This window comes from Akebia trifoliata, chromosome 16 (genome assembly GCF_017979445.1).
Source record: "Akebia trifoliata isolate Shusen 1 chromosome 16, ASM1797944v1, whole genome shotgun sequence".
Lineage (NCBI taxonomy): Eukaryota > Viridiplantae > Streptophyta > Magnoliopsida > Ranunculales > Lardizabalaceae > Akebia > Akebia trifoliata.
The window spans coordinates 22,113,073-22,163,982 of NC_141390.1; the positions used below are offsets into that span (position 1 = coordinate 22,113,073).

The window sequence follows — 50,910 nt, forward strand, 5'->3', positions numbered from 1 at the left end:
TTTCACTCTCCAATTAAATATTACAAAATATTGTCTCAAATTATAATCTCAACATCCTAACACTTAGGAGCTATTTGTTTGCTCTTATTTTCAGCACTTAATGCTGGGAAAAAAAAATAGCATTTTTTTGTTAAATCAGCATATTTGTTTACTTCATATTTTTAGCACTTATGACTGAAAAATGAAGTTAAATAATTTTTTTCATTGAAACGGTAAATATCGATCTTTTTCGATACGGACAAGTATGTCCTTATACTTAAAAAGAATATTACTTCTTATGTTCGATGGATAATTATATAAGCACCCCCACAAATTAATAAGGCAACCCACACCATAGTCGAATTGTTTTATCTTATATGAGTTACAAGTTTCGGAATGATCTGATTTTTTGTGAGGATGATCTCTTCCCAAATTCAAGAGTCATAAATTATCCTTTTTTTTTTTTCTAACTAGTTTTGATGTGGTTAAAAGTTTCGGAATGGGCTAATTTTTATAAGGATGATCTATAGACCATATAGATCATCCTCACAAAAAATCGGCACATTCCAAGAACTTTAACCTATATAAGACAAAAAAAATTTAGCTATGATGTGGATTGCCCTTATTAATTCAAAGGGTGTTTCTATAATTATCCATCTTTCATTTCCATCCAAAATTATTCATCCAAAATTAAGTTTTTTCATCTTTGAAATAAGATGACGAGATGCTCCAACTATTACTACGAGAGAAAATATTGTACGTGCTTTATGAACATATTTGGATGAGAAAATTATTATCTTGTAATTTAAATTTTGAGTACAATGAATTGTGTTCGTAATTTAGAATATCAAAACATATTATCTTTTACATTTATGCCCTTTTTATTACATGTGATGTGAATTAGCAGTTAAAATAGTCAAATAAAATATATTGTGATTGAAAATGATACTATAGTTATTTTATCAATTTTTAGTAGTAACTAACAAACAATATTTTGTGATTACAATGCTTAATTTGAATCAGTTCAATACAATTTAAACAGATAAACAGACGACATTCTCAGTACTTAAATTCAACGCTTATACAGTTGTAGTAATTATAGTCTTTCAGCACTTATTTCCTCAATTTAGCAAACGACCCCTTATTACAAACAATTTCAGTAAATATTTACAATTATAATTAAGTTTATATAAAATCTTAAACCCAAAAATAAAAAATCTCAAAAAGAATAAAAAATAATGATAATGAAGGAACGCACCCAACTTTTAGTTATTCTTAACAATTCATTTATTTTCTTTATTTTTAATTGGAGTATAATAAATAAAAGGGGTTTTAATAGCAACTCTGGTGCACTCCAAGGTTTCAATAAAATTAAAAAGAAAAATTCTCTTTATAAAATTGAATGTTACTTAATAAAAAAAATCATGCTAATAAAATAAAAAAGAAAATGTATTCAAGTTGAAAATTCTAAAATAATGAGATAAAAACACAAGAAATATAGATGAAAATAAATATGAACTAACTTTTAATAATACAATACTTGGCTCCAGACAAAGCTGAATAAGGGAACAATTTTTACGATTAATCAAAAATTTCATAGTTAAGTGTTTGAACAATAGATAACAATTACCAAATGAAAACAAAGAGAACTTAATTTTTTTAATAAACAAAATTATTATATAATTTATAAAAAAGTGAATGTGGAGATAGAATAAAAATATTATAGTAAATTAGTCATATTTTACACTAGTGGTTATTGAAAACTACTTTCTAAAAGCTTTCTTAATAATAAAAAATTAAGATAAATATTATTTCAAGGAAACTTAATTGTACTACACCTATTACTAACAATGGATTGGAATAATATATATCTATAACAATGTAGTTTTAAATGGAAGATTTGAGGTCAGTTAAATGAATCATATTCCTCTACTCTATCATGTTAAAAACATAAGTCTTCTGTTATTTAGAGTAAGTTCATATATGAAACATGCTCTTTTGGATATTCTTATTACTCTTTTAGGATCTTCAAGTGAATTTTTTCCCTATTTGGGGTTTTATTTGGTACTCTTTGAACAAATTCAAATCATCTCAATCGACTTTCTGCTAGATTATCACATATGGGAGCTACATATAGATTTTTCATAATATGTTTGCTTCTAATTTTAATTTTTCTAGTCTTTTATCTCATTTATCTCAACATTTTTTTTATATCACCTTCAAATGGTATTTTTTTTATTACCCTACATTTAATTTCATAAAGCATAGATGATCTTACAATCTCCTTAATAATAAAAAATTCTTTTAATTTGATTTGTATGCTTCTATCCCATAATATTTCGGAAATGCACTTCCACTTTAATGGCTTAGCTATTATTATATGGGTAATATCATCCTCGATTTCTCCATCCTTATATGAAAACATATCGGTCATTTCTCCATCCTTATATATATATATATATATATATATATATAGCCTAGGGAGTATCCCCATCTTAGGTGAGAGTAGTCTACCTGGGACTGCATGCACCATCCCACATTGTCACGCGTTACGACATTTAAGTAGCTACATTTCTATGAAAGGACATAAAAATTCAAAATCATGACTTAGAGAGCAAACTTAATCACTCCTTACAATCTCAGCTATCCCTCGGTGGGTGTCTTTAATATTTTTATTCATAGTTTTAATTTCGTATTAATCTCATATCTAATTTGATCAATTAATATTATATGTGCAAATAATATATTAAGGAATGTGATCTTGAATATGAACAATTACTTCATTTATTATTAGATCAAATAAATAAATTCTGCTTATGTGGATATTCCTTTTACATAACATTATTGATCCCAAACCCCATTAAAGGAGGAAATTTGTGTCAGGTATACAACCTAAAAAAATCATATGCTAGGCTTAGACTCATAGCGTAATTGATTTGATATATTATAAAGCAACTCTGAGGTCATGAGTTCAAGCTCGGCTTACCCATAAAAAAAAATAAAAATAAAAATTCATATACCCTCGAAATGAATCCTAAAAATAATAATATTTATAAAAAAAATTTGAACTTATGAAAACCACATTCTATTAGAAAGGGTAGGTAGTGGTGGTTGCCTAATCAATTTGATGGTATTCTAAAAGATAATTAAGGCAAGTGGTACAAAATAGCAAAATTAACCTAATTAATGATAGAAGCATGGGCGTACTATCTAGGGTCAATTTTGGAAAAAACGATAAAAATGATAGTTTACGCTTTACCTTCAAGAGTTTGGATGCGAATGATCTTTGTAAGGATTTTGAGAAAGCTACTTTGTTTCCATGTTTCTCGGCAATCTTTGAGTAAGTAAATAAATGAGTTTAGACAAACCCTTATGATTTTAGTAAATAATTGAGATACCCCTGCATTTTGAAATTAATGGTAGACTCCTTTCATTACCATGGTCTTTTACAAGAGATTAATTCAAATGACTAAAATATCCTTAATTTATTAAAAAAATTGCCAATTTTGTTTTTAGTTTAAATTCAAAAAAAAAAGTTGACAGAGGGAGTTTGCAAACGTTTAATTGACTATTCAAAAATATCAATAATTAAAAAAATTTACTATTTTTTTATTTATATATTTTTGTTCTTTCATCCTTTTCAAATATTTTTCTGTACTGAACCAAACTTGGTTATAGTAATTAGAAGCCATGTTTTTTTTTTTCTTTTTTTTGGCTAAACACAATTAGGTTTTGGTGACAAGTGCAACATGTCACATGATTCGAGTAATTATTTGATATTTTTAATTGTTTAATATTTTAAATTAATGATAAAAATATAAATAAAATATTTATTTTAGATTTTTTTTTTTTCAAATAAATAAAGGTTGAAATCAATGGATTTGACCCCAAGTCACCTAATAAATTGATAAATTAAAAAATAGATACCAAATAAATAAGTATTTTTATCGAAAACATTAAAGGACTGAAGATGAGTGGTTTTTATATGGAAGATCCATATAAAAAAAGACAAGATCAATGAGGTTAAAGATGAGGGTATTTCTATCATTTTACATCAGTCTCATATGGAAGACCATATTCAAGGTATATGTCATCTTTTTGAAATATATGAAAGTATCGCTAATATTCAGCAAAACCTGTAAAGGTAATTCTAAATTATCCTAATAAATAAATAAATAAATAATTGTTTTGTCGATAAAATACAATCTCTCGATAAATTGAGCTTATCGATATATGAGATATGATATGCTATCATTTAAAGCGACAATATTCGACAAGATGGGACCCACATCACGTGGCTCACACGTTTATAAGATACCACGTAGACCGACAGAGAATGGGAAGGAGCGGAAGATGTGGGGACTGCCACCGTCCATTTGGTCTAAGACAGCTCGACAGTTTTTTAAGAAAGTTTTTGGGTCAGGAGTCAAGGAGTTTGGGTGGACGCTATTGGACTTCTGGATTCGAGAGTACGTACACCGCTGTCTTTTGATTTGGAGACCGTTCAACACTCTTGCACTCTGTGCGGGGTCAGCAAAAGATTTTGCTCATTATTAGATTATGTACGCGATATTATCTATAATTACTATGTGGAAGAATTATATTGTTTAATTTTCTTTTTAACAAAATTATTATATTTACTTTATGGTACATTATTATCATAAATAAATTAATTAAAATTCAACCTACTTTTTTAAAAATAACATAAAATTTCACAACTATTAATTAACCAAATTATGGACCTTAATAAAAATAATACCTTTTTTTTTATCAAAATACTTTCATACAGCTTTTTTTTTTTATTATTTTTTTTTTATTTTAAGAAAATCCCTCTTTAAACTATATTTTTACTTCCTCCATCTCCTATTTTTACGCTTATTTTAACTCATCTAAGTTTTTCATCTCATGAATGAAGTAAGATCTACATAAAATTTTCAGTATGTTACAAAAGGCCTTATAGAACTTAAATCGAGGTATTCATTTGGGTCACGTGGATTGTCATTTTGATTTAAATGACATGTCAGCACTCACAGATTTTATGATCTATATTAAAAAAAATACTCTTTTCGTTGGCTAGATCTTGACTTTAAAAATGGACGACTATTGAATTGTCATATTTATAATTTAAATCCAATGGTGAAAATGTTTGACATTCTATCATGTTTTATTTTTGTAAAGAAGACCTTCACTTGGTATCATCTTGGAGGCATAGTGTTGTACATGCCAAAGAGTTTTTGAAGCTTAAGTTCGTAATCTCTTAGAGATTATTAAAAAAACATCTTGTGATTTTTTTTTATCATTCAAAGAATTTATTTCATTAAATAATAGTATAGTAATTTCCTCATGTTACAATTTTCTTACGATCTTTTAAGAGATTTGCAACAATTCAGATATGGGATTTTCGTGGTTAGTTACATCATAGGTCTGGCAACTATGTATAATTTTAAGAGCTATCAAACATTAAAGCAAGGATGCTTATTCATCTACAAGGGCAGAGCATCCTTTAAAGAAAGTGGGGATGGTGCCAAAGTGGAAGACAAAAATTGTTTGAGGTTTGGCAATTTGAAAGTCTCCAAATAATAAAAGTCAAAAAATTATAGGGTAAGAGTGGTGGCTATGGCACCACTGATTATTTTAATTTTTTTTTCTTGATTTCTTTATTAATAATAGTATGTCCATCTCTTACTATCACCTCCCATCCCCCACAAGAGAAAAATATAAAATTAGTGAACTTGATTAGTGTTTTGTACCATTGCAAAATAATATTAGAGTTTAACATTTGGACCATATTTTATTTTTGAGGAACCCCACAATTTCTAAAGAAACACAACTTCCCAAGTCCTAAGAAACCTATTAGAGAGACAACTCTTTATAAAATATACAAGTTATTGTAGGGAAAAACTATGCTAACTCTTGGAATTTTTGACTATAATACTTAGATATAATCTCCATTTCTCATATAATTTAGTATTTAACGGGCAATGTCAATTGCTTTAGTCATTGCTCAATCAAGGAGTAAAAAACTATTCATATTAGTTTAAATTGAGTAAAAGAAGTTTTCAATATTGCATTGATCCAAGTCATTTAAAATTTTGTTCTTGATAAGTAATTTTGTTGTTATATCATAGCAGGCCAAGTAGAGCACACACAAAAAAAAAAAGCTATGAATTTCGAAAAGGAGGGCATCAATAACCAAAAACTTGTAGCTAAATTGTAAGTAAGAAATGCGGATTCAAATTGACTTACAAATTGAAAGAAATCATGAGAAACAATGATACTCAAGGTAACATAACTAGTAAAAGGTGTTGATATTGTTGAAATTGTTACTTGTTAGTGTTGATCGAGTCTTTAAGATTTGCTTTTGTTAGTTGCCTAGTGGTTTGAATAATCCTTATTCTTAGGGACAAGTTGTTTGTTTTCTAATCACTTATCATGTTAATAGGCATGTAAAATGTGGGCTGTAGATTATTTCTCTGTTATGTTATTTTTTGTAAGGCTATATATAGCAAGTTCAACTATTTAATTAAAGAAGAAAACTATTCTCCTGATTTGTTTGTGTTCACTAGACAAGCACAGAGAGTTCTTATCAAATATAAGAAGTCGATAAATACCAAAGAGTTAGAACAAGTTAGAGATTAAACTTTCCTTGAATAGACTTAAATAATGCATTGATGTCTAACTTGAGTGTCGAACATTTTTGGAAGGTGCTTCATTAGTTTGAATTCGAGGTGTGGTTTTACGTTTTTTTGTGGTGGTTCATGGCACATGCCTCTAAGTGTAAGAGAAATTCCAAGGGAATATCAAAAATGACTGGATATAATGTCTAGTCTTTCCATTATAAATAGTCATTTTAGATATTCAAGGGGTATGTACTGCAACTATGCTATCTAAATGACTAATCATAAATAATTTAATACTAGGGTTAAAGGGATAAAAACATAAAAAAATAATAAAGTTGGAAGGACCATATTAAAAAATCTTTGAGGTTAAGTGGGTAAAAGAGAAAAAATAATAAATTTGGAGTGGTACTATTAAAAAATGGGAGATGAAAAAAGATAATAAAGTGGGTTGAAGGGGTAAAAGAGGAAACATAATAAAGAATAATTACTCTTTTTTCATGACATCCATCCATTTAGAAGAATAATTACTTTCCATTGCTTGTGAAAATGTAATCGAATATTTATTTATCCCAACATCATAATCAAATTCTTAAGTATACACCAAGTAATCATCTAAAATTATGGGTCTTATTTTTCTGAGAGATCTTCTCAAAACTAGCGATAGGAAATTTTCGATCATAATGATTGAGTCTTGATGGAGTGGTGAACCAACTTATTTTAATTATTGTCTATTCTCCTTAATTTGTTGAGTAATCTGAGAATTAACAATTTCTTGAAGATTAAGAGGTGGTAGGATATCCACTCTTATTTCCTCAAGTGCTATTTTATATGATTTTACACTCCCATTGATCTTATAATTTTTTAGGAATCTAGCACATGGATTTTAATTATTCTCGTATTATGGTTATGATAATAGAATTTGTATCTTTTAGATTTTTTTGGATAATTAATAAAATATCCAGAAATGGTCTTGGGATTAAATTTCCTTTCATGTAGATTATAGATCTTTGTTTCCATTGGACAACTTTAAACATGTAAATGTTTTAAATTAGGTTTTTTACTAATCCATAATTTGAAAGAAGTTTTATGCACTACCTTACTAGGAACCTTGTTTAAGATATACATAACAATTTTTAATGCTTCTCCCTATAAGTTCTAGAAATGTTGAATGACTCAACATACTTCTAACCATATTTATAAGTGTATGATTACACATTTCAACTACACCATTATGTTGAGACGTGCTAGGCATTATGTACTGTGCGCAAATACTTAACTTCTCTAAGAGTTTGGCAAAGAAGGTAGGATTCTAGCATGCTTCAATAAATCTATCATAGTATTGACATCCTCTACTTGACCTAACTATTTTAACTTTCCTATCTAATCGTCTTTCTACCTCAATTATAAATATCTTGAAGATATTTACAAACTGAAAATTTTCATGTATTAGATATACATAACCATACCTAGAGAAGTCATTTATAAAGGTGGTGAAGTATCTTTCATCACTTAAATATGCGGTGAGAAAGAATTCATAAATGTCAGTGTATATGATTTCAAGAAATTCTTTACTTCTTGTGGTTCCTTTGTTGGTATGTTTGGTTTATTATCTTTTAATGCAATTCACGCATACTAAGAAATCTATGAAGTCCAAATTATCTAGAATTTTTTCTTTCACCAATCTTTTTATCCTAACTCTAAAAAAGTGTCCTAGACATTTATACTACAAGATGAAGGAATTTTTATTTATCAAATCATGTTTCAAACCATTATTTGAATATAGGGTAATTAAGGACTGAATATAATTATAATCCAAATTAATTTTATATAAACCGTTAAATAATATCTTAAATCCAACTAAAACTGAATATAAAAATAATTTTAATTGTCCACATTAAAAGAAATTGAATAACTTAAACTATTTAATCTAGATAAAAAAATTACTTTCCTAATTATAGTAGAAACATAAAAAATGCTTTCTAGATGCATCTAATAACCAGTCTTTAATACCAAGTGATAGGTTCCTACAATTAACACTTGTGCTCTAAAATGGTTTTCCATGAAGACAGACTTTTCACTTTGCATTGGCTTCTTGTTTGAAAAGTATTCATGCATCCAATTTGTATTAAGAATTGTGATTCCTAAATCAATCCACTAGGTATTTAAAGGAACTTTAACTAAGTTTAATTCATAACATACAAAAAAAATACACATACATTTTTTCGAACCAATTTCTTTGTAACACCCCGTATTTTTAACTCGTATCTCGAGGAAATTAGATGGTATTTATTTGAAGAATATTTAGAAAGGAAACTTAGAGTCAAGTACCTGGATTATGCTATGTTCATTTTTATTGAAGATCGACTTCGCCATTAGTTTCAAAACGATCGAAATATATACTTTAGCCTATAAGCAAGTTTGAATTCAAGTTCGGGTGAAAAAGTTAACAAATCCTCGAATTTCGCGTCGAGTGGGACCCATATAGTAAAATTTTCGCTAGAGGGAGAATCAGGAAAATTCGACATTACCATTAGATCCGTAGCGAAAAATTATTCAAAATGGAATACTCGTTTGTCATTTTTCGAGTCCGGATAGTCAAGTTACGGTCGAAACTAGAAATAATAGGGAAATTACAAGTATGCCCTCGCCCTTGTTATAAAAGAAAATTTATTTTCTTTTAAATCACTTTCTTTCTTCTCCAAAGCATCAAAAGCATCCAAAGCTCAGATTTTCCAAAAACCTAGGGTTCTCCTCTCTTCTCCTCAAGATCCGTTAAGAACGAATGACCGTTGAATTTCGACGAAGAAGATAAAGTTGTCGGCTACGACGATAGCTACAAACTCACCCTCCTTGTTAACCCATTCTCATTTGTTTGCCCTATCCTCCATCAAAACCCAGCCGTGTGGTTTGAGTGAATCCTAACACATCTTCATCGAGGGTTCCATCGAGCAAGAGTTAGGCCCCCATTCATTGTAGAAGCAAAGAAGTGCCGTCGTCAAAGGGGATTGCAAACCCTAGCTCACTTTGCATCAAACTCAACTCAACACCAACTCCTTCACCACCAACTTTGATCCTTATACGAGTTCATTGCTTTCGGCGTCCACAAACAAGTAGGGGACTTTCAATTTCTATTGGTAACTTTAGATTTCTCAATGTGCATTTAGGGTTTTGGAAACAAAACTTATTGTTTGCTTTTGAATCGTAGAAATTGGTGTTTGATTCCAAATTCATGATAGAAGTAGGTGTTTTATTTATGTTTTATCGAATTTTGATAACAAAATCGTGGGTGGGTTGAATGATTCGAATAACGGAAGAAGAATCCGAAACATGGATCGAAAACTCGAAGGTTCGAGTAAGGTTCAGGCTGTAGGTGGGAAAGGTCGGTGCCACCGACACCTACCGAAGGCATTCTGTCGGTCCCACCGACAGAATGAGGTTTCTGCCACCGACGAAACCAAATAACGCGAGAAAATTTTGTTCTGTCGGCAGGACCGTCGGTCCCACCGACATCTGCCGATGACCAATATGTCGGTTCCACCGACAGAATCCTGGTTCTGCCACCGACAGCCACCGACAGACACAGTTTTGATCAGAACAGTGTTCTGACTCTTGGCTTGACCTCCTCACACCTTATACACTATTTTCCACCCTTTATTTCATTAAAAACATTTAAGTAAATGTCCTCTTTAATTTTTACTTTCCATTTACTTTAAGTTCTTTAATGAAATTAAGGTTTTACCCCCCATTTCGGAACAATGGGAATGGTTTTAAGATCCAAATCTCAAAGGATCAAAATCCGAATTTTGGTTTCAAGAACAAAACGTAATTTTCGACGTTTTCGGCAAGTTTTCAAAATGAAATAACTTTCGCGTTTCTTTGAATTAGATTACAAAAACTATATGGTGTCGAATCTCATGATCGAGACTTTCATTTCGAAAAACCCGTTTTCAATTTCGAAAACTTTGGAAAATTGAGTTTCCAACACTTAGCCAAATTTTCACCAGCTTTTACCATTTTTAACAGCTTTGGTCTCGTGCATTGCCGGGACCTTGTTTTTTAATAAACTTCGATGATTTTCAATGGAAAGACCAAAAGAATGACTTTGAAAGATTGAAAATGAATGGTTGATTTGAAAGGATGAAAAATGAGAATGTTGAGAGAATGGGAAAAGGGAATGAACGGTAAAATGTCAGAATCACACCCGCGGGGTGATGTCTGCATTTTACATTGTATGTTGTGTGTAGGTTGGTGAAAGGATATCCAGGTTATTAATGAAAGGGTTGCATGTTTATTTCCGATTATGTTAGCGCTTGCGTTGAGTACTGTTATTTATTTTAGGCCGGGTGGCCACAGTTGCATGGTAGGAACTGGATATCCGTTCTCAACCCTGTTCTGTTAATTTCTCTTTTGTTTTAAATGAAAAATCATATATGTACGTAGCTATTTTGTGAGCTGTTAAAGGGTTTGTGAATGCCTGAAGGGATAGTGTGTCACATCATTCGGAGGGGTACACTATCCTGGGATGTACGGTAGGGACCACCAAACTCATACGTGGTATGGGACGCGTATGAGAGTGGAGTCACAACTGGAATCCGGGTCCATTCCTTTCTTATCTTTACCAGTGAACGTGTATTGTAAAGGTGGTCGTATACGAGTAGAGTGTCATTTGGGAATCACATGCACGCCTGATAGGCATAGACGAAGATGATTAGTCAGTGATCACTAACAATCTAGTAGTAGTCGAACGTTCTGACACATCGAAAAGAGACCCATTGCTTACGGTCACGTCAAACGGCCAGCCTGAGCCGGATAAATGGTCATCAATGTGGTAAGTGCAGCGACCGGCCACAAAATCAAGAACTAAAAGCCAGATTTATGTTGTAACATCATGTCCTGACTGGGAGCGATCCAGTCGTGAATCCCAACGCTCAAATTCCATTACTCCACCACTTGTATTATGTATCTGTGTTATATATTTCGGATTATAAACTGAAAATCATGTCTACTATTGCAATGTTGCCAACTGTATTTGCATAAATGGAAAACGTATAATGCGTATGGATGGTTGATGCTATGTGTTACTTTTAAATTGTTTAGTTGCTCATCCCTGGCTATATGTACCAGTTAATCGTAGTTTCAATTGTAAAACTTGCATGTTTTGAAGTAATGAAGTATGATTATTCGATCACGTTAGGGGAGGTTATTAGTAGGAATTGTTTGTGGACCTACTGGGTAACCATTGTTACTCACCCTTTACTTCCATATTTTTTAGTTGTAGAGCCTTCAGTTGGCGCAGCGGGTGCTGAGCCATTAGCCGAGGAACACTTGGTCGGTCAGATCGACGACCAGAGTCCGTTGCCTGGCGAGCAACACGATTACTTCTACTAGGAGTCTGTTCATCCTAGGAGGTGTACATAGTATTTTGGGACCGAGTGCTAGGTCTATGTTAGAGGGAGGATAGACTTTGTAATCCTGTATAACTTTATACCTTTTTGCGTAACTCTGATCTTGCTTATTTTGTTGTTCATAAAATCTATTGTCTCTCGTTGCTTTATACAGGATTGTTTGGTATGGTTTATCAGGTTTGAGTTCCGTGAAACGCTAACATAAACAGAGGAGACCATGCCGAAATTTCGAGGCGCCACCTAGTGCCTCGAGGCGGTATTGGGATTTGTGTTAGCGTTTGGCGGGGCGCTACATTCTTCATTTTGTGCAGTCATTTTTTATGTATCAAACTTTGCTATAAAAGTAGTACTTGATACTATTGTTGTTTTTTTCCTTTAGCTTGATTTGCATTATCAGGCTTTTTACTTTTTCTAGATGAGTTTTTTTTCCATTTCTTTGACTTGTCTCTTTTCTTTTTTATCCCTTGAGTCATCATAAAAGTAGACTATTTTCCTTCTTATCTCAATCTCGTCTATTTTTTAATGCACATACTAGTTAGTTCATTCACGTTCGATTTTTCCTTATTAGTGTTATAGTGAATCCTGAAGAGAAAGAAATGAGTTGGGAGAGGATTGAGAATAAATTTTACTAGTAAGGAATCATTCATGCCCATTTCTTATATTCTAAGTTTTGTAGTTTGTCAATCATATTAAAGATATGATCTTGAATTTCTCTCGCCCTATTGTATTTTATAGTCGTCAACTGAGTCATCAAAGTGTTCACGAGCGATTTATCAGTAGATTTAAAATTTTCTTCTATACTTTTCAAATACTCTTATGTACTATTAGTTGGAGGTAGGGATGTCTTGATGTTGTTAGCGAGCGTCATTCTCATGAACATCAAACTAAGTCTATTTGATTTTTTTCAAGTGGGAAGTAAATTCTCTTGCTCTATCATACTATTTTCAGTAAAGTCCGTAGTTTTTGTAGAAATGAGCACTAAGCTAAGATCTTGAACACTTAAATAAATTGTATGTGCTCATACCATTATGACAAATTTGATTTGATAAGGATCGGGATGATAGAGGCATACGAGTGCAATGAACAAAAAACTGAAATTAAATTAGGACAATGCTCTAATAAGTGCCTTTAGTTTTATTTGATAATGATGAATATATTAATATTACATAAATTTATCCTTTGGGTTAAACTATGTATATTTATTATTCACTCATTTTTAAGTTAATCAACTGATTAAGTGGTACTATAAGGCTAATATAATATATATAATTTATTTAGTCAGTTTTTTTTATTTTTTGGATTTCCAATCTTAATTCTGTTAAATTCATGTAAATTGTATTACTTTACCAATATTTTAATTAGTTAAATAAAATTATCCTTTAGACTAATCTCATTTACTTAATTGAGTCTGCAATTGTAAATATTGTTATTCTTTAATGTCATCCCAATGACCAATATTTAATATAGTTAGATATTTCATAAATTTTACTAATTTAGGCTACTTTAACGACTACAAAATTAATAGAATTTATGTATATCTAAATTAACTAATAATATTTACTAAACCTTTAGGTTACTTTTCAAAATATTTTAACAATAATATTGCACAAAACTTTTATTATAGAAACTTAATGAACAAGAAACATTTCATAAATGGCAATAAAGAATTAATAATAATTGATAATCTTGCTACTTATTGATCCAAACAAAATAAAAAAATTTGAAGTATATGGATTTGATGAAACCCAAGCAAAACTGAAAATCTGAAATGTATGAGTTTGGAAAAATCCAAGTAGAATCGAAAAATCTGAAATGTATGAGTTTGGAAAAATCCAAGTAAAACAAAAAAAAATATGAAATATATGGGTCCAAAACCAAATCGAAATTTGAAATCCATGAATATGATATCAAAATGGAAATTTGCAATCTATGAATATAATATCAAAATGGAAATTTGAAATCTATGAGTATGATATGAAAATCGAAAAACTGTAATCTACAAGTATGATATCAAAATAAAAAATCTTTAAACAATGAATATGATATCAAAAATTGAGAATTTGTAATCTATGAGCATGATATCAAAATCAGAAATATGTAATCTATAAGTATGAATTCAAAATCGAAAATCTATAATCTATAAGTATGAATTCAAAATAATAAAAAAATCTATAATTTATAAATATGAATTCAAAAATCGAAAATCTGTAATCTATAAGTATGAATTCAAAATTGAAAATCCATAATCTCTAACTATGAATTCAAAATTGAAAATCCATAATCTCTAACTATGAATTCAAAATTGAAAATCTATAATGGTATAAATTTAATAACGATGAGCTTTCTACGAGATTTCAAACGGAATCCAACGAATATGGCAACAATCATGCATGAATAAATTTTAATCCAAGATATAGAGATTCAAGAACCTATGGTTCTGATACCACATGTTAGATTTAAAATATACAAAATCTTTATTCATATAACTATTAGTCTATAAGTTTCAAGATCAATAATCATTCATATATCTCAAGAAACCTATTCATGTTCCTAAGAATCAAAGTTTAGGGTACTTACCTTGTGTCATAGTTTAAATTGATGATCCAAGATTATACTGGAGGTGTGCCTTTCACAAATCCACGGGCTAATTAATCGATGTGTGTAAATCCCCGATTGAGTTCTTCAATTTTCAAACTCATCTTATCTCTCCTCTCTATGTTGGACTGGCTAGAGTTCTAGTGATTGATAAATATCACTATAATTCAGAACCCTAAGTGTATGTTGTGCGTCTCTTACTATTATGGGGTATCGATCTACTTAAATAGATAGAGATAGATGGCTTAGACAACCTCTTTTAGTAAGATTCATATCCATCAAAATTTCTTACTAAAACTTAAGAATATATTTCTAATTCTAATTCTAATTATATTGGGAATTGTTATTTATTATTGATCTCTTTAATATATAGAATCCTTGTGCAAATAAAATACTTAAAATGTGTAGATCAATTGGGCCACATGAAATTGGATTCTAACACAATAGTTTTTTTTATTTTTTATTTTTACCTCCATTGACTGTTGAAGGTTAGTTTAGGTCACTATGGCTATTAACTTCCCCCAGCAACACATTTTTCATTGAAATAAAATCCCCAAATTCAATTGAAAAATCTGTGGCATTTGAATCACGTTTCTCATTCGATTCCTCAACCAATAAGTCAAATTTGTTTTTAACTGTCATTGGTTCCACATTCAACGCCACCTCCAAACAATTTTCCAAATTTTCTCCTTGTACATATATTATGGTATTCGAATTTGGATCTTTTATCTTTCCTCTAGTCGAATTACACTTCTGCCTAACCGTGTGACAACCAATCTATAGAGGCTCCTCCATACTCGAATTTTGCACCTGCAAAACCTCACTAGCATGAACAACATCACCAAAATTTTCTTTCGTGCCAAGTCATCCACCATCATGAGTATTAAATACAAGTAAATTAGATTTCTATATTATTTTCTGTTTATTAAAGAGATTACTTATAGAGTACATATGAAAACTAAGGGCCTGTTTGGATACCAAGAGCAGAACTACTGTTCCAAAGAACAGGAGTTGAAGTACTCTGTGGAGAAGCTGGAAAAGTAATTCTGTGCAGAAAGGGCGTTTGGCAATCAACTCTGTGAAGTACTGACGGAAGTACTTTTGTGTTGGAAGTCTGTTTAGGAACCATACTGATTTCTCATGACTTCTAGAAAAAAGATCAGAATACCCTTATATTATATCAATTACTATTTTTTTGTCTTTATTGTCATAATATGCCTTCAAACTTAGAGGTGCACATGGTTCGGATTGGTTCGGATTTTGTCAAAATTGGAACCGAACCAAACATGATCGGTTCTAAAAATTTGGAACCAAACCAATCCAATTACCCTATAGAACCGAACCAATCCAAACTAACCTTGGTTCGGATCGGTTCTCGGTTCTCATATTTTCAAAATAGAAAAACTAGTATTTTTTCTTTCAAAAGAGAAACCCTTTAGATCAGATCATAAATATTGCCTACTTTTAAAATGAAAATGATTTTATGATTAAATTCTGACTAAAATCTGTAAAAATTAAAAATTAGAGGAAGCTCAATGGGACTAAAAAATTTTTTCAATTTTAAAATTTGTATTTTAGATGGATTAGTGAGTAAACTAATCCATAAATAGTAGATTAACGTATCCAAGCTTAGGTTTGTATAGTATATTTCATCTAACAAATACGGCATAAAGGTTCTCGTAAAAAAATAAGGAATCAAACTCTTTGAAATTTTTTTTCCATAAATGGGTTGATTCATTTAAGAGTTGAGAGAGAGATTTGTGTACATTTTTTATGAGTTTTTGTTAGAAAAAAAAATAGAGGAGATAAAGTTGAAGACTTTGATGAGTTACCTCTACATAACATATATATATATATATATATAATCGGATTAGTTCGGTTCTTGGATTGGTTCGGTTCTTGGATTTACCCAATCCATTGTGCGCCCCTATTCAAACTATACTGTTTTTGACATTTTAACTATAAATATTAATATAATATAATATTTTAAATATTAAATATTAATATAATATGTTTAAATCTATTATACTCAAAATTTTAAAAAAAATTGACAGACTGTTTTTGACATAATATGACATAATATTAAAAAAAAATTGACAGACAGTCTTTTAGTGTCATAATATGCCTTCAAACTATACTGTTTTTGACATTTTAACTATAAATATTAATATAATATAATATAATAAATATTAATATAATGTGTTTAAATCCATTATACTCAAAATTAAAAAAAAAATTTGACAGACTGTCTTTTAGTGTCATAATATGCCTTCAAACTATATTGTTTTTGACATTTTAACTATAAATATAAATATAATATAATATAATATTTTAAATATTAAATATTAATATAATGTGTTTAACTATAAATATTAATATAATATAATATAATAAATATTAATATAATATAATATAATATTTTAAATATTTAATATTAATATAATGTGTTTAAATCCATTATACTCAAAATTTAAAATAAAAAAAAAGTTAATATTAATAAAGGTTTCTTTCGTTTGATTTAAGGGCAAATGAATTAGGAATATTTTCATAGAAAATTGATAAAGTTAAGGATATTTTGGTAAAACGATCCGTTAGATTTTGACTAACCGCAAGATGAGTTTTGAGAAATAGGTTTTCTCGACTTCTTCACAAAGAGTAATTTCTTGCTCTTGCGCGGAGTTACTCTTCGAAAGAGTTGTTCATCCAAACGCATCCAAACGACTTCTAACTCCCCGCAAGAGTCAGAAGTAGTCAAGGAGTCCTATCCAAATGCCTATTAAATAACTGAATAACTAAATATAACTCCACTTGATTGACATGATCTCACTTGAAGGGAGATGTGCTTGGGATAGTTGTGGACCACTACTTCATGCATGAGAGTGGATAGACTTTATTTGTAACTATCATTGTGGATTCATTTGTGTTCAAATTATGTGAGGGAACTATCTTACAGTGAGATACTTCAATCTCTTTTTGGTTAATTAACACAATAATTTTGTTAACCGATTCAGGTTGGACACTAATAACCTTTTCAACTCACGATTCCTAACCTACCTCAACTGGCACTATGTGAAAACTGAAAATTTTGACAAGAAAATTCGATGGGCTTAAGCCCACAAATTTTAGAAAGCTAATTTTGACGGCCTATGGCCATTGGAATTTTTTATGATCCCCAATTTAATGGCTTAAAGCCATCAAATTTCTCCCATCCTTCATTAATTTAACGGTTTCGGCATGTCGAAAAAAATAATTTGACAACAAAAAATTTGACATCTAGGTCCATCAAATTTTATGAAATTCGACGGCATTGGGTCGTCAAATATAGGCTTTTTCACGTTGTGCGGGTTCACTTCTAAACCCACTTTTGATCTGCCTTGAGATGTACCCTCATATGTAGGGTGCAGATGTGTTCCCGATCCCCCACATTTTCACCCATCGGAATCTCACCTGAATTCTCTAATACTTCCGGTGAGATAGTGTTTCCAATTTAATGGCACTTCTCTTTCTCCATGTATCTCAACACCATTATTCTTCCGAGCCCAACTGGTGACTTCCTTACTCGTTTTTCGAACATTCTTACACATTGATCAAATGTCTCACAAATCTTGAAGGAGAAATCAGTTCCATTCAAACATTTCAAAATTCTACCATCTGCTCTTTTTAACATAGTAAAATCTGGGAACTTGCAATTACAATCAATTTCCATGCACACTCTATCAAAGCATAATCTGGAACAAGTAGCTGTAGGTTTATCTAAGTGAAAAGGAATACCAATGCTACTTCCAATCCTTCCTAAATAGAACTGTGACTAGAACTGAAGTTGTAGGTGTGGTAATCTGATCCAAACTGAAACAGCTGACGACATTTCTTTTACTGGCTTCGCATCTATCATCCATCTTCGCAAGATTAACGGGCGTCGTCCTACATACCATATAAGCCAAGTTCAACACCCATTCACAATCCTCTTCAAGATTGAACTTAAAGAGAAAAAAACATGTCTTCTACATGTCCCTTTATTTTCCACATACGTAAAACCGCAAACTTCAATCCTGAAAGTATGGTCTCTTACTAAGAAGATACCCAACCAGTGAGTTTTCCATCTAGAGGCCTCAACTTCAATAATTTCTTCTGGAACTTTAATAATAATATTTTCATCTCTAATACTAGGTACAAAATCCAATGCTCTAGAACCCAAACAAGACCCCTCCTTAAACAAAAATTTCCAAGAAATGCCTGACGAAGAAGCCGCCATGAAGGCTGTGAGAAGAAAAAAGAGGAAGAGTAAACCAAGGAAGAAATGGATTATCCTCTCAACTCCCCTTTAGGCCCAATCAGATACTGTTAGGGGGCCAATCCCTCAAGGACTACGCAAGACGGATTCCTTTGTAAAGAGTCTCAAGCCACCCCAAGCAACTCCCTTGCACGAACTCTCTCTCTCTTTCTGAATGCATCTACATTACAATTATAATCTTATGTGTAATAAAATAAGTTCCATTTGCACTGCCAAAAATAAAATACAATTACTAAACATAGAGTCACACAACAATAAATCAATATCTACCAACATAAATTAAGAATCACAAAACATAAATTAAGAATTTTTCGAAAAAGATTTCAAAGTTCTTATAATTGTCCTTGACATACCTTTGGAATGGGATCATGTTTTTGAATGCCACAAGATAATGCAATCATGAAACTTTTCTTACTAACTTAATATGGAAAGTGTTTTCTTTCTCAAATTAAAGCTTAATCCTTAATTATTTGGAAAATATATTAAAAATTTTATGAAATTTGAAGAAAAAAAATATTACGAAAAAATTATACAAAATTTTCATAAAAAAATGGGTAATTTTAAAAAAATTCTTAAATAATTGTTAATATTTGAGATACCTCCTATACTTCATTATTTAAAATGACAAGTGACACAATAACTAAACGTGTCAAAGTTGTTTAAGTGGGTTGACATCCCTAACCTACACAATGTGAAAAAAGGCCCAAATTTGACGGCCCTGAGCAGCCAAATTTCATAAAATTCGACGGACAAAAGGGCCGAATTGGAGTTGAATTTGTCATTGTCAAAATTTTTTTTTTTTCGATGGGCCGAAACTGTCAAATTAATGAAGAATGGGAGAATTTGACAGCTCTAAGCCATCAAATTTGGGAATATCTAGAATTTTGGCTGTCCTAGAGCGTCAAAATTCAGTTTTTCTAAAATTCGTGGGCCTTGGACCATCAATTTTTTCTGTCAAAATTTTCAGTTTTCATGTAGTGCTAGACACGGCTCATTTAATAATCCCGTGTTGGGTCGACACTATTATGACTCAAACCCAATTAGACTTGACCGAAACCCACTAATTTCTTGTCCTTTTCAAGTCGTGTTTGCAATCGTGTTAAGATTGCTACCCCTAGATGTATTGAAGAAAGTGGGTGCACTGAGGATAAAGCTGGGTGCAAATAAAACGGCCAAATAATATATAAAGAAGGTAACTGTTTTTAATTAGAGGCTCAGAAAATACAAAATACCTCATCAGTAATTGGTACTGAACTAAGAAAATAGAAGAAAAAAAAATAAAGTTAATGATATGGAAATGTTAAATTATTTGCCAATTTGTTGGATTTTTATTGGTCATATGAGTCTGTTTTGGTCCATTTTTTATGGGCATGGAACCCCATTTTGGGAAAAGCTAATTGGGCTTTGTAGTCAAATATTGTTATCTTGAAAAAAATAATAAAATATCATGTAACTTAGTTTTGACTGAAATAATGTTCTAAAGTAATCTCCTTGTCACTGGTGTTTTGGTCATTTTCTTTAGTCCAACTCACCACGTCGGACCAAATCAGGTTCAAGTTTGGATCAGGAGACTTGGGGTGTAAAGAGATGGGCCAATATGTGGGCTTTGTCTTCAGTAATTGATTTTTTTTTTAATCAAAAGTTAAGCAATCTTCCCATTATGTCCATGATGTTTCAAATCCTATCATGAGCTAAAACAAAATTACTATTTTACTCTTAAGTTTTAATAGATGGACAAAGGATGTTATTCTCTCATTTTAATTTCTTTTTAATTTTATTAATTGCCCAACTACAGTCCAACATGTGGTCGTTGGTTACAAGAGTCTATAGATGCCCATCATCTTCTTTGGTTTTATAGAGACAAAAACATCACAAATCAATTCATTTCTCCTTTTGATCAAATCCAATTTCGCTTCATTACATTTTATGTCGATCATTTGTTTTATATTATTTTAGGAGTACATTTCTATTTTAGAATTTGGATACCCTTCATCCAATGGCATAAGTTTAAAGAACGAATCGTTGTAATCCTGACAATATCAACTCTTGGATTAGTGGGGTTGAATCTCACCTTACAGACAATAAGCCAATTTTAACGTTGATTTTATTTTACAGAGTATATGCTTATTAAGGCATGCTTTAGATTGATTGGGAATAATTCACATTTTTCTCTCATCCAACAAAGGTACAATAAATGTGCCTAATCTCTCATTATTGTTACTTTTTAATAAAAAAACTGAATTTTTAAATCATTTTTTTTTAACAATCTTAAGGTGAGATTCGATCTAACATGAATAATTTTGAGACTTATGAACCATTTGATAAGGCTAATTATTATTATAAATGGCAACAGAATCTAATTAAATTTTTGATTGAATCAATATCTGTGATTGAGAATGTGGAACCTACAAAATCTAAACCAGAAATTAGATTAAAATAGTCAAGAGAAATAGTTTAAAATTGGAAGTTCAAAGGAACAAAATAAATTCAAGTGTTCTGCTAGTGGGTATTTACTATATGATTATTTGAAACATTCTGATCCATTATAAGTTCGCAAAAGAAATTATGTGGATTTGTTATTTTTGTGAATGATCTTCGTTAATCGTGAACCATATCGATAAGAGTTCCATGCATGTGTTACCAAGAGCATAATTGTCCCAACCACACAATATAAATGTTTTGTTTGCTACTTTCATAATTTTGGAGCAAAATCATTCATTTGCCCTAGGATGATTATGGTTGAGTCCCATGGAAGGAAGTAATGTAATTTACTAGAAAACATATTTGCTTACTGAGGGATTAACGGATTTCTTGAGAATGAATCTTGCTCATCACAAGGATTTGAGGTCAGCTAAATGAATCTTGTTCATCCACTCCACTCTAATTTTGAATATGAGATATTACTTAAAATTCTTAATTTTGATGCAAATGGTGTGTGTATCTTTCATCTGATAGAGTGAGGTGTGATACAAATTTCTAGGTGTTTTTTTATTTTTTATTTTTTATATCAAGACCATTTAGTGGTACTCTTCTTATTGATATGTAATCTCACAAGTGAGAACTAATGAAATATATGAGATTTATCAACTAGGTTGAAGAGCAAGTCACATGGATGGGCAAGTGAAATAACAATGTTAAATGTCTAACTACTGAAATTGTTTGAAGTCACGAATTCCTTTAGCAAGATTAGGGAATAAAGTAAAAATCAAAAATCATAAAAAAAACAAAAAAAAAAAAAAAAAAACCAAAGACTTCATTGACAGTTGAAAAGCAAAACTCATATGCTCTATATACCATTTGTTGAACATTTGCTTCCTAGGTCATCACACTGTAAGACAGTTTTCTCAGGCAGAATCTCTGGAATTCGATCTTCATGATAGCTTGTAGAAGCGAGACTTCCAATGGCTTATGTTTGTCATCGAAGAACTTGAGAACCTGCTTTTTAATTTTTTAATTTTATTTCTTGGAAAACTTTGGCGAGAAAACAAGAACATCACATAGTAACTTCATGACCTTAATATGACAAGAATAACAAGTATAACAAGTATGCATTGCTACAATATGAATTGGTTGAATACCCAATCTCTTTCTATCTAGCTAATATATACATATATATGCAACTAAATCAGGCAGAGAGAACTGACCTACTACAACATTGACAAGGGAGCTAACCTAACATCTTTCATCTCCCAACCAATTATCCTTTTCCTTCGGTCCGGTGGGTCCTTCCTCACCGTACAGCTCTGTTGGGAACATTTCGAAAATGTTCTCCACTTTAAACCTGAGGAACACAGGCAAATAGTCGATCACCTTGTCGAGTTTTGATGTGCCATTATACACAATGGTTGGACCCCACTCTCTCATATACTGCAACCAAAATGGCTCCGCAACAATTCCCTCCCCAAGATACTCAGCCGCAATTATTTGATATTTTTTGCTCGAATCCACAATAGAATTGCTCCAAGCAGCATCGTTCCTCAACCCTATCCCATGCGATCCTTGAAGATAGTCCCCCGAATGTGGGAAACTTGCGTGACCACTTTTTGATGAATAAACAATAGCCTTGTTTCCTTCAATGAATTCTAAGTCAAAAGCATCAACCCATTCACCACCGCTGTGCTCCGAGAAGTATATACTCCACAACTCGCCAGTGAAGTTGCTCACTCGAAGCGTGAAATGCTCCCAATCACCAACATGTTGCCCAATCTTGTTGAGAGGGATATCCCACATCCCCAACTTGATAGTGACAGGCCCATTGAAGGGGCAAAAGACCCACATTACGATATCGGTGAAGGTTCCCCCTAAAGCTGGTTTCACATGAACATAAAGCTCGGCACTATCTATGTTTCCACACTTGACACAACTTCTCTTGTCATCATCATTTGGCAAGTCTATCCAAAACTCCCCATCGTTTTCACCACCACGTGGAAGGTTCGAGCCTTTAGAATCAATGGCCTCACCCACATCCACACCTCTTTTGTACAACATAGCACCATTTTTGAAAAACCATGGCACAGACGAAGGCAAGTAACTCTCGTCAGGATGGAAGGAAACAGTGGGTCCATAATGCTCAATGAGTGCATGGATTTGGTCCAAATTCGGCATGGCATTTCGAGTGTGATTGAGGTTCTTCAAACACGCAACACTCAGCTCGTCTCCTGAGGTCTGGAAGCTACTACAGAAGAACGTCCCAACCGATACACCTTTTCCCCTCATCCCTCTATGACAAGGTCTTGTGGTCCAGACCTGAAATGGGATCTCCCAAAATTTCAAATGCGTGTTTAGTATCATATTGTATGTCTCACAGCTCTCTGTAAGATCAGCTCGGACACATCTCACTTCTTCGAGCGAAGGCTTGTCCGGTTTGTTATTGACCAAGAAGCCCATAGCCATGTAACCCTTGGGAGGGACTGGTAGCCAGAAATAACCACATCCATCAATATTGTCCTCATTCCAATCATCTGTACTCCAAACTAGGGTATAGTCAACGGGTTTTGTAAGAGCGGGTAAAAGTGTCTCCGTGCAGCACTTATGACCCACTTCTGCCGTGTGAACACCAACATCTCTAGCTACAAGAACAAAGCCTCGTAAAGGCTGGTCATTTGATTGACCATAGTGACCAAGGCTGAAAAAACCATCAGGAATCCTTGAGGGTTTATAAAATGTAGCACCGTTTGTCTTTTTATTCGATGGAATGCAGCTCCAGATGCTCTCAAACTCAGTGATCTCGAGAATTTCAAGTTCTCCGAGATTTATTCTTCCAGTTGCAAATCCTTGACCTGATAAGATGACCATCAAATCACTTAGAATGACAAGTTAACTCATTATAAGTCATAACTTGAATCAAAAGTATTCGCAAGTCGGAAACACAAGACCCTAACACCGCATACCATGAGAGAACAAAGTTTCCTTTGAAACTATGTGCATGGTTATTCAATTTTTCCATCATTTAACAGTCATTCTCCTTCATAAATAGCACTTTTTGCTGTCGACTTAATACAGTGTGGTATAGCTTTCCATTATGTTGTTTGAATAGTATTTGAAGTTCAGGCTCTGAAAGTTTAGCTGTTTAATTTCACGTTGGAAAACATAAAAGCTAGATATTCAGATAATAGTTGAAAATTGTAAGTTCACATTTTAAATTTTATTATGATAATTGTATGACGTGGGCTTAAAGAAATTTATGTTCTTTGCCACTATAATCATCATTGCATCAAATTAGTTTTACTTTAGAAGTTAAGTATATATAATGCAAAGGTTGAAAACTTATACTTTCTTTCTTTCCTGGTAACAGAAGTTATGTTTGTCTGAATTAGATTGGAAGAAACAATCAGCAGATACAAATTTCCTAACAGTGCATATTTCATACCAATAAACATGAGAACAGCTTGTAATAACAAATTGAAAAAAGAAAAAAAATCATTTTGTTTGTTAAATTTGTTAGCTTGGTACCTTTTCATATAAGATTCAATTCGAAAGAATAATAATTGGACTGATTAGAAGAAAAAAAGAACTCAGGAGGCCTTTTTTTTCTTCTTTTTAAATAATTGATAGTAGACATATAACATCACGAAGGAATGATAAAATTGAAGGTTCCAAAAAGGTGAGAGGGAGACCAAATTGAGGTACTAAGAGTGGGATATGAACACACTACAATTAACAGGAGACATTGCTTTAAACAGAATAGAATGGAGGAACAAGATTCATTCAACTGACCACAAATCTTTGGGATAAGGCTTTTTTTATGATAATGGTGATGATGATGAAACATATAGCATCAAGTCTCCTACCCTTTGGTGACCTTTTAGAAGAACAGATGATGCAATGATCCACTCCTCTTGGAGCCATTTCCACTCTTTGTTGTGACAGCTCAAATTTGATCAAAATAGATAATATGAAGTATAACGATCCGGAAAGTCCATATATTGGACAAGATACATTTCTGATCAAAGGCCATGTTTAATGGGGCGGCGGACTATATTTACAGTGTACAGTACCTGAGGGGGGGATTTGCAGCTTGATTAGTTCTCCAAGTGCGTAATGAGCTCAACATATGACATCTTCAAATGCAACCAAACCCCAAAGAATTACAGAAAAAAATAACCCATCAACAAAACACAAAAACCAAAGATTCAAAATAAAATGCACCTATAACATAATCAAGAACCCACTTTGCTAGTTAAGACAAATCAAAGATCACGCTATCATGGAAAACAGAAAGAAAAGAAATAATTCAAAACCTGTTCTTGCACATATAAATCATGTAGGAGACTAACAATGAAAGATACACAACAGATCATAATTTCTTCCAACACCACCAACCCAAGATCAACTGGGACATCATCGCACCAAATTGAAAAACTACACCACAGAAGCAAATAATTTCAGAGATTTCAAGAACCCAATTATTCAAAAACACCCATTTATCCATCAATCATATAGAAAGAAATAAGAGCCACAAAAAATTGATCCACACCCACAGTCCATCTTCAATTTTATGTTATTTTTTCCAAGATTCCAGAAATATCCACACAAAAAAAAAAAAATCAATTTTAAAACCCCCATCTACCCATAAAAAAAAATTGAAAAAGGAAAAACCCATTAGCACATTTCTTACAAATTGCAAAGAAAACAAGATCAAGAAGACCTAGAAACACCCATAAACAGAAAATTCCAAAATAGCCCCAAAAAATAACCAAGAAACATAACTTTTCTTTTTCAAATTTATACCTTCTGGCCATTCTGGGAGTGAAGATGGTAGCGAAAAGGGCTCTGGTTCGGCTGAAAAAGAATCAGAGACTTTGTTCCAATAAAAACACTCGCACTCAAACATCTTCTCCACGCACTTAGAGTATCAAATCCCCCCAAAACTCGCAGGTTTCAGGTCTCTGGGTCTCTGCAATTTGTATCTGATTCTAGGCATATTCGCTGAGCGAATATTCAATTATTTAACAGTCGTTGATTGAAGATTGAAAGCAAAAAGAGGAAAGTAAAAAGTCCTCTCTCTCTCTCTTTCTTTCTTGTGGAGAAGCAAAATCTAGGACTTTAGGGTCTTTTTCTAGATTGTCAGGGGCTTTGATAGCGGAGAATTTTGAGTATTTGGAGGAGAAAAAAGAGGTTGGTTGGACGGTTTACTTTTCGAAGGATAGAAGTTTTTCTCCATCACGTATTCGCTTGGCGTTTCTAATTCAACCAAAGTCAAAACAAATAATTGAGAGTCTAATTTGGCAGCCGGCCTCAGATTTTTTTGGGGGATATAAAGTACTTCTTTGATGGGGAGTGAAGGATGATGAGTTTGAGTCTAATTCTAATCTTCTAATAATATTTTGAAGGATTCGTAGAAAGTTGAGCAATGCATCATATGGTTTGCTATACTATATCCAAGATATGTCTATGTTTGATCGAGCATGGAGGCTTGCATCTTAAAAATTTTGGGACGGTTGAAGGAATCGTTTGGGGTTTGACTATGCCAATGGAATTTATGATCTTCCTTTTGATCAAGCACTTGAATTTCCAATGGGAAGAGAAATCTCGATATCCTGATGTGCAAGACGATAACGATTAGTTTTAGTAGAGAATTTGTAGGAAGAATATGTTCCTTTCTCTCTTGGTAGAATTTTTTTTCCAATGATCAATGGGATGCACATCAAATTGGATGGTTCTTTAATTTATACAAATTTTTTTTTTATATTGTCAACTAAGATATGAAATATTATGCAATTGGTTAGGAATGTTGTTGATTAGATGATAAGTCTAGCATATTTTTGCTTAAAGTATGGGGAACAAGTCTTTTAGGGTGAAGATGAAGTTATGATTATTGGATGGTGTTATGTATCATAGTGGTTGTTGGTTGTGGAATAAGGCAATAAATGAGATTTAGAATAATTTGATACTAGTAGAATTTATTGAGAATGTTTTCAGGCTTTTTCTTTCCTTTTCTTTTAATAAAGAGGATATTAATAAGATGCATGAGAAATTTTTTATCATCATCAATAACTTATGATGTATAAAAGTTTATAAATCTAAAGAGACTCTCTCACAACTTAGTATGCTTTGATCTCCAACTCCTCCATCCACAATCATCGACGTCACTAGAAATAAGTTAACCATCATAATACAAATCCGACCAATACATCAAAAGTATTTAAGTGTTAATGTTGTGGAGAGTTAGACTCTTATCTGTTTAGGGTCGTAAAACATCACCACGCTCCACAATCGATACATATGGTGCCCCACTCTGTAATGGATTTCACTCTGATCCCTTATATTAGGGCTCCATGTAGCCCATTCTCAAGGATTATGACGAGGGTTTCACTATAAGACTCTCCTTGGCCCAGGTACCTTTTGAGGTTTCAACTCGAAACACAATACTGGCATTGATACTTTCATATTAATCTAATCAATATAGCTAAAGCACCTAAGTGTTAATTGTGTGAAAAGTCAATCCCTCATCTCTATGAAGTCATATAGCATCATCTATCAAGTACTATGGATTAGGGGTATCAATGGGTGAGTTTCGGGAATCAAAACTTAAATAAAAATTTAATTGCGTTTCTTATTGATTTCAATTCCGGGTATGAGATCTTTGGACCCAGAACCGACCTTACAATTATCCAATACCCATCGGGTATCCATTAAGTTAGATAATGTTTTTTTAAGAGAAAAAAATATATAAAATTGTAGAAAATTATAATAACCATTTAACTTGTGATTCCTCAATTGAAAGTTAATATAAACATTAAGTTCTTCAAGAAAATCAAACTTTTGAGAATACAATCTTAGAAAATTATTGTATTAACCATTTGTTTGTCATTGAAATTGTATATAAATACGGAAAATGAATGGAAGTTCATGCAGTGAAAAGTAAAAATTAAAGAGTTCACATTTTCTTTATATTTTAATTTTACTTCAACTACATTTACTTCAAGATATCTCTTTGTAAGCATTTAATTAAACTATTAATTTTATTATAATGTTATAAATTTATGAGCCGGGTACCATAACATACTCAACAGGTACTTGAAGGAGACTCGATTCTTATTGGATCCCTAAGAGAACCCAAAACCAAATCCAAAAATGAATGGGTCTACATTGGTAGACCCTAAAATTGACTAATCGATTTCGAGTATTGAAAAATTCATAGTTTTATTATGTATTTTATTCTTATATTTTGTTGGGGACAAGGTTTGAACTCAAGACCTCTTGAGTATTATTTGTAAACTGTAGAGATTTTCTTAATTGTTGAAACATAAGATAAAAGTGGTTTTCCATTTTTTTGTATAAGCTGAAAGTTAAAGATTCTCTTAGCTTTCTTATTTGTGAGAATTATAAAAATAACTCTTTCAAATTTTAGTCCAACATCAGATAAATAGTAGAGTGGTGCTCACATAATAAAAGATCTCACTCTTTCACTTGCTTGAATGTGAATGAGAAAAAGAGTGGGCCTCACGCGCATATGGGAGCCTAAGACATCATGGGACCCCCCCATTATTTTTGGGGTGAACCCATTGAAGAATCTTAATACGACATGTGCGTAGGGGGTTGCAAATCTCGAATTTAAGTATCGTGTGCCCACTTTTGCTAAAATTTGATTGGTCCATTTTACTATAAGATCTATTGCTTTATTCCATCTTAACCGTTAATTGATTAATGTTTATTGATCATTTTGAATCCTCCAACGTTCAGAACCAGGTTATTAAGGCCCAAATGTTTCTTTCCCTCTTTAATCCATCAAGTCGTTGGGTTTCTTTATACTGTTGGGATTTCCACTATATTAAAGAAGTATGCCCTAGAGGTTAATATACAGAAAATACCTTTATGATTTCTCTCTTCTTCTCCTATGTTTGAGTTATTCTAAATCTCTCGTTACTCATACTAGACTGATCGAATTCGTTGTAGACTTACTACTTTTGAATGCATGATTAACAGGATCGTGACTATTGAATCTTGGAAACCAACCGTCGAAGCCTTTTGCATTGTAGATATCATCCTAAAGGGGTGCTAATTTAATTTTAAGGACAGTGGCTCTTTTGTGCCTCAGTCACATCAAAATCAATAAGTTCTTTCCAATCTTCACACTCTACAATCTCTTTTCTGGATTTAGAATATTTGTTTCAAGAACACAAAATATCTCCAACATTCTTAAAACCAAAATTATCTATATGTTTTTCTTCTTGAGATATAGATTTTAAACTTGAACATTTGAAACCAGATCTACTAAAACTAGAACCATTTAGCGAAAAAATTTATCGAAGAGGGAGCCTTTAAAATATTGTTCTTCCTTGAAGTCCTAAATGTTTTATCTATTCTGAAGGGAGAAAAATCGACAGAAACATAGCACAACCTATAAAAATGGAACAAAGTATATGATATTTTTAGAAACTACATTTTATCTTGCCTTGTAAACACCTTGTATGTCATTTACTGTGTGTATAAGAGATCTAGAGAATTGTGGGGGGCTTTAGAAAAAAATATGTAATTGAAAATTGAGGGGTTAAAAATATGTAGTGAAAAAAATTTAGAGTTTGTTATAGTTGATGGAAAATTGATTATGAACCAAGTGAATGAATATCAAAATATTGTTCATGAATTAACTTATGAAGGCATTGAATTGCGTAAATAATTTGTAGTATCATCTCTTATTGAGAAACTCCATGAGAATTTGAATGTATACAAGACCAACTTGAGACTGAAAAAGAAAGTTAAGTCACTCGTAGATTTTATTGTTCACATTAACATAGAAGACACGAGTAGAATGAGAGAAAAGAATGGTACGGTGAAACAGTTTGTCACAAAAATCAATCTCGTAGAAGGAGGCTCTCAACCATCTAGATTCAAGCCTAAGAAGGTGTTCAAAAAATAAGGACCAAGGACAAAGAACATTGTTGGCTTCAAGAAGTCAAAAGGCAGTTGTTTTGTGTGTGGTAAACTTGGTCATCATGCCGTTGAGTACAGATTCAGGAAGACTAAGAAAAAAATCAAAATGGAACCATGTGAATCTGATAGAAATAAATGATGACACGACAGTTGCAATTTTCTCAGAGATCAACCTTGTGGAAAACTTTAAGGGGTGGGTTGTAGAGGTTGGTGCTATGAGGCACGTATGTGGAAACGGAGAAATGTTTACCTCCTATAATCTTGTGAAAGATGAAGGAGACTCAATGACATCTTAGGTTGCTGGAAAAAAAATAAAGTGATAATCAAGTTGACTTATGGGAAATGCTAGCACTCGCAAATGTTCTATATGTTCCTGCCATTAGAAGAAATCTTGTATCTGGATCTCTTTTAAACAAAACTAGAATAAAGTTTGTGTTTGAGTCGAACAAACTTGTATTGATAAAAAACGAGGTATTTTTAGAAAAAGGGTATTGTAATGGGGGTTTGTTTGTACTCAATGTTATGAATGAAAATGCATCATTTTCCACTTATCTTGTTGAGTTAATTTCTTTATGACATGTTAGACTACGTCACACTAGTGTAGAAAAATTAAAGAAATTAAAGAATTTAAGTATTTTACCCAATCTAGAAATTAAGGAATTAGATAAATGTGAGATTTGTATAATATCAAAATTTACACATAAGCTATACTATAGTGTATCAAGAACATCTTCAGAACTTCTTAGTCTTATTCATAGTAATCTTGGAGATTTTAAAAATCTTGAATCTAAAGAAGGTAAAAGGTATTACATTACTTTTATAGATGATTATTCTAGGTTTATAAGAGTCTATCTTCTTAGAAGTAAAAATGAAGCAGAATATATATTTTTGAAATATAAAAATGAAGTAGAAAATAAGTTAGATAGGAATATTAAGAGACTAAGATCTAATAGAGGATGAGAATATGATTTTAATCTCCTTAGTCTGTTTTGTGAACAAAATGGTATTATACATGAAGTCATGCCTTCATACTCACTTGAATTAAATAAAATAGCGGAAATGAATAATAGATCTTTTAAGAAAATGTTAAATGCATTACTTATAAACTCTGGAATGCTTAATAACATGTAGAAATAAGTTATTTTGACTTCATGTCATATTACTAATAGAAATCTTCATAAGAAATTAAGAAAAACTCTTTATGAACTTTGGAAAGGTTATGCATTTAACTTAGGTTAATTAAAAGTGTGGTAGTATCTATATAAGGTAGGACTCTTAGAAATCAAAAAGAGGAAGATAGGACCTAAAACAGTTCTAAGTTAGGTACATAGCCATGGTGTGCAAAAGGTTCCAATCTATCTCAAACTCGTGGAAGTACAAAGCACATCTCAACATGAATTTCTCAAAGTTGAATTTCTCTATGATGTTCATCCCCGTGATGATTGTTTTGACCAACTAGTCGATTGGGTTATTGCCTGCAGCTAGTATCCTGAGTTGACACAAAAGAGTATTTCAGTACAATTCCAAAGTCCATGCAAAATATATCTTTGTAAGTCATTTTTTTTTAAATCATTTTTCCTTTTCTTTTCTTTTGAAAAATATTTTTCTTCTTTTGAAATGGGTTGGGATCCGAATTAGAGAAAAAATAACTTGAATGTCATTTCGACTTAAATGGTCCGGCTCATTGTGATCATTAAATCGAGATGACTAGGTCATCATGCATCACTGCCATATTTAAAATGGATTCGCTATTGGGTTTGTGTACCCATTGTTTTGAATTAGGTTAAACAAATGGTTTAATTATCTTGAAGACAAAATTGTAACTTCCTAATCTCACCAATTTGTAATGTCAATTTTCGAAAAATAACCCATGAACACCCATGATAAGTTCGAGTCGTGACCTATGAAGAGGTTTCTAGACTCTAGGTTTATTACGTGCAATGCAATTTATCTGGCCACCCTTGCCCAAATGCACCTATATACCTCTTGAGCATACTTAATCAGACGGTACGTGATGACTTGGTTTGATATACCGTATAGGTGATAATCTAAAACTCCAACTCAAATATCTGAAGTAAAAAACAGCCAGTTTAATCTCCAATTAAGAGGTGTCACACGATGCTGAGTAAGGACACTCTTAAGTCACCTCTCGTCTAGAATAGATGTCATCTATCCTCTTAGTATCGTAGTACATCAGAGCAGGATCTTACTTATGCACTAATTTTGATCAAGAAGTGCAATTGGTGAACTTAGATTACTTTAATATACTATATAGGTACGAGTCTAGGGTTGTAATTTTCATAAATGATTTTAGCATCCCACGAGGGGACCGACAACGTACTAGTACTACGTTGGCAATCGGGACATGTAATTGTGCGGCTTACAATAGAATAAAAGCTCAGGTCGTTCCAACATTGGTGCATCGATATACCTTTCAAAATCACCTGATCAAACGATATTGATATCCCAGTTTTATATACCTTACGATACGTGACTGGAGTTGTGATTTTCATGAATGATATCGCATCTCCTAGGAGATCGGGCCACGCACTAGTGTCACGTTGGCTATTAAAGACATGCAAGCGTGTAATGCAAGAAAGTACATGTGTTAGTGGTGTGTGCAAATAGGATAGGGTGTGCCCGGGGCATTTTCCAGATGAGTGGGCTTGTGGGCCAAAACAAACCATCGATACATAGATGCCATATAGATCAAAGAATACTAAATCCATCACATCCACATTTAGATCATGTAAGTACATTAAAATATCCCTATAGAGACCATGGCTTTTTAGATGATTAATCATCAAAGATAACACATCCATCGTTAAGCATCGCCCATTCAAATTTTTTTTTAATAATAATTTAAAAAAAATGAATGAACTAACATAAAAGGACTTCTCTTTTTATTTTTTATTTTTTATTTTTTTTATGGTCCAATCGATGATCGCTTTGAATTTTCATTTTGATTAACCAAAAAATGATGAGCGGTAAACCCTAAGTTTAACGAAAAAGTGATCCGTTTGATCTTTTGAAGCTTTAAAACTCAAAGCAAAAATAAAGTCCAAAAGGAAAGTTACCAAGATTGACGTATGGAACAAACTGAGCAATTTTTTTTGCTCATTTTGAGGCACATTACCTCTGATTTTTGGCTTGGGCCAATTTTTTTTTCTTATATTTTTTTTTCTTTTACTCATTTTCTATCCTTACAAGAAGCTGAACAGAAATGTTAATGGAAATGATAGTAAACAGACTCAAAAATCGATTTTGACTTATCAAAATCTCACTGACTTTAACACATTTGAAAGAAAGTTTCATTCTACCCCAAATCGATATGCTATAATAATTAATTAGAGATCGAACTAGAAAGTTACAATCAGTTTAAGTTCGACTGTCCACTTGGTAAAAAAAAATATAAAAAAATATTTTTTAACTCATTTTGAGGCACATTGCCTCTGGTTTTTGGCTTGGGCTAATTTTTTTTCTTATATATTTTTTTACTTATTTTGTATCCCTACAAGAAGTCGAACAAAAATGTTAATGGAAACGATAGTAAATGGACTCAAAAACTGATTTCGAATTGTCAAACTCTTGTTAATTATGTCACATTTAAAAGAAAATTTTGTTCTACCCCAAATCGATATGCTATAATAGTTAATCGGAGATTAGACTAGAAAGTTACAATCAGTTTAAGTTCGACTGTCTACTTGACAAAAAAAATATATTTTTTTAGTCCAAACTAAAGGTACATTGCCTCTGATTTTTGGTTTGGGCAAAAAAAATATTTTTTTTCTATTTTTTTATTTTTTTTATGATATGCATAAATAGCAACAAAAAAAAAGTAATCAGATAACTAAATTAAAAAAATTGGATTTCTTCCTTTTACCCAAGGGAGTAAATAAAGAAAAAGAAACATACCTAAACAACAAACACAACAAAGTTAGCTTGCAAATAAGAATATTTTGTATATTTTTTTTATAAAAAAATAGCCAAGTTGACATAAGGGTAGAGCCTACAGTTTCCCAACGGAGTCACCAAGCTGTGGACATGTGATTTATTCAATTTTGAATATATCAACCACTTGGGGGGTTTGGAGTCATCACCATTCATATTTGAAATGGGTGTGAATGGTCATCTGGATTGTTTTTTTTTGAAAAATCATGTTTTTTGACATTTGATGACTCTCGTACGGATATGACTCATTTGATCCAACTTTTGATTTAAGGTAAAGAGGTCCATTTTATGGAGTAGAGAAGGTGTTAGACACCTTACTCCATCCACCGTTGGTGATAACCTTGAACTCGGTCCATTTAAAAATAAAGAAATAAAAATTGAAAAAATCTGATATGTACCTTCGAAGATGAGGGACTTGGATATTGGTTCAAATTGTTGAGGGCACCCTTATTGAAAGAGGGACCCCTTTTATAATTCAAACCATTTGTGGTATGTATGTGTAGGTGTAGAGAGGGAAAGAAGTAGAATAGGGAAGTAAGGAGGAGAGAAGGGGGGTAATCCTTGTCCAAAGCCCACATTGTTCTTCTTGATTTTCTTTCACTTTCCTTAACTTGCTTGAGAGAGTTGTGAGTTGAGAGAAAATTGAAAGTTGAGTGTAGACATGAAATGTTCGTCATGAACCTCAATGCTACATTGTTTGGAGTCGCCACCATTCTTTTTTGGAAATGGGTATGAATGGGCACCCGAATTGATTTTTTAAAAACTATTTTTCCATGGCATTGTAGTGACTCTCATTCGTTGGAAAGGGCAAGGTCTACTTAAGATCTAGGTAAGGAGGTCCGGTTAGAGGATGGGGAAGGTGTTAGGCACCCCATCCTCTTCACCAAAGATGGTTACCTTACTTGACCATTTTATTTAGTAAAGACTTAAGAAAATAGACAATAAAATGCATGAGAATGCATGCTAAGAGTGATGTGTGCATTGGAGTGAAATGTCCCCTTTTCAAAGGATTTTTGATTTCAAAGTGATATTATGGGTATTCTATGGAAAAGAATGACCCATGTAGTTACATTAAATTTATGAAATGAATGTTGGTTTAAGCTCTTAGAGAGACTCCATGATAGAGTTCCCTTGAAGTCACAACCTTGATGCATGTATGCATGGCTAGAAACTTAGTGTTTTATCCCATCTAGAAGGTGACACATTTCTTCATCATTGCCATGTATGAGTGGGTGTGTGCATTGTGTACAATATGATGCATGAAACTAAGGTTAAAAAGGCTTCAACCCCCATCCTTTCGATCGAACCTTAGTCCAATCTACCAGGGATGGGAGAGGGTATTCATTACATCCTAAAGGATTTCTAAAAAGAAATTAAAGTAGAGGGTTAGAAGAAGAAGATGCAAGCTTTTAAAATAAATGAACTACTTCTTAACCCCACCTTGTCCCTTGGTGAACTTGAACCTTGAAGAGTAGACTTGAGAGTTGAATGAGATGGTTGAGGATTGAGTTGAAGTTTAGAAGATGAGAGTGTGAGTAGAAATTTTAGTAGAATTTTAGGTTGAGAGATGGGGGCTTGAGAGTATGAGTTGCTCATAGAAAATGAGGGTTTTTTTTAGAGTTTTTGGAGAACTTTTGGGGATAAAGTGGTCCAACCCTAAAAATAAAGAAAATGGACATGAGATTTATGTTGTTTCTTTTTGAATTTTTCATTTGTATGAGGGTAAAGATGACATTTGTGAAAAAATCCAAAAATCATTTTTTGATCCTTGGTTTTTTGGCAAATAGAGGTGAGAGAACAAAAATACTTTTGAGAGGATGAATGAGAGAGTGACATGTGTAGAGGTGGAGTGGTAGGTAAAAAGTAGATCTTGGTTTATTTGTAAATAACTCACAAAGCAAGGGTGGAAGTGTAGTTTTGAAATGGACCAGTGGGAAAACAAAAGCACATTTGGGAGGGTGAATAGGAGGATGACATGTGTAAAGGTGAAGTGGTAGGTGAAAAGTAGACTTTGATTCATTTGTAAATAACAAATAAAGTAATGGTGGAAGTATAATTTTGAAATGGACCAATGGGAGAACTCCATGTATGTACTTGAAGATTCCCACCTTTTGAAGACATAATGAGAAGTTCCCTCACCTTTATGGATTATTACCAAAGACCAGATAACCTTTTTGGTTTGACTAAACTTTTTGAGAAGGGTATTCTTGAGTTTTCACAAAGGAAAAATTGACCCTCCAATTAGATGATGCATTGGGTATTGGGGGCTTATGAGGTATCAACATGTGTCATCTTATGAAGGGGTGAGATAATGGACTTGGAGTGGGCTTGGATTTGGATTAGGATATGGACTTGGGTTATGGGTTTAGAATGGCCTTGGGTTTTGGGCTTAGGTTGGCTAGGTAATGGATTTGGGTCATTGGGTTTAGGACTTAGAGAATGGGTTTGAATTTAGGTTAAAATATGGACTTTGTTTTGGGCATAGATTTGGTTAGATCGATTAATGGAGAATGAATACGAATTTGGAGTGGGTTAGGGACAAGGTTGAGTATGCAAACTATATGACATGATGCATGTATGCATGAAAATGATGCAAAATAGCAATGTGGGTCCGTCGAAAATCTTGAGTTCTAAATCGAAATCAATTCGAGAAAATTTGGATCTTCATAACGGATTCGTGCAACTTGGGGTGTCTACATTGAGTATTGAGGGTTGAGAGTTGAGGTGAGTTGAGAGTTGAGAGTAATGAGGTGAGTTGAAAGTAGATAATTTTTTAAATGAAACTTTTTTCAAATTTTCATTAGGTAGTGAGAATTGAGAATGGGGGGTTTGTAGAGTTTGGGAGTTATTTTTAGGGGTAAAATGGGAAAAAATATTGGGAGAGTAGATAATGACATGAGTTTTAAAGCCCACCTTGTTCTTCTTGATTTTCTTTGACTTTTCTTGACTTGCTTGAGAGAGTTGAGAGTTGAGAGAAAATTGAAAGTTGAGTATTGAGGGTTGAGAGTTGAGGTGAGTTGAGAATTGAGAGTAATGAGGTGAGTTGAAAGTAGATAATTTTTTAAATAAAACTTTTTTCAAATTTTCATTTGGTAGTGAGAATTGAGAATGGGGGGGGGGAGAGTTTGTAGAGTTTGGGAGTTATTTTTAGGGGTAAAATGGAGGGAAATGTTGGGAGAGTAGAGAATGACATGAGTTTTAAAGGTGGAGGATATGAAATTTAGAGTTAGGACGATGGTACTTGTGTAATAAAGGTAAATGAGTGATTTTTGACCTAAATGGTTTGGATCATACCCAACCCATTTAGGTGGAGTGTTTGATGGGGTGAGATGATGGGTGTTTAAGAGGGTGGTTGTGATTGAGTGGTGTTTGGTTTAAGAGAATGAAGGGTGTAAGAGGGTGATTGAAAGGGTGAGGGAGATGGTAACATGTGGTAAGATGTGTGGAGGTTAAGGGTTAGATTTAATTGATGGAAAAGAATGAGTGTTTGATTTGAGAGGAGGGGTGTAAGTTTAGGTTGTAGAGATGAGTTTGTAGGTAATAATAAGGATAGATTAGGGGAAGGTGATTGTCGGTTAGTAGGGGTGATGATAGTAAGTAAGGGGGGTGTGGGTTGATGTGATTTTTTTAGAGAAAAAATAATGAGGTAATTAATTTTTTAAAAAAAGATGATGGGAATTGGTGGTTTGATGAGGGAGGTGAGATGGGATGATGACATGTGTTATTTTTTATGAAAAAAGGTGATTGGTTGATATGGATAATGGTTTATTGGTTAGGGTTGTGGATTGGATATAAATTGGATATGGATTTGGACTTGGATTTTAGGAAGATTGTAAGTATTTTGAGATTGGGTAAGGTTTGTTTTAGGGTAGGGTTGGGTATGTTGGAGATATTTTGGGGTTTAGGTTATGTGGAGTTAGGTTTAGGTTAAGGGGTAAGGTGGGAGATTGATTTTAGAGAGTTGAAGGTTTATGGGCCTTAGGTGAGCTTAGGGTATTTTTGGTTTCGGAGATGGAGTGGTGAGGGTAGAGGAAATGATAGGTGTCCCAAGTCTCATTTTTTTATTTTATTTATTTTTTTGAGATTTTTGAAAATATTGGATTGATCAAAATGCCACGTGTTAGCAAGTCGGGCTTTTTAGGCCCCGTTGGCGAGTTTTATTGAAAATTAGGTATTTTTGGGTTTGGGAGTGAAGCGGTGAAGGTGGAAGTGCGCCAATTCTTTTTGGTAGGCCCACTAGACCACTAAGAGGTCTCAAAGGCCTCGGTTCGATCAAAATGCTATATTTGAGTGATTCGGACTTTTGAAACCCGTTGGCCAATTTTATTGAAAATATTGTTATTTTTGGACCCTTTTGAGTAGGGGCCCATTCAAATTGGGGTGTCTATAGACACTGTACTCCGTATTTCATATGATGAAGAACAAATGGGGAATGTACAACTATTCTAGTTCTGCCAAGGGTATTTTGGGATGGGAATTTAGACATTGATAACTTACCTATTGTTACCGATAAAAAAAAAACTTACCTATTGTCCCATGGTTTTGGAATTTTTTTTTCTAAGTAGGCTTTTTGGTTTTTATTTTTATGACACGTGTCGCTATCATATGGTATGACTAATATGACCCCCAAAATATTTGTTTTACCCATCTTAAAACTTAGGTAGAGTAATCCTCCTCCTCTCCCCACCATCCTTCGAGATTTATCCAAAAATTACCTAGTATGTGCGGGGTAGGATTTAAAGTGGGTCGAATTTTATCCGAATGATCCGAATTCGATTTTAGCAGGTTTGGTTTCTTCAAGTATATCTGAATTAAAATATGGGTTGATATCCCTTGACCTGAGTTGGATCTGAATTATCCAAATGATATATTACTTTGTATAGACACCTCAATTTGAACGGGCCACTTCTCGAAAGGGCCCAAAAATGTTGATTCTCCAAATAAATGGGCCAACGGGCCTTAAGGGCCCAAGTCATTGAAAAGTGACATTTTGACCAAACCGAGGCCCCTAAGACCTCTCAATGGTTTAGGAGGTCCACCAAAAGGACTCGGCCAACCTTACGCTTTCCCAATATTCACCGTTCCGCTTCCAAAAATTAAAAATGCCAAATTTTCGATAAATTTCACCAACGGGCTTAAAAAGCCCGATTCGCCAACACGTGACATTTTTGATCAAACTAATGATTGCAAAAATCTAAAAAAAATTAAAAAATTAAAAATGTGAGACTTGGGATGCCTACCCCTCCTCTACTACCACCGCTCCGCCTCCGAATCCGCAAAAAAACCATAGGCCCACCTAAGGCCCACGAGCCCTCAACACTTTCCTAAATCGATTTCTCATCTTACCCTTAGCCTAAAATCAATCCCACATCACCTAAAATCTAAAACCAACCTATACCCTCAAAATCCATTCCAAAATAACCCTCAACCAAACCCTAAAACCCAAAACCATTTCTAAAACCCAAGCCCAACACTACAAAGCCCACAAATCATTAATCATATCTAATTCATTATCCAACCCACAACCCTAACCCATAAACCACTACCCACATCAGCCAATCACCATCTTGATAATCAAAGATGACACATGTCATCACCCCATCTCACCTCCCTCACCCAACTACCTACCCCATTAATTTGCTTTAAATCCCATCTACCCACACATCAACCCATCACCTTTTCTCTCAAATCAAACACATCTACCCACACCCCTAACCTATATCTCCCCTAATCTACCCTCATCATTCCCTACAAAACCCACATCTACAACCTAAACCTACACCATCCTCTCAAGTCAAACACTCAACCTCTCCCATCAACCTATCTCAACCCTTCATTTCCAACCACTTTGACACATGGTATCATCTCCCTCACCCTCCCAAAATATCATCAACCACCTCTTTAAATCCTCCATTCTCTTAAACCAAATACCATTTAATCTCAACCACCATCTTAAACTCACCTCACCAAACACTCCACCCAAATGGGTTGGGTAGAATCCAAACCATTTGGGTCAAAACTCACCCATTTAACCCCCTTCCTTAAATACCCTCCAATCTCCTCTAAATTACACCCACTTCTCTCTCAAACTCATAACCATTCTACCCTTTTTTCTTCAATTCACCCCATTATATCCCTAAAATAACTCCTCAACATCTATAAATACCCTCCTCCTCTTCTCAAAAATGGCCCCCAACTTCTCATTACAAAATTTCTCCCCAATACTCTCTCTACTAATAACTATCACCAATTCTCACCAAGTTTACCAACTCTCTCTCACAAATCCTCCACAAGTCTCACTAAAAAAAAAAATAAAAGAAATCCCTACTCTCTCTAATCACCTCTTCCCATTCTCATACTCTCATATTATACTAAGGACTCAAGAAGACTCAAAGAAAAAGAAGCAAAGAAGAAAGAAGATACAAGGTGGGTTCAAGGCAACCCCCCCTCTTTCTCTCTACCCTCTCCTCCTCCCTCTTCTATTATCCCCTTCCCTCTTCTCAAGGCAAAGGTTTATAATGATCATCCCCTTCAATGGGATGATCTTATAATCAAGCCAAAAATAAATCCCTACTTAGGGTACACATTATCAACATGTGGCACATCATTTTATTTATTGTATTTTTGATTAAAATGACCGAGTTGAATTGAGGTTACCACTATTTAGTGGGGAGAAAAGGGTGCCTAACATCTTCCCTTTTCTCCAACCGAGTCGCTTACCCCGAATCTCAATGTTCAATTAGTTCCTATCCATCGAGAGTCACTAAAACGTCAAAAATGTCACTTTTTCAAAAAATGCACATCGAGTGACCATTCACACCCACTTATGATATGAATGGTGGCGATTCCAAACCATTGTAGATGTGGTCATCGTAATGACGAAATCCCGTGTCTACACTTTGTATGTTATATTTTTTTACTTTTCAAGTTATCTTTCATCAACCAACAAGTATTGGGTGTATTGCTTAAAGTATCTCTTCAAAAGAGGAGAGGTCTTGAGTTAAAGTTACTTTTTGGCCACACCTTAATTTAGTAATTTTTCTTGAAATGATTTGAAATCATCCGACCTGAATCAATTAATTCGGTTGGATTGGATCCGGATATGAAAGTAAAAAATATTCAAATATTGTTTGAGCTAGTAGGATCCGAGTTGAATTCGAATCTAGACCTGAACAAAAAATTTGGATATGGATATATGTATATCTGACCCGAACCTGACCCGTTTTAAGCCCTAGTGTGGGAAGGTGATTGCATGTGCCCCTAAGATTAATTAGGTGACTTGAGAGGAGGGGATACCTAGACCACTCTTAGGGATTTATCCAAAAATTACCTAGTGCGTGTGGCCCGAGGATTAATCAAGTGCCTTAAGAGATGGGGATAACACCCCCCCCCACCCCCCCAAAAAAATAAAAATAAAAATAAAAAAATAAACCTTAGGTAGAGTTTGTGAGGAAAATATTGAAAGATAACTAAATTCCTTGGGAAAATGCACTCATTGCACTTAGGAGAATGTCAAAAAGAGACTTAATTTTTAGGTTTGAGGATGAGGGTAATTAGGAAAGAATATCATCTTGAGGAAGCAAAATCATTTACTCTAGGAGGGGTGGGATAACATTTTCCATCTAAGGAGGAAAATTGTTTTGGGAAAGAACATGGCTTCTAGGGAAAACGCACAATTGTACCAGTGGAAAGAACACTTTTATAAAGGGAAATACAGTTTACCTCTTTTTTTCTATGCACAATCATATGTACTTTAGAAGTCATTTTCAAGTTATATTGCACTTACAAAAATGTCTAAAAGAGAGTTGGTTTTTAATTTTGAAGGTGAGGGTAATCATGACAGAATATTATTAGAAGTAGCAAAATCATTTTCATCAAGGAGGTGGGATGGAAAAACATTTTCCATTGCATGGTGGAAAATGACTTCCAGGGATAATTCACAATTAGTCCCCCCAGCCTTACTAAGTTTGCAAGGATTTCACCCGTACTAAGGGTCTTTGGGCTCACCTCTTGGCATTCTAAAACATGATGGGACGCTTCAGGGTTGTAAAGGATGAAGTTTAATGAATTTTGAATAAAAAAATTAAAAAAAAAGAAGGTTAATTTTCACTGTTGAATTTCATTTTTAAGTTTGAGAGTTATGTGAAAGCTTGGTAGCCATCCATTTTCAAAACCTTGGATCTAATTCAAAAGAAAAATAAAATTTGAAAATTTTTCTTTTGGGATCTAAGTTTTTCAATGAAACAAAGTGTTGGATTTCTGATGTGGTAATCCATTCAAGCAAAACAATCATTAGTAAGGTTCAAATGTTAGTAAAGATGGGGTTTCACATTAACAATCCTATAATTGAAATTTGTATTTTACGGGCAGAACATTTTTCCTCCCGTTTTCCATGTACAATCATGCATACCTTACATCATTAACCAAATAACACCCGCTAAACACATCTTTTTTTCTTTTCTTTCTTTCAATTATGAATAATTAATCCATCAATAATTAGAGCATAAGATATTGAAAATTCATTTGCTCGAAAATTCTTCCATCTGACCACTGTTATAGCATACGTTAATACACTTCATCGTAATCCAATTTTTTATAATACCCACCAAATTAACTCTCCAAAAATAAAAATCATCATGAGAAAATGCTTAAATATAATGAATTTGATGTGTTGGTTCACCAATCTATGGATCAGATCTTCATGGGATGGGTGGACCAAAAAATGTGTGTTCCAAAGGCATGTTATAAAGATTCGTTAATCTATTTTCAAATGCTATCATAGCATTTATCGGGTGCTGAATTTCATGTGTTAACTATTGTAATTTTTTTCATATTTATTTTTTTGTTGTGATGAGTCACTTTTGCCGACACAAGCCATGCTAAACCCAACATTTTTGCTCATATTGGTGTGCCGTTACTTTCATGTGGATCTTTAAAAAAGGTTAGGAAAAATTATTTAAAGTCCATGACACCAACTTTTCTTTTAATTTAATCATTAACTTTTGTGGATTATCAAAATAGTCCATTTAGTAAATCATTATTTTCTAAATTGAATTGAAATGTTGAAATTACCCTAATCATTTAAACTCACCATTTTTTGTCCAAAAAAATTAGATTTCGGACATCTCGATCAAGTTTTGGAGACTCCATTCTGATGAAAAGGATTTGAGAAGGAAGAAGAAATCATTTTCAAGAGTTTTGAATATATATGTAAAAAACTAGGGTTTTTTCAATTGTTTTATTTCATTTTTGGACGAAAATCGACCAATGATGATTCTTTTGGTTTGAAATCATCTACACAAGCCGTTGTGTCAAGTTTTAAGTCAATCGTTCCATGTATTTTAATTGGAAAAACTCGAAAAAATGAAATTGAATAGATTTTACAATGTCGAGGTCGACAATTTTTATTTTTGAATTCATTATTTTTATTGTCAATGTCGACATTTTTTTTTAAAAACATATTGTCAATGTTAACAATTTTTAAAAAAATTACTAGTGAGGTCAACAATAATTAAAAAATTATCGATCTCAACAATAAAAATGTTGAACTCAAATAAAAATTGTCGACCTTGAGATTGTAAAACCCACCTGCTTTTGTTTTTTCAACTAAAATAACTAGAAAGATTGACTTAGAAACTTAATATAACGACTTGTGTAGATGATTTCAAACCAAAAGAACCATTCTTGATTGATTTTTATCCAAAAAGGAAATAAAATAATTGGAAAATCCTAATTTTTTTACATACATATTCAAAATATTTGAGAAAATGGGGGGTGGGGACCCCTTGAAAATGGTTTATTCTTCCTTCTCAAACTCTTTTCATTGGAATGGAGTCTCTAAATTTGATCGGGATGCCGAAATTCCAATTTTTTTTTGGCAAAAAATGACGAGTTTGAAGAGTTAGGGAATTTTTGACATTTTAAACGTGAAAAATGTCTAGAGTGAGGATCAAAGACTATTTTGATAAGTCACAAAAGTCAAGACTAAATTGAAAGAATGCCATGGACTATTGTAATTTTCTCAAAAGATTATTATTGTTCATGCATCTTCGGCCCCCACCAACCACATAAATGCTTCCTCACGCCTCAATGGTCCCCGTGAGTTTATTAAAGGTAATTCGGACATGCCCCTCCACTTTTTTGTAATTATTTGATATTCTCTAGTGTTATAAACAGATGATATACCTCTTAACTATGGTCTTTTATAAGAGATTAATTACAAATGACCTAAATGTGATCGTCTTCAAATACTCAACCTCTTGGATAAGTTCAAATTTCAGATTCTATCTTTGCTCCTTCAACCTTCAATTGTCAAGAACTCAGACAGGATTTTGGGAAAAGCAGAAGATGAGAAAATTTTGGGTTGAAAAATTAAGAATTTTCTATGAGAGTTTAAGACGAGGTTGAATAGGTTAAAAATAATTTATCATAATAGTCAAAGAGGAAAAAAATCAAGGGCTTGGCTAGAGGTTGAATGTGAAAGTAGGTTATTTTTTTATATTAATTTCTTAGAGAAGAGAAAGGTCAAGGGGTATGTCCTCAATTTGAAAATACAAAGGTCTCTTAGATAATCATGAAATTAATAGAGAAACATTTTCCTTACTAACGTAGTAAAATTTTAAGTCTTACTAATGTTTGTTTTGCCCAAATGGATTACCACATCAGCAATCCAACAGCACAGCCTCTAAATTACTTCAAAAAACTCATATACAAATTTTTTTAAATTTTTTTTTAAATAATAATTTCTTTGGAACTTGATCCAAGGTTTTGAAAATGACGGCAACCGAACTTCCACAGAACTCCTAGACTTAAAATTCAAATTCAACAGTGAAAAATAACTTTTTTCGAAATTTGTTTTTAGATGCCACAAGGTGAGTCCAAGGACCCTTAGTGAGGGTGAAATCCTTACTTAGTAAGGCTGGTCTGACTCATTCTAATATGGTCCATAGTTTAGTGGCATTTCTTCTCACTACTTTTATGACTTGATTAGTGTCATTATTGTGGCTATTAGATATAATCTAATATTAATCCTGATCAATATTATTATTCATTAATAATGTATTTTAAATAATAATTATTTTTTCCCCACTATTATACTATTATTATCTTTTGTTTGCAATAATCAACTATATTTCATTATAATCAAGGGATAATCATTGTTTTTAAGGACATAAAAGATCAATATTTTCTTTAAAAGGAAAAGGTACTCAATATGGTCCATGAAGTGAGATTCTTCATAAAGAGTGAGTTCTTAACAAAATCCATTATTTTGAGAGAAAGTGTGGAGAAGGATCAATTCCTAAAGTGCCATAGCGAGGTTTGGAAACGGATTGGGACCCCCAAACACAAAGATCTAATCATTAATATTCAATCAATTGTTGAGATGATAAAATATCCCTTAAAGATTCCAGGTAAATTGATTCCCAAGAAACCTATTTTCTATTCCTTTCGCACATTGAACTTTAGAAAAAAATTTGTAATTTTGTTTCATGTCTTTGGGTCAGTTTTAATCAAAGTTATCAACTAAAGTAAATTTTCATCTTAGATTGCTTGGAAACTTAAGTTCAATTTTAAAGGTTTGACACATCTATGTATTTAAGTTATTATAGCTAAAAAAGTTTACATCATCACCAGACTCAAATCTTGATGAAGATCTCCCTCTGTTTCCCACTAAAAGTCTCAAATCTTTGAGGGATTCCCAAATCAAGATCGTCCAGCAATCAAGGTAGTAAGAAATTCAAAAGATTGAGTTAGACTAGTCAAAAGTCAATTACATGTATGTTTATTCTTTTATTTATTGGCTAACTTCTTGGCAAAGATCTTGTCAATCTTTCATTATTTTAGTGTCCCTTTCTGTTGAGGAACCTTCTAAACTTATCCTTCATATTTTTTTTAATTGACTTCTGATCATTCAAACTTGATTTCCTTCTCTGTCACGTTTCCTATAAGAATCACGAAGATTTTGGAATTGTTTTGTCTTGATTCAGAGAGATTCCCTCTATATATAGGGAACAATTCAAGGGTTAAACATGGTGACAAATATATTTGTCATATATGGATTAGAAATTTCGGAATGGATTGATTTTTTGTGAGGATGATCTCTTTGTCATAGAGATTATCTTCACAAAAAATCAGTCTATTTTGAAACTTCTAACCCTAATTTACAATGTTGAAGATTTGTGGACTGTCAATTATTTGTAAATCACTTTTGATGGAGTTAAAAGTTTCATAATGGGTTGATTTTTTGTGAAGATGATCTCAACCCACTCGATAACTTCTAACCCATATGGGTCAAAAACCGTTGTCACAATGTTTGTCCCTTATGACAAATATATATATATATATATATATAGGGTCCGTTCAGCACCAAACATTTTGACAAACATTTTAGCCAACCATTTTTGTCCTATATGGGTTAGAAGTGTTGGAATGGGCTGATTTTTGGTGAGGATGATTTCTACAATGAGGAGATCATCCTCACCAAAAATAAGTCCATTCCAAAACTTCTAGCCCCATGTTTACAAGTTGAAAAATCATGGACTGTCCATTTTTTGTAAACCATTTTTGATGGGGTTAGAAGTTTTGGAATGGGCTGATTTTTGGTGAGGATGGTGAGGAGATCATTCTCACCAAAAATCAGCCAATTCCAAAACTTCTAACCCATGTTTTGCAAAATGTTTTGCCAAAATGTTTGATGGTGATGATGATCTCCTCACCGTAGAGATCATTCTCATAAAAAATCAGCCAATTCCAAAACTTCTAACCCATGTTTTGAAAAATGTTTTGCCAAAATGTTTGGTGGTGATGATGATCTCCTCACCGTAGAGATCATCCTCATCAAAAATCGGCCAATTCCAAAACTTCAAACCCATGTTTTGAAAAATGTTTTGCCAAAATGTTTGGTGCCGAACATTTCCCATATATATATGGGTCCCGTTCAGCAACAAACATTTTGGCAAAACATTTTTCAAAACATGGGTTAGAGGTTTTCGAATGGGCTGATTTTTAGTGAGGATGATTTCTACAGTGAGGAGATCATCATCACTAAAAATCAGCCCATTCCAAAACTTCTAACTCCATCAAAAATGATTTACAAAAAATGGACAATCCATGATTTTTCAACTTGTAAACTGGGGTTAGAAGTTTTGGAATGAGCTAATTTTTGGTGAGGATGATCTCCTCACCGTAGAGATTATCCTCACCAAAAATTAGCCCATTCCAAAATCTCTAACCCATGTTTTGCCAAAATGTTTGTTGCTGAACGAGACCCATATATATATATATATGTCCCTTTTGACAGTCAACTATTTGGTTAACACATTTTGTCTTATATAGGTTAGATGTTTAAGAATGGGTTAATTTTTTGTGAGGATTATCTCTACAATAAAGAGACCAGCTTCACTAAAACCCAGTCCATTCCTAACTTCTAACGCCCTCAAAAGTGGTTTACAAAATAAATGGAAGATCTACGATTCTTTGAACTTGTAAATTGGGTTATAAGTTTCAATATGAGCTGATTTTTCGTGATGATGGTTTCTTTGATGAGGAAATCTCTCACCAAAAATCAGTCCAATCTATAAGTTAGAGAATCATGGATTGTTCAATTTTTGTAAATTATTTTTTATGATGTTAAAAATTTTAAAATGAGCTGATTTTTTGTGAAGATGATCTCCTCATAAAAAACAGTTTATTAGGATGATACTGAAAAATACACTACAAAAAAGTGGTGATTTCGAGGCTTTTTTTCAGCAGCGATTTAAATAACCGCCTCTAATTCCAAATCAACAACGGCGCTCTTTTGGGAAAACGCCCTCAATCAATATCAATTTTTCTTTGACGTATTTTGCCAAACTTTTTGGAACTCACTCGCTCTCTCTTTCATCTTCTCCTTTGATTATCTCTCTCTCTGTCTAAAAGCCCTAAATTGGAGCATCTTTCTCCTCTCCTCTCGATCAAACCCTCGTCCTCGTCCCTTTTGCATATAAACCCTTGAACTCTAGACCCTCTCTCTATACAATTTCAAGGTAAAGCAAGAGCTCAGTTGGCGTTCTTACAGAGGTGCGTTTGTCTCCTTTTCTCTGATCCTTTTCTTCATAATGATTTGTTCTTCTGTAATTTCTCCTTATTTTGAGGAATCATGATGAATTTTCATATCTTAGCTAATATATGAAGGAAATTCCTCCTTCTTGATGTTTCTGTGGTTCATACATTCTTTATCTCACCTTCTTTGTATATGAAAATATCCATTCCTCTGGTTTTCTTCACAGCTGAAGTTAGTTGATGTTCCTCTTTTGGAATATATTTCAGCCCTAATCTCCAAAGGTTTCAATCATTATAAGAATTGTCTAGTTGAACCCATACTTTTTTTGGACAGGGCTTTTAAGACCACAATATCAACGTTGTAATACCATTAGGCTGTTGTGTCTTTTTTCATAATATTATTTTCAAAATCAAGCAATGAATTGATGTACAAGGATCATAGGGCCATACCAGTAGTGTCATAACTTCAGAAATCTGAAATTAGTGAGAGACCCATTTCATCCCCAATCTTAGTTTTATAAATAACATGTGGCAAATCTAAAGGCTTTCTTAATAATAAGAAACTTGGCCAACCCATGCATGTTTAGTGAGTTGATGGGCTGGAGCATTACCCTCTCTGTACACATGTATTTGAATGCAGAAAGAAATATGAAATTATTAAGACCCATGATGTTTGACTCTATTTGTAATTCTTCTTTATAATTATTTAATTCATTGTATTTAGACGGGATTTGGTGATCTTTGGAGATTGTTAGTTTTTAGCTTTCTATGGCCTTTTAGCATCCTTGTATTCATGTATCATTTCCTATTTTGGAATAAAATCCATATTTATCAAAAGAAAAATGTTTATATATACCTTTATAACGTCTGAATATGATTTTCAGTTTCAAATTCTCCTTCCAAATATCTTACTTAGATGTAGTAGGGTTAGCCATTACTTGCCAGTGGAAGTTCAGCTGAGACCTTCATTACAGAGTACCAGACAATAGACAAAACCAAGATAAACCTTGTACCAAATCTCCAATGGCTTCTCTGGTCACCTTTTAGACCGAGACATCTTGATCAAGACTAGTTTTGAATCATGATTCTGAAAATCTTTTAAGCTCAAAATTTGCCTTAAGAGGCACCTTAGATTAGCTAAGATCTATTTTTTTTACTTTCTTCTTGTAAATTTTTTATATTTTTTATTTTGTATGCCACTTTTGCCATATCAGATCAACATTCATCCATTATTTGAATTTCTTGTATTTCAAGACATGGATATGGCAGAGGAGAAGTAGAATTATCAAAGATACCAACTTTCTGTCATATCAGTGAAACTATTCCACTTCTAGATACAGAGGTCTTCAACGTCCTTGTATGTTTAGTGAGGGAGGCTGAAATTAGCTCAAGAAAGGGTGGTAAGCATAGTTTGATGGGTCAAACAAATCTACACTTAAATAAAGGGTTGTCCATGATATCAAACAGGTACAAGTTGCTTAACACCATGAAACCATGCTAACATTTATATGTTGCATTAATGATTTCTGATTTGGACCTGATTTAACAACTAATTGCTTTGTTAAATAACCATTTTCTCAGCTTGGGCGAAAACATGGATGGTGCCAAGAAGTGCATTGTCCATTTAAGTATTGATCACTGACCATCTCATCTCAAGGAAGAAAATTGTAGACTATCATGTGCAAAAGGAGTGGGGAACTTGTAGATCAATTACTCGTTTTTATTGTAGTGAGAGTGGTGTGTTATTCCTTCTTTTAGCTCTTTGTCTTCTGTTGGGCCATGCTGAGAAGTGTTCTAGATGCCTTGGTTGTTGAAGATTCTCTACATTTCCCATAGAGGTTGCGTCATATAGTCAATACTTCCTTTTGCAGTTTGCTGAAGAATATGAAAGAAAGGAAATGTCTTATCTTTTATAAGAAAGAGGAAATTGTGTAGTAGACAATTTTGAAGGTCGAATCCTTACTCTACTAGTGATATAGGATTGTAAAAGACTAAAAAAGGCTATTTTTTGAAGATTTTTAGTAGGAAACCTTTAATAGGGAGATGAGAACTCTGTTCTTGTACTAATTTTTAATAGGAAACCCGCGTCATGGAAATTGGAATGGAATATGTAGCTCTTAACCATCAGCTACTCTGTGAGTTTATTTTTTTCCTCATTTCAGTGATGCTATGTCACTTACACGTATACTATCTCGTTTAACTGATGATAGAAGTAGAACAAGTGCCTCTTAATTGGTTTATTCTTCGTGGGCTTTTAACGAACTTTAAAACTATGGTTTGCTTAATAGGCCTTGAAGGTTAAAGACCAAACTTAGATAATCTGAAGAGAAAATTAAATATGTCGAGGTTAAGAAGTTAAACGTTTAGAAGTGAATAATCTTCTAATTCTCTTTTTTATAGGGAGATGTGAACTCTGCACTACTGTACTGCCTACAAACATGGTGTATTAATGTGAAAGGACCAGTTTTTGTAGCCATGTTTTATCCATTACTACTAATCATAGTTGCTCTATTTTCGACGATTGCCTTTGCAGAGCAGCTTCACTTGCGCAGGTGAGCCACATGATATGGCCTATATGCTTATTGCATTGGTAATTTATTGGCTTCCCATATCATCATTAAAATTCGAGCCATTTTTTTTTCTCGTACTTTTA

General features: G+C 33.0%; 1 protein-coding gene and 1 long non-coding RNA gene across 7 annotated transcripts in view; one reads left to right on the top strand and one right to left on the bottom strand.

The window, feature by feature from the left end:
• Nucleotides 1-22,373: 22,373 nt before the first annotated feature.
• On the bottom strand, nt 22,374-26,516 carry LOC147382869 (hypothetical protein At1g04090-like). Of its 2 annotated transcripts, XM_086428053.1 has the most exons (3): nt 26,121-26,516; nt 25,181-25,387; nt 22,374-24,169 (listed from the first exon to the last, which is right to left on the bottom strand). In XM_086428053.1, exons 2-3 carry the CDS (start codon nt 25,236-25,238, stop codon nt 22,563-22,565), a joined length of 1,665 nt encoding a protein of 554 aa, XP_086284179.1. In that variant the 5' UTR covers nt 25,239-25,387; nt 26,121-26,516; the 3' UTR covers nt 22,374-22,562. The 2 variants fall into 2 exon arrangements, with proteins under 2 accessions (XP_086284179.1, XP_086284178.1); XM_086428052.1 differs by lacking the exon at nt 25,181-25,387 and having other exon boundaries at nt 26,121-26,508.
• A 21,430-nt stretch (nt 26,517-47,946) lies between these two features.
• Nucleotides 47,947-50,910, top strand: part of LOC147382870 (uncharacterized) — a 4,824-nt gene continuing 1,860 nt past the window's right edge. For 2 of the 5 annotated variants that reach the window (XR_015173483.1, XR_015173484.1), the window contains exons 1-2: nt 47,988-48,275; nt 49,512-50,809. This is a non-coding gene — a long non-coding RNA (uncharacterized LOC147382870). Of the gene's footprint in view, nt 48,276-49,471; nt 50,811-50,910 lie in introns of those variants that run through there. The other 3 variants (XR_015173482.1, XR_015173485.1, XR_015173481.1) reach the window with 3 other exon arrangements.

Excerpts from the sequence above, each read along its gene's own strand:
- LOC147382869 (XM_086428052.1), bottom strand. The coding sequence starts at position 26,223 with ATGTTTGAGTGCGAGTGTTTTTATTGGAACAAAGTCTCTGATTCTTTT. Across the intron at positions 24,170-26,120 it reads ACTCCCAGAATGGCCAGAAG|GTCAAGGATTTGCAACTGGA; the intron begins GTATAAATTTGA and ends TCATCTTATCAG.